This window comes from Chlorocebus sabaeus, chromosome 24, assembly GCF_047675955.1.
Source record: "Chlorocebus sabaeus isolate Y175 chromosome 24, mChlSab1.0.hap1, whole genome shotgun sequence".
NCBI lineage: Eukaryota > Metazoa > Chordata > Mammalia > Primates > Cercopithecidae > Chlorocebus > Chlorocebus sabaeus.
Genome location: NC_132927.1, coordinates 70,792,854 through 70,853,801, shown reverse-complemented (window position 1 = coordinate 70,853,801; position 60,948 = coordinate 70,792,854). Strand labels below are relative to the sequence as shown.

At 46.5% G+C, this 60,948-nt stretch overlaps 1 protein-coding gene and 1 long non-coding RNA gene across 2 annotated transcripts; both read left to right on the top strand.

The window, feature by feature from the left end:
* The first annotated feature begins 952 nt into the window (after positions 1 to 952).
* LOC140710130 (uncharacterized) lies at positions 953 to 10,966 on the top strand. Its single transcript, XR_012091042.1, has 3 exons — positions 953 to 1,043; positions 5,757 to 5,874; positions 9,190 to 10,966. It is a non-coding gene; the product is annotated as an uncharacterized lncRNA (long non-coding RNA).
* Positions 10,967 to 36,367: 25,401 nt separating this feature from the next.
* On the top strand, positions 36,368 to 59,255 carry SERPINA12 (serpin family A member 12). Its single transcript, XM_007987707.3, has 5 exons — positions 36,368 to 36,600; positions 47,109 to 47,775; positions 49,469 to 49,739; positions 56,301 to 56,448; positions 58,878 to 59,255. Exons 2-5 carry the CDS (start codon positions 47,142 to 47,144, stop codon positions 59,067 to 59,069), a joined length of 1,245 nt encoding a protein of 414 aa, XP_007985898.3. The 5' UTR covers positions 36,368 to 36,600; positions 47,109 to 47,141; the 3' UTR covers positions 59,070 to 59,255.
* Positions 59,256 to 60,948: the final 1,693 nt, after the last annotated feature.

Below are 60,948 nucleotides of genomic sequence, written 5' to 3'. Positions count from 1 at the left end.
GCGGATCTCCTGATTACACCAAAGAAGTTGGAAATTTGGGCATTTTAAATTATAAACTATCCCAATTTTTAACTGTGGGCCTCTAATTTCAGTAAGTTAGGGACATTTGTACATACCAAACAGTACAGGTTTGTGTACGTTCAGCTTAAAGATCTTCAAGGCCTTTTCCAACTCTGCATTCTTGGGGGGATGAAAATGTTTATGTCACACTTGATCCCATAAAGGATTTGAGGCAGCTTTGAAGACCTCCCCAATTTAAATTAAAAAAATTTAAAATTAGGCCGGGCATGGTGGCTCATACCTGTAATCCCAGCACTTTGGGAGGCCGAAGCAGGTGGATCACCTGAGGTCAGAAGTTCGAGACCAGCCTGGCCAACATGGCAAAACTCTGTCTGTACTAAAAATACAAAAATTAGCCAGATGTGGTGGCGCACACCTATAATCCCAGCTACCTGGAAAGCTGAGGCAGGAGAATTGCTTGAACCCAGGAGGTGGAGGCTGCAGTGAGCCGAGATCATGCCACTGCACTCCCTCTCAAAAAAAAAATTAAAATTAAAAGGCATACCTAAACAATTAGGAGAGAGAAATCAAAACAGAATGCTGATCAAAGCAATTATAAAAGAGAACGAAAGTAGAGGACTTACCCTACCTGACTTCAGGACTGACTACAAAGAACTGGTCAAGGAATCAGAACAGAATGCTGCAACCAGGAGGCTGTGTGGACTCAGTGTGTAGAGCGTGCATGTTTACAGCTCGAAGGCGTCATGCAGCTATTTGCCTCCAAGTTTCCAAGAGACCAAGGTCAAAAGCGTCATTCTCACTGTTATGATGAGAAAGGGATACTGGTTCTTCATGTCCCAGCCCCTAACTTGGAAGGAAAATTCTGACTTCAGAGCATCCTGTGGCTCCTGCTGGTCGCACGCCCACCTTCTCCTGCTTCAGGGCTGGACATGCCTGGGAAGGGCAGAGCCGGGGACCTGGGACTTATTCTTGGCAGCTCTGCCCTTAAATGAGAAGCAAGGGCTCCTTCTAATCCATGCCAGGTTGGCCTCACCATTCAGGATCGCCCAGACAGCACCCCCTGGCCCTGCCAGGATTACTCGTAGATTGCAGATCCCACCCCGCGGGTGCTGACTCGGCAGACCAGGACGGGGGTGGGGGGGGGGGTGGGGTCGGGGGGGTTGGTGGTGCGGGTGGGGGTGGTGAGGGTGGGGGTGGGCCGGGGATGTTTATTTGACTTGGTCTCTACAGTGACGGGATGCCCATAGGGTTTGGGGATTTCTGGGGCAGCCGAGAGCAGGCCAGCACAGTTGTGCCATTGGGGGAACTCAGTGCATGTGTCAGGGACGCCAGGACACCCCTCAGGTGTCTCACCAACCTCATGACCAGCTCCCAAAGTGGCAGACGGGGCAAAGAGAAGCTGTGGTTGCCAGGAATGCCTTGGATTTAGATCTAGATTTCGACCTAGACAGCTCTGCTTTTCCATCTCCACGCCATGTCTCTGTAGGTGTTCACACCCGCGTGTAGCTGGTTACAGACAGGCCTGCACACGCTTCTACCTGCAGTTATCTCTCTCTCTCTATGGACATGGGTGATTTATGTTACACAGAGAGCCATGCGTGCATAGAGTACTATGTGATACATGTGAACACACACACACAGAGGAGGAGAGAGGAGATAGTAACCGATGACTTCATAAAAACAGGGCCCCCACATGCTAATGTGGCTGGATTTTCTCCCCGCAGGAGGCCGGCTGGGGAATGGGCCTCAGGGAGTGGCAGTCAGGCTTCTGTAGGAGGCATTTGATTAAGGCCTGCTGGTGTCGTGGGGCATATCGTGTTTGAGGCACCTACAGATACAGAGGCACAGGCAGTGATGGCAGACAGAGGCTTGGGGTGCCCCTGGCGTTCAAGGCACACACGTTCTGCAGGTGGCATCACACCATCACACGGGAGTCTTCTTAGACTTGAGTCCTGTCCTTGCAGACGGGCGGGAGGTCCTCCGCAGGGGGACAGGGTCATGCGCAAGCCACCTTCTTCAGGAAGCACTTTCTGGAAGCTAATGCTCTTTTCCTCTTGGTAGGCCCTGACCTTCAGAGCTCTCGGCAGACACCCCTGAACCTGGGATCCACACATCCTCTGTTGGTGGAAGAGCAGGCATGGGGAAGCAGGACTTTCGCAGGCTCTGGTGTTTAATCTGATTTAGGGGTCTACCCTGTCCATGTCCCCAGAAGCCTGTGGCAAGAAGTGCTTCCCTTCATGTCGCATGACCACACAGGTGCTCTCAATGCAGAGGCCACTGTGGGAGGGTGACGTGTCAGCGCCTGATTCCTGGGCTGCAGTCAAAGCACTGCTTCTTCCTTCCAGTTGGAAACGCTTGTCTCAGTGAGTCATGGCACACGCTCTCTGCCTACTTACCAGTACATGATCAATTCTAGGCCTTGGAGGGGACACCTCTGTCTCTCCACCCATGCACGCTCTGGCTCCAGGCAGCTGTGCTGTGCAAAATTTGCAGTTGGACAGAATCCCCATCAAGTCAGGCCCTGCCACTGCTGTGTGAATGCCCAGGGGCAAGTGATTTCTCCAGCTGGGACTCAGTTTTCACATCTGGAAAATGGGAACCACCCTTCCTACCACAGAAGGTTGCTCTGAGGATTAGCTGGAAGAAGTAACCTAAAAGGGCTTTATGAATTTTCAAGTTTTGCCCAAATGTACGGCCCGTGGGTGCTCTATCTCCAACAGTTGTCACCCGAAGCACTGTGGTTGAAAGATGGTGAAAGTTGGTGCCCATGGTCCCAGGGTACCTTCCTTCTTTTCTGGGAGCTGCTACTCTGCCATTCACCAGGTCTCCGTTCACTGACTGCAACATTGGGTCCTTGAGGGAGGGAGGAAAAGGCTTTGGGTTGCCAGAAGATGGCACAGAAATGCTTCTAAGGCTTCTGCAGATGCTGGCTTCCCTGTGTTTCCTGATTTACTCTCACAGCTGGATGACACTGGGGCTAAGAGGGACCTTAGAGCCATGGTTCTCAGCAGGGGGTAACTTTTGCTCCCTCTGGGGACATTTCTGGTTTTCACAACTGGAGGGGGGTGCTAGTGGCATCCAGGAGATACCAGGAACGCTGCTGGACATCCTAGCATGTACAGGACAGCCCTCCATGACAACGGATTATCCAGCCCAAAATGTCAATCATGCTGAGCCTGGAAGAAAACTCCAGTTTACCGATAGATGAACTGAGGCCACAGAGGGGTAGCGTAGCAGTGTGTTGGCTTCCCACCATGGTTTCAGGATGTGGTTATAGGATGGGAAGAAACCTCTTCGTGGCTGAGGTTTGAAGCACTGTGCACCATATTCTAAACAGTGTGCTTGTTAAGGAGTTGCATCCCATCACACACTGTCTTGCACTCACCTTTGTGATGGTCAGAGCTGGGGGAGGCAAGGCCTTTTGGACATCATGAAATTAACTGGTCAATCAACAGACTTCCTTGTCCCTCTCTGAATGTTCAGGACGCCCTGCACCTCTGTGCTTTGCACAATCTGTTCACCCTGCAGCACAATCCCAGCTCTGCTTGCTTCACTCGACCCATGCATCTCCTTGAAGACCCCACTCAGACATCGTCCTTCCGGAAAAACTTTCCTGATGATTGGCCCTGCCCTGGCCTGGGCTCCTCTCCCACGATACACTGTCCTTTATTGCCCTACTGTGTGGAAGCCACAGGCTCTGAAAAGAGGAGGGCAGGAGAATGGAGCTGGGTTTCGAAGAGAAGCAAAGGTACAGATGGAGAGGTGGGGCAAAGCAGGGCAGATTCCCGGGAGCTCGTTTCCCAGGATCTCAGCTTCTCTCTCCATCCCATGCACATACTTCTCATTCCGCAAAACTGAGAGTTCTGTAAAAGCCTCAGAAGTTCCATCAACACACAAAGCCTGTGAGTTTGGCTTTATGTCCTTGGAGTTTCTCATACGCATAAAATATCTAGATGTATTTAACCAGGCTATCTTAGAACTGATCACATTATACTGACCTAAGCACATTATATTTTTTAAAACAACATTTTGGGCATCTCTAATTTCAACAAATGGGGAGTCTCAAACACAGTGCCTGGTATTCTACTGGGCATTGTCCATACCTTTTCCTGTCAAACTGCATAATTGCCTTTGAAGGTTAAAGCAGATGATTCGTTTTGTAGGTGAAAAAACTGAGACTTGGGTGAGGTAAGGTGGCCCAGGACACACAGCTGATAGGTGACATGGGAGTGGAATCTGAGCTGGTTTCCACTCTTTCCAAGTCCTCTGGGTCCTATCATCCACTTCCCAAGGGAAGGGAAGGGAAGTGACTATAGCAACGATTGAATGAAATAAAGCCCAGTGCATGACAATATTGCTCTCTTCTCCACAACTCTTCCCCACTGCCACCAGCTCCACCATTGCTGACTCATGCTCCCTTTTATTTCCCAGGGGTGGTGTCTCCTTTACTGCTTTGGGAAAAAGAAATAAACAAATTAACTGAAAGAAATGCATCTGCCCAGGCCTGCCACCTTCCACTGGGATATTTCTGGTTCCTTTCGTCTTTACTTTGCCTCTGCCCTCATGGTCCTACTCCGGGCTGACCCTCCTCTGCGGGTTCACTTTCATAGCTTCCTGACACATTTCTTGCCTTCCATACTCTCATTGGCTCTAGGCTGCAGGCTGCTTGATGGCAGAGGGCCTGGTTTCAGTGTCTCTCCCCAGTGCATTCCCCAGTAGTGCTCAGGAAGTCAGCTCAATTGACTCCTCCACACTGCAGGTGGAGGATGGCCGTAGGTGCATCTCAGCACCATCTCCTGAAAAGCTCTTCTAATGGCTGCCTGGAGCACTGAGCTCAGTAGCACAGAATTCTAGGATTGACTACTAATGTCTGCTACTGGAGCAGAATAAGAGGATGGGAAATTCAGCCTGTTTGCTGGTCCTAGAATAGAGGATCAGAATACTGGGAGGAAAAGATTGGGTTAGAGAGGATTTTCCTTATAAATCATAAGTTGTCTGAACTGATTCACTGTAAAACAAATAAACATCAAGATGCATTTAGAGGGTCATAATAAACAGTGGAAAATGGGTCATAAAGATTGGTTACAGAGATGTTTCAGGGTTTAATATTTTGGAGCCGTGATATGGTCTGGTTATGTGACCCCACCCAAATCTCGTCTTGAATTGTAATCCAAATTGTAATCTCCGTGTGTTGGGGAAGGGAACTCATGGGAGGTGATTAGATCATGGTGGCGGTCCCCCCCATGCTGTCCTCATGATAGTGAGTTCTCATGAGATCTGATGGTTTTCTAAGGGGTTTTTCCCCACTTCACTCAGCACTTGTCTCTCCTGCTGCTCTGTGAAGAGGTGCCCTTCGCCATGATTGTAAGTTTCCTGAGGCCTCCCCAGCCATGTGGATCTGTAAGTCAATTAAGCCTCCTTCCTTTATAAATTACCCAGTCTTGGGTATTTATTCATAGAAGCATGAAACGGATGCTTACATTGTAACAAGATGGAGGCCCCTTTGCTGGCCAGAATTACTTTTCCAATGAACTCTGCCTTTGAGGAGGCGCTGATAGTTGCTCAGTTTGGTGCATCCAGTTACACTGTTGCTCACCACTCAGTCTGTGGCATTGAAAGCCTCACACCCCATTATATCCTGACTTCAATCTCTGCTACTGCTCAGCTTGACCAAGTCCCAGGCTAGCCTCAGGTTGCTTATCTGTGAAATAGGAGTAATAATTCTCTACTTGCAGCACTGTTGGCCAGATTTTCTGAAGTAAGGAAGGAGACATGTTTCATGAGCTTCAAAGAGCCACATACCTGTCGGGACCCATTATAAACTGGGCAGCAACTGAATGATGTCTTCATGAGGTAGGAGCCCCACAGGACTTATTGTTAAAACTGCAACTTCTTTTACACCAACCTGATAATATTTCCCAGTCTCTGATGAAGTGAAAAAATCAGCAGGAACCAGCAGGTGGTGCTGAAGGCAACCTCTAGTTGCCCTCACTGCTCATCAGCATAAGATACTCCCACCAGCGCCATGATAGGTTACAAGTGACATGTCAGTAACCCAGAAGTCACCACCCCTTTCCATGGTGACAACCTGGAAATTACTGCCCCTTTCCTAGAAAGTTCTAAATAACCCACCTCTCAATTTGCATTAACCTGCCCCTTAATTTGCATGTAATTGAAGTTGATACACCTGACTACAAAGAGAGTTGCCAACAACCCATGGGTTGCTGACTCTGGGTACACAGCAATGAGTTAGCCCTGATCACAAGGAGGAGTCCCACTCAATAAAATATTGCTAACACCACTGGCTCACCCTTGAATTCTCTGCTGGGTGCAGTGAACAACCCTCCTGGGCTAAGCCCCAATTTGGGGGCTGCCTATCCTGCATCAATCATATCTCCCTGTGAGAAGCATAATTGTGAGTGTTTTGTTGCTGGTTTGTTTTTGTCTTTGTTTCTTCAACCCTTAGAGACTGTGAGGTTGAGAAACCTTTGGAACTTTTAGCCATAGCCCCACGTTTCTCTCATTTTATTGTCTCATATTTTTACTAGGTAATGACAGCCTTGGTTGGGTTGACTTTTCTAGAAATGATATTGCAACAAGAGTTGTGGGTTTTTGGAGTTTTCCTCTGTGCTCCCCTGTCTGGTCTGTGCCCCTGCCTCCTGCTCCCGAGCCAGAGGAAACTCCATCAGCAGCTGCCCTACCTGGGATTCCTTTCATTGTGTCTTGATCTGAAGAGAGGACCCTTAGCTCTCACTACATTCCTCAAGGGGTTGCTCACCCCAAAATGGAGAAGAATAACTAGCTAATTCCAAATATTCGGGGGAACTGAGGGTCAGCAAGGTCTGTGGTGGTGCAACGCTAAGTAAGGCAGGATGGGATCACAGTTGCGTGAGGCTGAGATGGCTTACTCCCCCCTGCTCTCTCCACCTACATGTCATGGGGCCAGATTGCTGCCATTTGCTGGGATAATGGCAGGTGGGAAAACAGAAGCAGAAGGTGAAAAAGGGAGTGACAGGACATAGCCAAAGTGAGCCAGAGAGTGGCTGCCCAGAGAGGGGAGCAGAGCATGGCAGGTCCCCTCTGGGAAGGAGGCATTTGAACAGAGACCTCTGAAGCCAACCAGTATCTCTAGAAAGGGTGTGATCTTCAGAGTCTACAGAACAAGGTCAGAATCTCAGCTGTTTCTAAACAGCCAATGACAGTTCAAGTCACTCAGATCTCTGAGCCTCAGATTTCTCACTTATATGTGGGGACACCTACCCCACAGGGCTGTGGTAAATGCAATAATCTACAAAATCTGCAATAATCTATGTAATCCACAATAATCTGCCTGGCCCATAGTAGATGCTCAATTGATGCTCCTTTGCTTGTGTCATACCTATAAGTTGCATTGAAAGCAAACAGAATCTAGAATAAGGGTGATGGAAGTCCTCTATCCTCTACCTGCTTCTGACCCTGCCTGGAGCAGAGTCCCAAAATAAGTAATTCCTCTGGCAGGCAGAGACAATGGGAATGTGGCTGGAGAATATAGACAGGGATGATAAGGGCTCTCTGGGATTCTGTCCTGAAACCCATCTAAGGAACAGATGGCATATACATAGACAAAAGATAGTACAGGGACAAGCTGAGGTGCTTTGTGAGATACCGGAAGTCCGGTCAACCATGCACCCATTCGGCCCTCGTTAAGTGCTTCTGTGTGCCAGCCGCATGCAGTGCTCTGGGAACACCATGCCAGACATAGTGCTCACTCTGAAGGAACTCACAGACTTTGTGGCCAACATTTGGGAAGGAGTAGGCTGTGCCACTCTATGCACTCCAATGTCTAATGGCTTCCTGTTCCGATTAAGATGATGTCCAGAGTTCTTAATATTGTCCAGGATCCATTGAATGGTCAGCCTTTAAATACTTTCCTGTTTCACTTTCTACCACCGTCCCCTTCACTTACTCCACTCCAGCCCCCACTCCAGAAACCCCACTTTCTTTCTGTTCCCACGTGCTAAACTCAGTCTACCCCATGGCCTTTGCACATCCTATTTCTCCTTCAAGAGGAACTCTTCCAGGCTGGTCCTCCTTGTCACACAAGTCTCTGCTCCAGTGTGACCTCCTCAGGGACTCTCCATGACACCCTATGGAAGGAGCTTTGCCCATTCTCTGCCCAGAGTCACCCCATATCACATTGTCCCATTTAGTTCCCTCAAAGCAATGATCTTCACACAAAATCACGTGTCCATTTACCTGTTTGCTCATTTGCTGTCTTCCCCACTAGCATGTAACCTTCATGAAGGCAGGGACCTGCCTATGTGGGAGCCTCAGGGTCTCTAGAGCAAAGCATGCAAGATGATCCATTGTGGGATAGGAAGAAAATATTAGAACTTTGTTTAACTTTTACTATTCTAATAAAAAAGAGAGACATTAATCTCTACTAATACGTAATAAATGGGTTGAGTCTGGGTCCCTCACTTGGTTCACAGGTCACTCAGGCACCTGCCATGTGCAGGATCTGAGGTATGCTGATAGGAGAGGAGAGCCCTGTGGTTGGCAGTGAGGGTGGGAAGCAGGGTTGTCCTCAGTCCTTAGTTCAACTTCCAACTATTGGCTCTCATTGCAGTTTCTATGTGCCTGAGTAAGTGTATTTACCAAATACATAGAATCTATTACTAGGGGTTAACTAAACTAACCCTCACAATGGACAACCCACGTAAAGAGATTCCTCCATCACCTGGGTGGATGTCTTCTGCCGTCTGCACAAAGGCTCGCATGCGCTTCCTGTGTGGGCTCCCCCTCCTGGTTCTGGGCCCTCATCAGCCACATCAGTTCTGATGGCCAAGCCATATCTGACAAGGAGTCAGCTAAAGCTCACTAGAGGCCGCAAAGACAACTGCGAAATCACATTTATAGCTATGATCAGTAACTCAGCCAGGTTTTGACTGGGAGACACTGCTTGTTGCCTCTCCAATGGCCAGTCCCGCCTTTTTTTGTTTTTGTTTTTGTTTTTAACAGAACTCTGGTTTTATATGGGGTAGCCATGTGCCCAGCAAAAAAGCAACATTTCCCAACTTCCCTTGCTACTAAGGGTGATCATGTAACAAATATGGCTAAAGAGAAATAATAGGACATCTCTTAAGAATTTTTGAAAAAGCTTTTTCTTTTTTTTTTTTTCTCACATAGGCAATGCCCTTCCTCCTCATAGCTTCCTCCTTCTCCCCTTCTGGAATGTAGATGTGATGACTGGCGGTGTGGCAGTTGTCTTGTGCTCCTGAGAGAAAGGACAAAACAGTGATAAAGACTCATCTGTGACATCTTCAAGCTGCTGAAACAATACTGGAATATTGGAACTGTTGTCTTTCTGTTAGGTGAGAAAGCACAACCTTCTAATTTGTTTAAGCGATTGTTTGGTCAGGTTTTGTGTCCCTTGTGGCTGAACACAATTCTAAAAGATTCACTCCTCTTTAGCAAATGTTGTTGTATGAAATATTAGTTATAGTAGTGTGGAACCATCACAATTAGCCAGCTATTTAAGAACTAAGCTTGACTGGGCATGGTGGCTCAAGCCTGTAAACACAGCACTTTGGGAGGCCCAGGCAGGCAGATCACTGGAGGTCAGGTGTTCAAGACCAGCCTGGCCAATATGGTGAAACCCTGTCTCTACTAAAAACACAAAAATTAGCCGGGCATGCTGGTGCATGCCTGTAATCCCAGCTACTTGGGAGGCTGGGGCAGAAGAATTGCTTGAACCTGGGAGGTGAAGTTTGCAGTGAGCTGAGATCATATCACTGCACTCCAGCCTGGGCAACAGAGCTAGACTCCATCTCCAAAAAAAACAAAAAACAAAAAAAATTAGAACGAAGCTCAACATCTGTAAGTTTTTTTCAGTAATATCTAAAATCATGTGTTATTCAATTTGGTATGTTAGAAAATTGTATCAATTTTAATAACACATTAAATATCTCTTTAAGCATTTTTATTAAAATGTAATACACATATGGAAACAAGCACATAAGTATAGAGCGCCTTAATTACTCACAAACCAAATGCATCCAAGCAGACAAGACCCAGATCAGGAAAGAGAATGTGACCAGCTTCCTGAGAGAAACCTCTTTTGAGATTTGATGCTTCATTGTGAAAACAAAAAAGCCACACCCTGTTGGTCATAGAAAAATGACTGAAATAGTCTGTGAAAAATAATAGCATGCTAAAATAAACTTATTTGTCAGCAAATACAGTTTAATGATGCAGAGAAAACATTGTTAAAGAATCAAAGCAAATATTGCTGGAACGAATTTCTCACGTGGGCTGTTTGCTGTATGGTTGGGTAACAGCACTGATGAATCTAATATGTCTCAATTAGGATGCTTGCTACAGGTTTTGATTCTGTTTCAGCTTTGAATTATACTTAACTGTTATTTTTCCATGAAACCCTAAAAGAAAGTTGTACTGGAGAGTATGTATTTTTCAACACTGTATTATTTCTAAAGTCAAAACAATATTTTTATGGAAAACTGTGCAGGTACAGACACAGTATTTGTTTAGACTAGAATAAGAATTCTGGGGTGTGGTTCTAGAAATAAAACTGTATATGAAACTCTTTCTTTATATTTGCTGTAAGCAAGCTACAAGATATTATCAATGTGTTAAATTTTATAAAGAGAGGTCTTTAAAATTAAATCTTTAGAAATCTTTGTAAAAAGATGAAGAGTGATTTTAAATGTCCTGATTTTATGAAAAGAATATCACAAAATGGAATCCTTACAAGAGGAGGAATCATGTGGAAAGCCCTGATACCACACAGAAATTGTCTGCTTATCTTGTGCAAGATAATTGCCAAGTGTGATCCTTAAAAATGAGTTGCATATTTTTTCTTTCACATAACAAATATTTTAAATTTGTTAACTTTTTTTTTCAATTTGAAATGGATTCCATTTCAAAGTGTATTTATTCCCCTCCCCCTCAAATTTCCTATCTCTCTGATATAAAAGATAGGTTTTTATTATGAAATTAGAAAGTAAAATTTTTCAAAAGACATAAAAAAAAAAAAACCAGCCTCGGGCTTGGCAGAATTTTTTAAAAGCAAAAATGTTTTGAAATCTTTTAGTCTACTAAAAAATTTTTGCAAAGTGTTTTAGTGAATTTGAACCTGGGGTAGACTGTTGTGTTTGCTGCTCCTCCTTGGGAAAAGATTATACGTTGACCTTGCACAGTGAAATAAGTGCAGAAGTGATGTGATTACTTCTGGAAGTAGGCTTCACAAGCCATGCATGGCTCACCATGCTTTTCTCACCACTGCTACTAGCCACTACAGTTGGTGATATTTGGGAAGGATTTTGGGTTCCAGAAGGAAGATTATGTGGACCAGCAGCCAATCTGTGACTGACCTGTGGCATGAGCAAGAATGAACTGTTGTTGCTTTAAGACCCTGAATTTCGGGGCTATTTGTTATTGCAGCATAGTCTTATCTTTCCTGACTGATACATGGCTTGTTGGTTAAAAATATAAAAATATGCCAGTTGCCAATTTGTTGATAAATGCAAGCTGATTAAACTCCAAAAAGTTTAAAAAATAGAATCTCCAAATTAACAACAAAATCCTTTGCCTAGTCAGTGGGTCTCTTATCTTACTATTGGCAGTTGTTTCCTAGTCTGCCTGTCTTGCTAGCCTGGGAGATCCTTGAGGGCATAGATACATCTCTTTAATCTTTGCAGTTCCAGAGTTTACCCCAGATATGGCACAAGTAGTTACTAAATTAAATGTTTACTGAGTAAATGTGTATGTGTAGAGCCTACTTCATCTTAGATCAGCTGTCTTCATTCTTCATAATTCAGTTTATTATGTCTGGTATTTGCAAAGCCTTCATTCCAGGAAGTGGTGGGAAAATGGGTGTGGGTAGGTAGAGTCAGGGAATCTGGATTGATGGCTGGCTACAACATTTATTCACTGTGGCTGTGTGATTTTAAATGCATGGTCTAACCTATCTTACTCTCCTCAACTGTGAAATGGGTGAATGTTCATCTCACAGGGTTATTGAGGGAGATTGAATTAGATAACATTATCAGAGGACTTTGTGACTTCCTATGTGATGTTATAATTTTATCATCTCTTAAGTACTGTTGGGAGCACACTGGTTGCTTCGAATCTGTTTCTGTTACTGAAACTGGTCTATTTGAAGGCTCTGGAAAAAAGGTCAGGAACTGGGATAGAAGGTTGTATCACGAACAAAATAAAAGAAACAAATACTTCCCTTGTGTTCCTATTTAGCTGAGTGGTGTCATTAAACTTAGTACATGCACCTCTCCATTTCTCCCACAAAGCTCCTGATCCCTGATCTTTCCAGAGGTGGAATTGTCAAATGCTGCTGGGAGTGCATGCTGGTCCCTTTGGAAATCAATAGTACTGCCCTTCCCCAGAGTGCCACTGAGCATGTTTTCCCAGGCCTTGCCCTTCAAAGCCTTTCCCACTCCACATCCCCTCTACAGGCCCACCCTACTTTGCAAAGCAGTTCTTTCCCAGGGCTGAGTCACAGGGTGAGGAGGAGAGGCCTGTGGCTCAAAATTTGGTACCTGAAGCTATTTTTTTACTCTGGCTTAGGAAAAAATTTAATTCTTTAATCTTTGCCAGTGTCGCAAAGAATGCAAATCCTTTAAAAATCATACGTGCAAATGCAGCAGGAGAATAGGGTCTGGAGGCAGGGAACCTAAGGCCAATTTGTATGCACTAACTTCCTAGAACTGAATCAAAATGAAAACCCCAACTTTCCACGCATAAGTAACAAAAGAATCAGAGGCTACTCCCTTTGCAATTCCCCCTCTGCTCTTTTTCTGAAAAATGTAAAGTATCTCTGATTGATCCTCTCTCACAACCAATCAGACTGGCCACAGGCCTAGTCTTCATTTGCATAGCACTATAGCTTTGTAACTCCACTTCAGCCTTTGATTGGTTCCCTCCTGCAATCAGATTTTTGCATAAAGTGTAACTTTGTAACCTCACTTCAGCTTCTGATTGGTCACCTTCTGTAATTAATCAGACTGGTTGTGGGTCATTACTTCATTTACATGGGGTATTAACCAAGTAACCAACCAGAAACCTTTAGAGGGTATTCAAACCCCAGAAAATTCTGTAACCAGCACCGTTGCGCTGCTTGCTTGAGCCTGTTCCCATTCTGTGGAGTGTACTTTTGTTTCAGTAAATCTGTGCTTTTGGTGCTTCATTCTTTTGTTCCTTTGTTTGTGCATTTTGTCCAATTCTTTGTTTAAAACACCAAGAACGTGGACAACTCATACGCAAGACCCTCCACCAGTAACACAAACAGCTGCTCCATGAACAGCCTCAAAGAAGACAGTGGAGAATACAGACAGTGCAGAGTAGGAGAAGCCTGAGTTTGAATTTCGGTTTTGTGTTTTATAAGTGGCATGACCTTAAGCAAGTTGCTTAACCTCTGAGCCTCAATGTCCTTCTCCATAAAAGGGGTAAAAATCACCCACTTGGGGATGAGAATTAAATAAGGTAACTCCAGTATTATCACATTTTGCTGCTTTGCGGCATTTCTGTCTTTGCTGGCCAATTCCTTCCTTCAGTTATTCATTTTTGTGAAATTCCACAGGGGTTTATAATTGGGGTACAAGGAAGCAACATACCTACACACTTTGCTGTCTGTGTCTGACCCAAACCACAGATGCAAATGAACCAATCGCCAACAGACATTGAAAGAGGTAGTATGATTGGCCACTGATCATGATGCACTTCTATTATTTACTGAATAGCTAGTGAAGAAGTTTGCTCTTTGGAAAGTTATTCACAGCTCCCAATTCACAGCATTCGGAGTTGGCCTGTGGGAAAAGCTTTCTTTCTATATATATACCTTCCTCGCAACTAGGGAAAGATAATGGTTGCCTTATATTTGAATCCTAATAAATTCTCATAGTTTGGACTCTTTCTCAAATAGTTTATTTTGAACAGCAAAGTTCTAAATAGGGAAGATACATAAGCCTTAAACCAACTCCATCGGTGCTAGTCAGGGATGCTTACAGAGATCATATAAGAGAACTTCAGAAAAGGAGACCAGAAGGCTACATAGATTAGGTGTTAATTTCTTACAGTTCTAGCCCTGTAACTCAAAGTCCTGGATTTTGCTATATGCAAACCTTTTAAATAACATTATTTGATAAAATATGTAATTTTAATTATATGGATAATTAACTAAATGAAATGTGTGACTTTTGTGTTCATTTCTAAAAGGTTATGTTTTTGTGTTGTCATCCCTAAAATTTATATTTTTTAATTGGTCAAATTGAGCATAAACTGTATTTTTCAACTTAAAAGGTATTGGAGGATATTAAAGCCATTTCTAAGGGGCTCAACAAAATGGGATAATCTGAAGAGAAACCCCTTATCTGGGGACTTAATGATGGTCATTCATATATGATGTCTCCTTGGATCCTTGTTTTACACCCCAGGAAGATAATCCCATGTTTTTCAATCTACCATTGTGAAGATAAGAATGAGAGCAGCTAGTAGCCTCAGCAGGATTATTCTGAGGCAAGCAATGGACTAAGGGTTATAATATGGTTATCTCATCTTGCAGGTGGCTAATAGCCAGCAGTAAACATGACCATGCAAGGTGACATCCTGCACCATGATCTTAACAATTGATGGGAAAAATCACAATTGTTCTTTAATTTTGTCAAACGCCAACATTCTCTTACTGTTGGCTATAAATGGATAGAAAATGAAAAAAAAAGTAAAACTAATATTGTTTAGTACACTGTAAGTTAAAACATGGAAACATAGAGAATTAAAGTGTTTTATTTATTTGTTAAAAAATACCTTATCAACAACAGAGCAATGCTTGTCTTCTTATTGTATTCTTCATGATCCAGAGCAAGGATCTTTAACTTACTCCTTTCTAAGTTTAGATGGGCTGCTAAGATTTTGTCTTTTGTTCTTTTGATGTCATGAAATATCTCTGAGAGTCTGGTCTTCACCAAGTTCCTCTGGCTGCATTATCTGTAAAGCCTTTCTAATGGTGAATGTCAACATTTTCATCACCAGTTATCTTTTTCATAACTCTATTTTTGTTCTATTCAGATTTCAGTTCTAGTATTATCACATTTTTCTGCTTTCCTGCATTTCTATCTTTGCTGGCCAGTTCCCTCCTTCAACTGTCCATTTTTGTGAAATCTCACATGGGTTTGTAATTGGGAGACAGGGAGGCAATATACCTACATACTTTGCTGTCTGTGCCTGACATGAACAACAGATGCAAATGAACCAGTGGTTGACAGACACTGAAAGAAGTGACATGACTGACCACTGATTGTGATACACTTCCATTATTTACTGAATAGCTAGTGGATAAATTTGTACTTTGGGAAGTTATTCACAGGTAGAACATTGTAGCAACTGAAATCTGAATTGTGTTGTTGGAAGACTGATGTTACTTAGTAAAATCATGTAAGTGAAATTCATTCACATCGAAACTGTGCAAAGGGGGAACGGTCTGTATTTGCTGAATTTCCAGTGAGAAGTCTGAGCTCTGATTGGTCGAGGATGTTACATCTAGGATCTCTTTTGATATGGTTTGAATCTGTGTCCCTGCCAAATTTATGTCGAAGTGTAATCCCTAGTGCTGGAGGTAAGGCCTGGTGGGAGGTGTTTGGATCATGGGGGCAGATCCCTCATGAATGGCTTAGCACCAACCCCTTTGTGATGAGCTAGTTCTCATGAGATCTGGTTGTTTAAAAGTGTGAGAACTTCCCACTCTCTCTCTCTCACTCCCACTCTCACCATATGGTATGCCAGCTCCCCATCTCTAAGTCCCCTGAGGCCTCCCCAGAAGTCCAGAAGATACTGGTGCCATGCTTGTACAGCCTGCAGAACTGTGAGCCAATTAAATCTCTTCTGTTTATAAATTACCCAGTCTCAGGTATTTCTTTATAGTAATGCAAGAACAGCCTGACACACCTTTCATGGCAGTGTGGGTCCCTGAGACCCTGGGATAGGAGAATAGGAGAGGAAAGACAAAGACAGCTCTCAACAACTCGGCCAATGCTATTATCTTCATGAAGTCAAGAAGATTTACGGCAGAGGTTCACATCATACCCTAGTCTTGATGCTTTCAGTCTTACCTTGGTTTAGGTGGATCTTGGAAAGACCATTTCCCTGAGGTGCCTCAGTGGGGGTGGAAAAGTTTTTTCTTTTTAAAAATAGCTTTATTGAGGTGTAATTGCTTTACAAAACACCTCTGCACATGCTTAATTTATATAATTTGATGAGTTTGGACATATGCATCTTGTGACACTGTCACCACAGTCAAGGTAATAAATATGTCCATCATGTCCCAAAGTTTCTTTGGGTCCCTTTAAGATTTTTTTAAAAAGAACATTTCATATGACATCTATACTCTTTACAAATGTTTAAGTGCACAATATCATATTGTTAACTATAGGCAGGGAGGGTAGATTTGGATGCAAAGATAGTCACTGGTTGATGCTGAATTAGAGTCTCCTCATCACTAAATTTTCTAAGTTTTTTTTTAAGGTTAAGAATCACTAGCATTTTTATTTTTAAAATATTTTTAATTTTTATTTTAGGTTCAGGGGTACATGTGAAGGTTTGTTATATAGGTAAGTTGTGTGTCACAGAGGTTTGTTGTACAGATGATTTCATCACCCAGGTAATAAGCATAGTACCTGATAGGTATTCTTTCTGATCTTCTCCCTCCTTCCACCCTTCATCCTCAAATCAGCCCCAGTGTCTGTTGTTCCTTTCCTAGTATCCATGTGTTCTCATTATTTAGCTCCCACTTGTAAGTGAGAACACGCAGAATTTGGTTTTCTGTTCCTGCCTTAGTTTGCTTAGGATAATGGCCTCCAGCTTCAGGTTGCTGCAAAAGACATGATGTTGTTCTTTTTTATAGTTGCATAGTATTCCAGTATGCCATGGTGTATATGTACCACGTTTTCTTTATTTAGTCTACCACTGTTGTGCATTTAGGTTGATTCCATGTCTTTGCCATTGTATGCCATGGTGTATATGTACCACGTTTTCTTTATTCAGTCTACCACTGTTGGGCATTTAGGTTGATTCCGTGTCTTTGCCATTGTATGCCATGGTGTATAGGTACCACATTTTCTTTATTTAGTCTACCACTGTTGGGCATTTAGGTTGATTCCGTGTCTTTGCTATTGTGAACAGTGTTGCAATGAACATTCACATGTATGTGTCTTTATGGCAGAATGATTTATATTCCTTTGGGTATATATTCAATAATGGGATTGCTGGGTCAAATGGTAATTTCATTTTATGTTCTTTGAGGAATCACCACACTGTTTTCCACAATGACTGAACTAATTTACACTCCCACCAGCAGTGTACAAGCATTCCCTTTTCTCCACAATTTCACCAGCATCTATTATTTTTTGACTTTTCATGAATGGCCATTCTGACTTACGTGAGATGGTATCTCATTATGATTTTGAGTTGCATTTTTCTAATGATCAGTGATATTCAGTATTTTTTCATATGCTTGTTGGCCACATGTATGTGTATGTCTTCTTTTGAAAAGTGTCTGTTCACATCATTTGCCCACTTTTTAATGGGGTTGTTTGTTTTTTGCTTATAAGTTTAAGTTCCTTATAGATGTTGAGTATTAGACCATTGTAGGATGCATAGTTTGCAAATAGTTTCTCCCATCCTGTAGGTTGTCTGTTTACTTTGTTGATAATTTCTTTAGCTGTGTAGAAGCTCTTTAGTTTACTTTGATCCTATTGGTCCATGTTTGTTTCTGTTGCAATTGCTTTTGGAGTCTTTCTTATTAAATCTTTGCCAAGTCCTGTGTCCAGAGTTGTATTTCCTAGATTGTCTTCTTCTAGTCTTTTTATGGTTTTACATTTTACATTTAAGTCTTTAATCCATCTTACATTGATTTTTATATGTGGTATAAGGTAGGGGTCCAGTTTCAATCTTCTGCTTATAGCTAGTCAATTATCCCAGCACCATTTATTGAGTGGCAAGTCCTCGCTTATTTTTTTCAACTTTGTCAAAGATCAGATAGTTGTAGGTGTGTGGCATTATTTCTGGGCTCTATATTTTGTTCCATTGGTCTATGTGTCTGTTTTCATACCAGCATCATGCTGTTTTGGTGCCACTACTGTATTAGTCCATTTTCATGCTGCTGATAAAGACATACCTGAGACTTGGTAATTTATAAAGGAAAAGAGGTTTAATGGACTCACAGTTCCATGTGCCTGGGGAGGCCTCACAATCATGGTGGAAGGCAAAAGCTATGTCTTACATGGCCATGGGGAGAATGAGAGAATGAGAGCCAAGTGAAAGGGGAAACCACTTATAAAACCATCAGATCTCGTAAGACTTATTGACTACCACGAGAACAATATGATTCAATTATCTCCCACGAGGTCCCTCCAAAAACATGCGGGAATTATGGGAGCTATAATTCAAGATGAGATTTGGGTGAGGACACAGTCAAATCATATCAAATGCCATGCTGTTTTGGTTACTGTAGCACTGTAGTGTCATTTAGAGTTAGGTAACTTGACGCCTCCAGCTTTTTTTTTTTTTGCTTAGGATGCTTTGGCTATTGGAGATCTTTTTGGTTCCATACAAATTTTAAAATAGTTTTTTTTCTAATTCTGTGAAGAATTTCATTTGTAGCTTGATAGGAATAACACTGAATCTGTACATTGCTTTGGGCAGTATGACCATTTTAATCATATTGATTCCTCCTATCCATGAGCATGAAATGTTTTTTCATTTGCTTGAGACATCTCTGATTGCTTTGAGCAGTTTTTGTAATTCTTGTTGTAGAGATCTTTTACCTACCTAGTTAGCTGTATTCCTAGGTATTTTATTTCTTTTGTGGCCATTGTGAATAGGACTGCATTCCTGATTTGGCTCTCAGATTGGATGTTGTTGGTTTATAGGAATGCTACTGATTTTTGTATGTTGACTTTATATCCTGAAACTTTGCTGAAGTAATTTATTTAGATCAAGGAGCTTTTGGGCAGAGACTATGAGGTTCTTTAGTTATAGAATCATGTGGTCTGCAAACAGGGATAGTTTGACTTCCTCTCTTCCTGTTTGAATGCCTATTCCCATTTCTTTCTCTTGGCTGATTGCTCTGGCAAGGACCTCTAATACTATGTTGAATAGGAGTGGTGAGAGAGGGCATCCTTGTCTTGTGCTGGTTTTCAAAGGGAATGCTTCCAGCTTTTGTCAATTCAGTATGATGTTCTTTTCTAAGTTTTCACAAAGTCCCCATATTTCCCAGGGGAGCTCCCATAAGGAAAAGAGAGGACCCACCTCAAGGCAGCAGAGACTATTCTGAAAAGAGAGATTCTAGTAAGGTGAAGGCAGGGAGAGTATCATGGCCTAAGTTTGGTCATGTCCAGGTCAGGGCTCAGAGGCCCTGGGGCTCTGCTACCACCAGGCAGCCTGAAACAATATTTCCCTGGAGGATTTATGTTTCAGTTGGAGGTAGAAACTCAGGATGGAGAGATGCAGCAGAAACAGAGTGGCTTTGGCTAAGCTAAGTCTTGCCTTGCGGGCCATAAGGGCTTGGAGTGGGAGTGCCTGGGTGAAGAGGACCTTTCCCAAAGGCCCTTTCCTTTGCAACCTGAGATGGAGACTTGGAGAGATCACAGAAAACAGGGAATAATTTAGAGAGGAGAAAAAAACTTTCAGGAAACTTCACGATGCAAATGATCCTCTTCACTATTGTCAAATTTAATCACATATATTTCATTTGTTTGATGCTTTCCTTAAGTAAGTTTCTTTGGATGGTAAGAAGCCAACTGTGGCCCAAGGGGGGGTCTCCTAGAACAAATGGATAGTGATGCAATTCAGCCCTCTTCCTTCATCTTCTCCTTCTCACAACCTTTTGTACTTTTTTCATTGTTTTGTTTTTCTCTATTGCTACCAACTGATTTTTATCCCCTCCTTAGTCCACATGGCAGGATGAAGCCACCAAGAGCTCCAAATTTGTATCTCTTTCATTTCAGAGAGCAGTCACACTAAGCATCCCTTAATTTGGAGTCCAAATTCCTCAAGAAGGAGGCTAATTGACCCATCTTGGGTCAATCACTTAGATCAATCGCATACAGAGGTTGGGGACACATTGTACCATGGTAGCGGCTGCCATAGTAAAGATCCAGTGGATGGAAAATTGAAAGTTTTCTGTTAAGGGGGTCATCAGCCAACAAAAACAATAGGTATCAACTATCACTGCTTAATTTTTAAAATTCAGTGAACTTACGGTATTTTATGAAATAACAACTTTTAATATCTGTTTGTAAGGGGTCAGTATATGCACATTCCTCAGCTTCTTAGTGTAATATCTATATTTTCTCATAAAATAAAAGCAGAAAAATAATATCTACGGAAACTCCATGTCCATGTGTGTCTCCTCATTCAAACCCCTGATTTTCTCTTTTCCATGAATGAGTATGTGTGATACACTGTTCTGCTGGCAACAACAATATTATTTTGCCTGGTATCATCTAGAGAAAGAGACCATACCAATGATCTGTTGTGTTTCACAGACCTTTGTGAATATGCTAAATTGTGTATCTACGCATACACAGAATCGTGCCCTTTCATGGTTTAGAATATGAATTATTCCTCAATAAAGCTGTTGAAGAAAAAGTTTGTGAGGCTGGGCGTGGTGGCTCATGCCTGTAATCCCAGCACTTTGGGAGGCCGAGATGGGCGGATCACAAGGTCAGGAGATCCAGACCATCCTGGCTAATATGGTGAAACCTCGTCTGTACTAAAAATACAAAAATTAGCCCGGCGTGGTGGCGGGCGCCTGTAGTCCCAGCTACAGGGGAGGCTGAGGCAGGAGAATGGCGTAAACCAGGGAGGCAGAGCTTGCAGTGAGTGGAGATTGCGCCACTGCACTCCAGCCTGGGCGACAGAGAAAGACTCCATCTCAAAAAAATAAAAGTTTGTGTAGGCCGGGCGCAGTGGCTCAGGCCTGTAATCCCAGCACTTTGGGAGGCCGAGGCGGGTGGACCACGAGGTCAGGAGATCGAGACCATCCTGGCTAACACGGTGAAACCCTGTCTCTACTAAAAATACAAAAAATTAACCCGGCGTAGTGGTGGGCGCCTGTAGTCCCAGCTACTCAGGAGGCTGAAGCAGGAGAGTGGCCTGAACCCGGGAGGCAGAGCTTGCAGTGAGCCGAGATCACGGCCACTGCACTCTAGCCTGGGCGACAAAGCAAGATTCCATCTCAAAAAAAAAAAAAAAAAAAAGTTTGTGTAATCATCCTCCCAACAACTATTTCTTGATCATCCACCTCAAGTCAAGCACTGTTCTAAGCTCTGGAAGAACAGCAAGAAAGCATCTTTCCCTGCGGAGATTACATTCTAGTCCGCGGAGGAGACAATAAGCAAATAAACAAATATGGTGATAAGTGCTAGGGGGAAAAATAAGGCAGGAACAGGGGGTAGAGGTAGGGGATTATGTGCTATTTGTTACATACCATAGGTCATCACGGGAGACATCTCTGAAGCTAGCATTCGGGCAGAGGCCTGAGAAAGTGAGTGGGTGGCCTGGACTCCCCAGGTTCCAGACCTAGGAGCAGCTCCAGGGCGCTCACGCTCCAGCCAGGGCTTCTACACGGTGACCTACAGCTTCCTCAGAGGCCAGCCAGTCAGGTGCCATGGCAGGATGGGTGGGGTGTTCCCTCCAACCTTCCACAGCCTGCCCTGTAATCAGAGAGCACCTCTGCTTTGTTTGTGCTTGTTTTACTGGGGCTCCATGTAAAATTATCTTTGAAAAAATGGTTGCGCTGCAAAATCAAGCATTGAAAAGAACAGAACTGGGTTTTGGGATGGGGGTAGGAGAGGGGAGGTGGCCTTTTTAGAAAATATTATGCTAACATGTGAGTGAGACTAGGATGAAGGCATAACAGGTGTTAGGAACTGAGATGTGTCTCCTCCAAATAAAAGAGGGGTTGAGTTCCTAATCCCCAGCATCTCCGAATGTGATCGTATTTGGAAATAGATTCTTTACAGAGGTAAAGTTAAAATGAAGTCATTGTGACTGCTATCTTTCCAAAGAGGGGAAATTTGAACACAGAGACAGAAGTGCACAGAGGGAGATGACATGAATACGGCCACGTGATGGCAGAGGCAGATATTGGACAGATGCAGCCACCATTTGAGGAGCACCAAGCATTGTCGTCACCACCATAGGCTGAAAAGAGGCAAGGAAGGGTTCTACTCAGAGTCTCGGAGGGAGCGCGGCCCTGCCCACACCTTGCTCTCGGACTTCCACCCTCCAGAACTGAGAGACAAGTGTCTGTCGTGTTAGCCTACCAGCCTGTGCTCCTCGCAACACACTGATGCTGCAGGGGATACGCGATCCCAGAGCTCGGAGTGCTTAGTTCTGTGAGCAGGTGAGGGTGGAGTATGGCACAGGACACTGGACCTGAAGAAGGGCCACCTGTCGGGTGAGTATTGCAACAGCTAGTGACAGTGCTGAGGGCCTGCCCAAACCAGGCCCTCACAATCAGCTTGGGAGGTGTGGTCACCTAAAGGACAGGTGGCTTCAAGACCTGGTGTTGAGGGAGAGGGAGGGGTTAGGGTGATGACCAAGGATCTGGGTGGCATCCACTAAGATCATAAACCCAGGCACAGGAGTGGTGGTAAGGATTGGGGACAGGGGAGTCTACCTGGGGCTACTCGGGCTGAGGGCATTTGGGGAGGCATCCAGGTGGCAGTTGGGCCTACAGGGCCGGAGAAGAGTTCTTCCCATGTCTGGCTCCTCAACCTTCAGGACTCAGAACGAACATCTCCTCAGAGAAACTTTTCTGCAACGCGGGAAGTTGCCTCCAAGTTACTCTCTGTCCAATCACCCTGTCTGTTCCCGTAACATTTGCCATCATCATTCATTACTCGCTTCTAGCCTGTGAGTATTGCTTCTTCTAGTCTGTCTCACCATTCTAGTCTGTGCATCCCACATTGTTTGCTGCTGGGTCTCCACTGCCCAGTGCAATGCAGCACACAGTCAATGCTTAATTGGTATTCGTGGAATGGAAGAATAAACGGAGAAAGCCCATATAGCCAGCTGGGCTCTCTGGAAGCAGAGGCTGGGATGGCGTTTGGGGTACGAGATGTTTGTCAGGGATCCCCACCTAAGGGTGGAGCAGGCGGAGAAGCTGAGCTGCAAGGCCAGGCAGGAAAGCTTTGGCCTACTCACTCCTCAGCGTGAGAGTGCTGCTCAGTTGAGTTCCCTGTTTGGCTCAAATGGCTGGACTTTGAATCTCATCTTGCTCAGCCCCTGGGTGATGCCTGCCCCAGGAAGGGCAGACCCTGAAGGAGCAGGCAGCCCAACCACACTCCCCGTGGCTGAAAGTGGTTCATCTCCACTCCTTCCAAACCCAAGCTGGACACACAGGTTCACAGCGTCATGGACTGAAACCAGGACAGAGAACAAATGATGAGTCCACAAACAGCCTCTGGTCCTTATCACAGGAAGCACACAGGTCAAGCACTGTGGGAAAGAGAGAAGGGTGTGGCCTCTTCCAACTGTGAAAAAAATCCAGGGAGGCTTTTGTGAGGTGGTGGAGTTTGAGTAGAAGAGTCTGTTTTGTGTGGATATAGGAAGCTGGAATGGAGGCAGCCCTGGGGTGGAGAGCCACCTCTTGATATTTATGAGAAGAGATGTGCAAAGCTTAGCTGCAGTGTGGACATTCCTGGAAGGGTAGGTGGAGGCCCACAGATCCACATAGAGTGGGTCCTGGATGATGGGCCATAGACAGCCTATCTGAGGACAGACTTTGTGAGAAAAGAAGCTCTTTCCCAGCAAGGCCATTGCATTCTCTTTTAAGACACAGCAGGGAAGCAGAGTAAAACAGGGTCTGCTTAGGAAACTGGAACAGGGCAGCCCAAGGCAGGGCATGCAGATGGGAGGCTGGGCTTCTGCAGAGCATCATGTTATGCAACTGTTCTAGAATCAAAGTCCCATTTAAAGAAAAGAGAGGCAGAGTTCAAGAGAATTTTGGCATAGGGCATCTCTTTAGAAACCACTGGGAAGGATATTAAGGAAACAGGATCACAAGTCACCCACGAGGTGACAGAAAAATCTGTCTTCTACCACAGTCACCCAGAGACAAAGCAGAGCTTTCATCTTCTAAGAAAACCCCTGATGGTCATTGCTGTCCCTCCAGGGTGGGAGATAGAGCTGCTGGCACATTTTATCCTTCTGATTAGAGACGGAACAACGGGGAAGGCCATCGGAGGTGGCACCACCAACCTGGAGATGATGTGGCCAGGCTCAATGCCACCTGTCCCCAGTGGGTCTCCCTGGGCGGGAGCAATGGGGTTGGATCTCATGTCAGGTGGCATTTCAGGTCCCAGAGGGGCTTGTGCCTGCTGGTACTCCCCCGAGCTACACCTGCCTACTTCTCCCTACCCTCTCACCTCCTTGCAACTAGGGAAAGATAATGGTTGCCTCCCAGGCCTAAGCCTCACACACCAGAGATTCTGGAGACTGTGGGCCCTCTGGACTGTCACTTAATCTTTTACTAGATTAACAGTTCCATTGAGGAATTATGTGCATGTTGTTTTTTTCTTTTATTAAATTTCTGGGTTTGGAGACTGTCTTAGTCCATTTTCTGCTGCTATTCAGGATACCTGAGAAGGTAATTTAAAAATAAAAAAGATTTATTTCTTACAGCCGAGGGCTGGGAAGTCCAAGATCAGGTAGCTGCATCCGATCAGCTTCTTGTAAGGGCCTCATCCTGTGTCACAACTTGGCAGAAGACATCACAGGGCGAGAGGGGTACACTGAAAACCAAACTGACTTCTATTAAAAAGCCCACTCCTGTAATAACCCATTACTTCATTAATCCATGAATGGCCAAATCCATTCATGAGGGCAGAGCCCTCATAACCCAATCACCTCTTAAAGGCCCCAATTCTTAACACTGTTACATTAGGGATTGTTTCAACATGAGTTTCAGAGGGAATGAACATTTAAACCACAGCAGGGGCCTAATTATCTAGATCAGCCAACTGGCACAGTGAAGCCATAGATGAATCAGACATTTCTCCCACTGGATTCCAGGTGAAGGAGGTGAGGCCATTGCACTTCCCCCAGGAGAGGCCTGCACGTGTGGCAGCTTGGGGGAACTTGGGTTAGGCTTGTGTCCTCAGCACCTGCCACAGTGCCAGGTGCAGAGAGGGCAGTCAGTAAGAACCTATACATGGAGGAATGAATTAATGAATTGGAGAGGCAGGCCAAGAGAAGAGATTCCATCTAGAGCAGCCGTCTAGAGCAATTTTCTATTCCCTGTCTCACTGTCAGAATGACCTGTTATCTCCTCCTGCTATATCTTTGTCTATCAAAGGTGACCTTCAAAGCCTTTTTTCTCACTCAGGAATAGAATAGACAACCAAGAAGAGTTCAAAGCTGGAAGTCCTGAAGGTTAAAATGTGTTTGAATTTTAAGAGGATGAAAGAGAATACAATAAATAACGTTCTCTTTGGGGTCACGTGAAAACTATGGTTCAAAAAAGAAATAATTTAATAATTATTTAATTATTAATTATTATTTAATATTCTTAGGGTAAGGATTTGTTCAGTGTCTGCACCATCATCACAACCACCATCACCATCAACTCCATCACCACCACAACTATTATCACCACCGTCACCACCACCACCTCCATCATCACCATCAGCAGCACCACCATCACCAGCCTCTCCATCGCCACCACTGTCATCACCATAACTATAATCACCACCATCACTACCACCGCCCCAGTTATTATCAATGCCATCAGCACCACCACCATCACCACCACCTCCATCACTACCACCTCAATCACCACCATCATCTCCATCATTACCATAACCATCACCACCTCCATCATCACCATCACTGGCACCTCCATCACCACCATTACCACCACCTCGATCACCACCATCATCTCCATTATCACCACCTCCATCACCACCATCACTTCCATCACCACCATCATCTCCATGATCACCACCTCCATCACCACCATCACTTCCATCACCACCATCATCTCCATGATCACCACCTCCATCACCACCATCACTTCCATCACCACCATCATCTCCATTATCACCACCTCCATCACCACCATCACTTCCATCACCACCATCATCTCCATGATCACCACCTCCAGCTCCATCATCACCATCACCAGCACCACCACCTCCATCACCACCACAACTATTATCACCACCGTCACCACCACTACCTCCATCACCACCATCATCATCCTTTCCATCACCACCACTGTAACCACCATAACTATAATCACCACCATCACCACCACCACCACCACCACCACCCCCCCAATTATCACCATCATCACCACCACTACCATCACCACTACCTCCATGAACACAACCATCACTATGACAACTATCACCATCATCATCACCACCACCCTCACCACAACCTGCATCACCACCTCCAGCTCCATCATCACCATAACCACCACCACCTCCATCATCACCATCACCATCACCACTACCATCACCACCACCATCACCACCAACTCCATCAACATCACCATCACCACAACAACTATTACTTCAATCACCACCACCACCTTCATCATCACCACCAAAGAGCCATCATCACCATCATCACCACCTCCACCACCATTCTCATCACCACCATCACCATCACAACTATTATCTCACCATCACTACTACGAGCAGCACCATCACCACCACCTTCATTACCACCACAATCAGCACCACCATCACCACCAAAACTATTATCACCATTGCAACTACCACCACTCTCACCACTACCACCACCACCATCACCACCAGAATTAATATCACCATTACAACCACCACCACTCTCACCACCACCAACACCACCAGAACTATTATCACCTTTACAACCACCACCACTCTCACCACCACCACACCATCACCACCAGAACTAATATTACCACCACTGCCAGCACCATCACCCTGTCCTCACGGAAAAAGTGGCATATAAACTAGACTTTGAAGCTGAGTCAGAATTTCCCAGGTGGACAAGAAGCAGGTATTACAGACCCAAGGCCCACAATGTGTAAAGACAAGAAGGGCTTGTTTGGGGTGGAAAAGGCTAAGAATGTTGGCCCTTCCCTAATGCAAAGGTAGGAGAGGCTGAACAGGTGGGTGGACTGAGGGCTTGGGGAGTGGTAGACGTTCCATTACAATCACAACGTTTTTTCACTGCTGCTGTTTAGCAAACTTGGATTTTCTGTCACAGGCAAAGGAGTTTAGAGAGGGAAATAACACCTCTTCATTCATATGTTTGTTTGCTAATTTGTTCAACAAATTATTGAGTGCCTTTTATGTGTAAGGTTCAAGGTTCAAGGGATATAGCTAAGAACAAAACCACAAAAATCTGTTTAAATAATCTCATTAACCCTCACGATAAACCTAGAATGTCTATTTTGGTATTATTAGCAAATAAAGCTTCTAAGCCCTAACTTGATGTTCACATTCTTCATGGTGGTCTCCTGTGGGGTGTACGAAGTCCATTTTACAGAAAAAAACTGAGGTGTGAACAGGTTAAACATACTATCCAGACACATCCAGCTAATCAGGAATATAGCCAGGATTCAAAGCCAAGCTGCTCTGACATCAAAACTCGTGACCTTTCCCTTTCAAAGCGCTGTCTGTGATAAATGCACGAAGCTGTAACTTCAGACATCGGCCACTGGTGAGTTACGAGCATTGGGATATTTTTGACATTTAATTTTATATGCTTGCCAGAGACATGCTTTCATGCTGCTTTCTTTTCCCTCCTGCGTAAATGCAGGGAACAATGACAAAGTTCTCTCTTGCCCGTATTTTCCCATTTCCCTGTGAGGGTTTGCCAGGCTCACCAGGAAGTTTGCTGAGCACAACTGCCCTTGACTTTCCCCAGCCAGAGGCCGCAGAGGCTTTGAACACATTCAAAGGGCCATTTCTTCCCCACACATTCCAATGCAGCCTTTCAGCCTGAACTATCTCTGGGACACTGGAGGTGTCACAAGCTGGGAGGACCACTGGATAATTAGGGAGACTCCCAGGTGCCTGGCAGAGTCCTCACCAGCCCCCTGCCGGATGTCTGGCTGGCATTTGAGGGGACTGAACATGGCAAGATGCAAAACAGCAGCACCAGAAACCAGTTTCTTCATCTGAAACTGAGCAGGCTCCACTCCAGAACAGAACCCACAGACCCAGGCACTGGGCCTTCTTCTTAAGTCTGGGAAATCATTCATCCCCAGGAGAAAAAACAGCAAAAGCTTCCAGTACTGGAAAAAGGGATGTGGGGAAAAAGGGATGTGGGCAGAACATCAGCCCAATATGTGTGAAAGTATGGGGTGCAGGCATCCCCAGGTGTCAAGTGTCCAGATCCACAGACACACTGGAACGATGGTGATCAGTATCACTCCCTCCGACTCCAGTGTCAGTCCTAAGGGAAGAGACCACGCTGGTGCACAGTCGGTGCCAAACTCATGTTTGCAAATGAATAAGGTGAGTGAAGTTACAGAGAGAGCTAACCAGAAATCTAGGAGGTACCTCTTGTAGAGAAGAACCCAGGAAAGCTGCCATGCTTGCTTTGGGAGACAGAGGTGAGTAGCGAGAATATGCTGCTCTCAAAAAGCCTCCAAAACACACATTTGAAACTCTCCACTGTGCTTCCTGCTGTGACAGGCACTGCCTGGGTGCAAGGCTGTGCTACACATGGTCCCACCCTCTGATGCCTGTGATGGAGTGAGGAAGTGACACTCACACACATTTATGCTGAGAGCTGTGGAGTTATGTGTGGTCCTTGGCTTCTGGGATGCAGAGAGCCATGTGCTGTACCCCCAAAGGGCAATTTCATTGACATTATGGTCAGCAAGTTCATTGCTCCTGCCCCGAGGCTTTTTCCTCCCCCGTGTTATCCCTATTTTACTAGTTTAACGCCTGTGTGTGCAATAGCTACGGTGACACATACAGTATTTCCTCCCTGCCCTTCCTATAGAAACTGCCCCTCCCTAGCTGCCTGCCTGTGGGAGCTGTCATTTTCTCACCTGTTCTGCCCTGATCCCTGTGTCCTGAAGTGTTTGACCTAAACAGGGGCACCTGAACCAGATCGGGATGGTCTGAGCCTTGGAATTAGGACCTGCGGTCAGAGAGTGCAAAGGCAACAGGTCTTGGGGACAGAAACTGTAAGGTATAAGCTTTGGAAGATGTCGGGGGTGATAGTTCCAGCCAGGCGTGTCAGCGTAGCTAAGAATTCTCACCCTCTGTGGTTCCAGATAACAGCTGGCTCCAAGAGAAAGGTACTTCTGATTTGGAAGGCAGAAGTCAAGCAGGAACGCTCTGAGGTTGGTGTGGGGTGCTAGGCGCTGCTTCCCTTCACCTGCTGGTGCACCTGGTAGTTGTGAACAGCATCCATACCAAAGGCTCCTCCAGCCCTCACCAGGCCTCCTCCTCCAGTTCTCCAGGTCTCAGGTCAGGTGAGGAGCACCAGCCCCTTCCTTGGGTCCCTGTGTCAGCCAGGCTGGAGGGAGAGCCTTCAGGCTTTGACCATGGGGCCTCACTCTGCCCCATCTCATACCCAGGTTTTCTTCTCCCTGCCCACCTGGCTGACCTGCAGAGATTCTGGGCTGACCACCAGACCCAGGATGACAGCCTTCCACAGACCTCTCCCCAGCTCCTACCATTGGGGGACCTAATCCCTGCAGTAACCTCCATCTCCTATAACTCTTTGCAGTGTTGCTGCCCTGGTGGAAGCCCAGCTCATGGTGGAGGAAGCCAACTTGCAGAGCCAGCACACACATTGGAGCAAAGGCAAGGGCAAAGGGAAAGTTCTGGTGGCATCACGTCAAGGCTCCCATCCGAGGCCTCCCTGAACCCCACTCTCTCCAGGTGTAACCTGCTTGCTGAGCACCACCTTGGATGCTGCGGGCTGGTACATTCCCCACTTGCAAAACTCTGCGGGGCTGGGTTCCTCTCTTTTCTTTCCAAATATCTCAGGAAGTGGATGGTTTTTTCCAAATTCTGCAGATGAGCAAAAAGAGTCTTCGGGAGGTGCAATAGCTTTCCAGGGATGAGGTAACTGGGAGCAGAGCTGGTGTTCAAACCCGGTCTGCTCAACTCAAAATCCACAGCATTTCCCTGCCCTGAAATGACCCACATCTGCACTGCTTGCCCACATCTGCACTGCTGTCCTTTGGCTGTCTGAGTATCAGCTCCCTGAGCACGGAACCTGGCTGTCCCTGCCGTCCCCAGCTCCTGGAGCAGGGCCCAAGTGGAGCAGCATTTGCTGTCTGTGCAGACGCAGACCCTGGGATATGGGGATGTGAGCGAGGCTCTGTAAGGCAGGTGTCCCCATCCACGGCGATGCTGAGTGGATGGTTCCCTGCTCCTTCACTGCCTCTAGACATGGGGGTGGGGGGATGGGAGAACACAGGTGGATTTGAGTGCCTCTTGCAGAGGAAGGTGATGTAGAAACTCTGGGTTCCTCCCGTTCTATGGCCACCTTCTCCAGGAAGCCTTCCTGACTACCCAGACAGCACTGAGTCTTCCTGACACTCTGACTCTTCTAAATTCTCACCATGCAGCATCCCCTTGTGATTCTGCTTTTCTTTCAGTCTGTGGCTTGTCACTCCCAATCATCTGCTTCTCCCACAGAAACATGTCGCATAGTTTCAGGATCCCCCAGGCATGTCACCTTCAGCCCAACATTGGTAACCTTGGCTGTGCTGGCCCTTGGGGACCATCACTCCAGCCTTAGCAGACCCTGACCCAGGTGTCCAACTCAGCGGCTGAGTCAGGCTCAGCAGCAGGTGTGTGGCTGGTGGCTTTGGCCTTCTTTTCTGGCCAGAGTGCACCATGTCTCCAGCCACAGTGGGTTTCCTCGGTCCATGGAAGCTGGCCTCTGCCTCGGGGCCCTGATTCATTCCCTGTTCTCCCACTGGGCTGCCATCCTGTCTTGACATCCAGCCTAATCTTTGCCCACCTCCACACTCTCCCCAGCTCAGCTGCACTCCGACCAGTGGCTGCAGAAGCCCTGAGTCAAATAACTACGGACTCAAAGCCCCACTACCTGCCACTCTGGCCACCAACTGCCACCACCTCAGAATTCCCTTGCCCTGCACTTCCTCTGAGCCCTTAGATCTGGAACATGGCCCAGACCAAGTCCCTGGAATAGACCCACTGGCTCAGAGAGCATCTAGCCCCAGCTGCCGGACACCTACATGGACCCAATTGCACCCCACACCCAATGCCCAAAACAAGCCCTTTCGAGCCACCTCCAAGGGCCCACCCAGGTCCCCACCCGACCCCAGCCCTGCTCAGTTTGCCCGCTTCTTGCATTGAGTTCTGAGGTTGTTCTCCCACCTCTGCCAGCCATAATTAGGAGGTGAGTCACAGCCACCAGGGGCTGGCAGAGAATACCTGCCCAGTAGCTGTGGCGTCCAGCTCTGTCACGTGCCTGCAGCGCATGAGTCCCATCTGGCCTAGCATGCCCAAGGCTGTCAGCGTGTGCCAGGTGGGAGACAGCTGTGGCTGGGAGAGGGGGCGGGTGTGGATACACTTGTGGAAATGCCTTGCCTGCCATGCCTGCAGCCCTTTGGGGTTGCCTCCGAAAACAACCTTCTCTGTCATCAGAGCCATCACAAAATAACAATTAAAGTTATATGAGGATAAGAATAATAGTGATTGATAATAATAAAACACGGAGTGCCTAAGCTGCACAGTCCAGGCACAGTCCCAGAGCTTTGCACGAATTATCTCAGCCTCTCAACAGTGGGGAGGTGAGTATTATTGCCCTCATTGCACAGGTGAATAGGCTGAGGCACAGATGTGCTGAGATGTGGGGTGGCCTTGGGAGTCTAGGCCTGCACCATGCTGCCCTGCTCAAACCCATACCCCTTATCGGACTGTGAGTCCCCCAGGGAGCCACTGGAGAAACCTCCAGGCTGTTCATTCAAGGAGGGAAAGCATTTTTGGTCTTGGGAAGTGATGCAGAGGGCCTGACCAGGGTTGAAGTCCCACTGGTCATGTTATTCGGGCATTTGGAAACACCCCTGGAAGACAACAGCAGTTGTATGGTGTTTAGGTTTTCATCCCAGCAGCACAGATTTCAAGCTGAGCACCCAGTAGTTTTTTAAAAATTCATCCCAGAGTGAAGGCAAATGAAAGCCATTGGTCTAGCCCTTGGGGACCTCGGCAAAATTCCAAAGTCACAGAGCAGCCTGTGCATGGGCGGTTACAGTTTACACCGCGCCTTTTACAGTCACTACTTTGGTTTACCTTCCCAATGGATTTCTCAAACATTTCCTCAGTTTTATGGGTGAGGAAATCAAGATCCTGAAAGATGAAGTAACTTGAGGAGGGTTGCACGGCTGGGAAACAGTAGCCACGGAGCCCTGAATCCAGATTTTCTGTCTCTACACAGAATTCTCTATAGTCTTTTCCCGCTCTCAGGTCCTCCCTCCCTGCTTCAGATTCCCGAGTCTCTACTGTTTCTTGGTTTGCACTGCTTAAAGGTATCTGATATCAGCCACTTGCATCTTTGTATTCTCTCTCCGAAAGTAATTGTCCTTCATTTTGTCTTGGATTGTAAAGGCAGTTCTCTGTAAGAGGACTGTCTGGCATCGGCAAACAAGCCGTGGCAGCTCAGAGCATGCCCTTGCAAATAAGGGTGACCTGCTTACGAGCCCACACTTGGTTTCTATCAGCCTGCTTTCGCTTATCCTGGAAGGAGAGCTGAAAACCTGGATGACTGGAGGGAAACGTCCCTTCTTCCACCTGCATGGGGAGCCGTGGGATGGCTGCTTCCAGAGCTACACTCGGTATCACTCCTCATTCTCATGCTTGTGGCTTGAGCTGGTAATGGAACCCATTTGGGAATGCATGGAACATTCTTGGAGAATAGGTGTGTGGGCTTGTGTATTTCTTCACTACATCTTCTCTGTGACTTGGCCCTTTCCTCGGTCTTAAGTAGACAACCACTCTGTTTTCCCAAATTTCTGAAAGCTCAGAAATGAGCTTTTCCCATCCTTAACTGTATAAAAGCACACAAAATAGCCAGTAGTTAAATGTGAACAGATAACTCTATTTGGGTAACTGCTGACTATCCATCCAAATTCCTTCTGAATTTCAAGGATCTCAGCCATCCTTAACATTTGAGTTTTGCTGTCTGATCCATTATTGATGGCACATGTTTCATTTGAGGGGAAAGAATTGTCCTCCTGGGCTCCATCAGTGTTAGGCACCCAACACCTTCACTCCTGGTGCTGGAGGATGAGAATGGTGAGCAGAGTGTGACTTGGATGAGCAGAATCAGCTCCCTGTCATCATGTTTATCATTAGTAATGATAAATTAATAGTAATTAATTACTATTTTATTAACTACTATTATAACTATTGCTATGATTACCACTAATTGGTTTTAGTTGATCCTCTCCACACGGGCCATTGCATTTGATAGCACTGCTAACAATCTGATGAAATGAACGAAGCAGGTACTTCAGTAGTCCCATTGGACAGATGGAAATAGTGAGGCACAGAAAAGTGAGGTGACCCGGGTGAGGTGGCCCAGCCTGCTATGGCAGTAGGACCTGTTCTCCACCTCAATGTCACAATGCCCCCTGAGATGGGACCCAGTGGGGGATGGAGCTGCTGCTTTTTTTGTTTGGAGGCCTTGATTTGATTCAATATCTGCCTCTCGTGGGTGCAAGTGATGTTGAACTCACCCCTCCACAGAATTCTTGTTTTGTTTTGTTTTTTGAGATGGAGTATCACTGTCACCCAGGCTGGAGTGCAGTGGCACAATCTCAGCTCACCGAAACCTCTGCTCAAGCAATTCTCATGGGCTCAAGCAATTCTCATGCCTCAGCCTCCCGAGTAGCTGGGACCACAGGTGCGAGCCACCACCCCCAGCTAATTTTTGTAGTTTTAATACAGATGGGGATTTACCATATTGCCCAGGCTGATCTCAAATTCCTGACCTCAAGTGATCCACCTGTCTTGGCCTCCCAAAGTGCTAGGAGTACAGGCGTGACCCCCCAGTGTCTGTCCCTTCCCTGGTCTGTGAGTTTATGAGGACTTGGGTTATTTCTCTCTCCCCTGCACCTGGCTTGCTGCCTGGTACATTATAGACACTCAATCCACTTTTCAACTCAAGTTCTGCCTCTTTGGAAGGAAGTAGGAATGGAGGATGAGGGAAAGGCAGGTGAGAGAGGTGGGTGGGACACCTTCCAAAGGAGAAGTCAAATGACTGAGAGATGGAAAACTGAAGGTGGTGTCGGCCCCTGCTCTGGGCTGCACGAACCATCCCGACAAATACTAGAATGAGCCATTCCAGGAGCCAGCATTTAACAGCCACAGCCTTATATGGGGGCATGCAGACACCCCCGGAATCTCCTTGGTTTCTCCCAAATTTTCTCCACTAGTGGTATCCACAGTTTTTTTCTGCTTTTATATTAAGAAATTCTTGTGAAGCTGTATATCCATTTAATAACCATGTGACATTTGACAGATGACTCACTATCCCAAACCTCAGCTTTCTAATCTGTATAGTGAGGCAATGATCCCTCACAGACTTGTAAGAATTAAACGTGTGTGTGTGTGTATATATATATAAATATATATATGTATATATATGTGCATGTGTGTGTGTACATGAGGTATGCACAGAAGTACACGTACTGCTGAAATCAAATTGGTGGGCTACCTGAAAGTGCAGAAAAACATTAAATTATGCACTTTTTTGCAGTTTGCGACTTTCCTTCCATAAATATTTTTCTGAAATGCTCTTTTTAAATTTCAATAGTTTTGGGGGTCCAGGTGGTTTTTGGTTACACGGGTTAAGTTCTTTAGTGGTGATTTCTGAGTTCTAGTGCACCCATCACCTGAGCAGTGTACACTGTGCTCAATATGTAGTCTTTTATCCCTCACCACCCCCTCCCAACCTTCTCCCCTGAGTCCCCAAAGTCCATTATATCATTCTTATACCTGTGCTCACAGCTTAGCTCCCACTGACGAGCAAGAACATACAATATTTGGTTTTCCATTCCTGAGTTACTTTAGTTAGAATAATGGCCTCTACCTCCATCCAAATTGCTGCAAAGGACATTATTTCATTCCTTTTTATGGCTGAGCAGTATTCCATGGTGTATATATACCACATTTTCTTTATTGACTCATTGTTTGATGGGCACTTAGGTTGGTTCCATATCTTCGGAATTACGAAATGTGCTGCTATAAACATGGGCGTGTATGTGTCTTTTTCGTATAATGACTTCTTTTCCTCTGGGTGGATACCCCGTAGTGGGATTGCTGGATCAAATGGTAGCTCTACTTTTAGTTCTTTAAGGAATGTCCATACTGTTTTCCATAGTGGTTGTAGTAATTTGCATTCCCATCAGCAGTGTAAAAGTGTTCCCTTTTCACCACATCCACGCCAACATCTATTTTTTTTTTTTTTTTTGACTTTTTAATTATGGCCATCTTGCAGGAGTAAGGTGGAATCTTATTGTGGTTTTCATTTACATTTCCCTGATGATTAGTGATGTTGAGCAAATGCTCTTTTTTTTTAACATCCTCTGTTGTTCTGCTCTTCTACCAGCATCTAGATCTGGCTAGAATGACATTTAGCACAGACTTGGGTCTATATTATTTTAAGTGAAATTGATTGACAGCATGACTTCCAACAGTTTGGCTTTCTCAGGCAACTACAGATCCAGTGCAGTCTCCTGTTGCCCATTGTACAGGTGGGTACACTGAGAACCAGAGGAAGGGATGGCTTCTCCAGCCACCAGGTGCATTATGGGTCACCTATGTCTGGTACCCAGACCACAGGCCCAGGCCCTCAGACTTCCCAGAGCTTGGGAGTGGGGTGGGGTTGGATGGATAGGCTGCCTGCTCCCAGGCTGCACCTGGGAGGTGAGGCAGGGCCATGTGAACATCTATGCCAGGTGGCTGGTATTCTACAGCAGTGCCAGCGTGCCCACAGCCATTCCTGTCCTGCCCCAGGGAAGGAATCTGGGGTGGAAGATTCTGCTCAAAGAAGATCACAGGGATCAGGGCTGTGGAGCTGGGAGGGGATGGCGTGTGTCACTCTGGTTTCTGGTGCACTCACCTTTATGAAGTTTACTGGATGCCAAACACTCAGGTCCTAGCAGGCCAGGCCCTCATCAGTGAATCTACAGAGCACCCTGGGTGTACCTAGCACAATGCCCCTTGCTATTTGGGATGAGAGAGAAAAAGTAGGCCTGAGCTTTCCCAAGGGGTGAGGAAGGGAACTCCCAGACGCTTTGCTCTCTGAGTGAGACACTTGGCAGGGCCAATTAGCCAGGCTGATCCTGGGAAAGGGGTGGAGGTGGCAGAGGCAGGCTCAGCAGGTCATTGGGCAGAAGTCCACCCAGTTTGTAGACAAGGCTTGAGGGGCTGGGGAGCCTAGAGGAACGCACTTGGAACCTGGAGGCTGCAGGACCAGGACGGAAAGAGGACTAGGAGGCTGGGATCATCAACACCTGGGGAAGGCCAAGGAAGACCGACCTGAGGGGAAAGGAGGAACTGGGGAGGTGAGGTTAGTCCAAGGGGGAGTGTGTGTGTGTGTGTGTGTGTGTGTGTGTTGTCTGCCTGTTTCTCTGTCTTAGAGAAGAGAACCAAGGGCCAAGGTGATCACTCAGATAGACATTCTTCGTCCTTCTCATGCTTAGCTCTAGGGATGAATTACCAGTCTTGCCAAGAGTTCCATGGGTCCGTGCTGGCTGCCAAGATACTGTGGCCATGCTTTCATTTATCATCTACCAGAAAGCTATCCATGGAACAAGGGATTCAGAACCAGAAGATCTAATTTTTGAGTCCTGAATCTGCTAACTGTCCAGCTATAGGAAACTCAGTTTTCTCATGTGTAAAAATGGGTCTAGCGACACCTAAACTTACAAAGTTGGTGTGAGAAATACATAATGTCTATGAATAACCGTATCTACTAATATGTGTCTGGAAGTACCCTGTTCTGCAGAGACAAAAACAAAGAAGAAAATAAGATGACGAAAATCAAAGCTGCCCCACCCACAGTGTGTCAATGCATATTTACCCCAATTTTTTACCTTTTTGCTAACTGAGAAACACATGTGGTTACTTATTGATATATAAGAACTCTTCATTGTTAAGAACATTAGCTCTCTATCTTGTACATGTGCTCCGATTTGTGATTCCAAATTTTACATATTCTGTAGAGTTTTAACACATTGCATAAAGATGGTATATCCATATTTGCCATCTTTTCTTTTCTTTTTTTTCTTTCTTTTTTTTTTTTTCTTTTTTTGAGATGGAGTCTCGCTCTGTCACCCAGGCTGGAGTGCAATGGCACGATCTTGGCTCTCTGCACGTTCCTTTTCCTGGGTTCACGCCATTCTCCTGCCTCAGACCTCCGAGTAGCTGGGACTACAGGCGCCCGCCACCTCGCCCAGCTAGTTTTTTGTATTTTTTAGTAGAGATGGGGTTTCACCGTGTTAGCCAGGATGGTCTCGATCTCCTGACTTCATGATCTGCCGGCCTCGGCCTCCAAAAGTGGTTGTTTCCACTTTAGGTCTATTACATAAAGCTGCTATGGACATTGCAGTACACATCTTTGTAAACCCAGAAGCACTCACTTCTGTTGGGCATATACCCTGAGGTACAATGAATGGGTCAAAGGGTAAACGTATGTTTACCTTTTATAGATCCTGCCAAGCAATTTTCCAACCAACACATTGGTGTCGGTTTGCACACCCACCCGCAGTGTAAGAGAGTTCCACTTGCTCCACGTCTTGGTGTTGCCAGTCTTTTTAATCTGAGCTATTCTAGTGGGTGTGTAGTGAGTTCTTCCTGTAGTTTTGTTTTGCATATTTCTGATGATTAATGATGTTGAGCACCTTTTCAGATGCTTATTGGGCATTTGGATATCTTCTTTTGTGATCTATTTGTTCATGTCTTTGCTTAGTTTTTAAGTTGTTGTCTTTTTTCAGTCGATTTGTAGAAGTGCTTAAAAACAGGCGTGAGCCTTTTATCAGACACAGACATTACACATACCACTCCAAGCCTGTGGACTTGCCTTTGTGCTCTCTTAGGTACTTTTAGAGGAACAAGGCTCTTAATGTTAATGAACTTCCATTTATCATTTTTTAAAAATGGTTAATACTTTCTGCCTATCTCATGGTCACGAAGATGTTCTACTATCATTTGATACAAATTCTAGAAGAAAATATATTAATATTTGTGGGTTTTGAGGTTGAAAAATGTTAAAGACCAATAGTTTCATATAGTTCAATCTAATACCTTTCATATTTAAGTCTGTGACTTCTCAAATTAATTTTTGTATGTTGAGTAAAATGGTCACTGTTTATTTTTTTCCTGTATGGACATCCACCGGTTTTTTGTTTGTTTGTTTTGTTTTGTTTTCACCACTCATTGAAAGGATCATCCTTTCCTTTGAATTGCAGCGATGCCCTTGTCACATATCAGGTGACTTCCTGTGTGGCTCTTTTGGATTCTCTAGTCCATTCCATTGGTCAACTTGTCTGTCTCCGTGCCAATAACTTAATGCTGTAGCTTTATAGCCATCTTGATACCTGGTGGCTAAATGCTTTAAAAGACCTGGGAATCAGCAGGTGGGAATCACTTGCTTTGGAGTGGGATTCTCAACCTCTAGTACTTATTAAATTCCCTGGAGAGAAGTTCTTAAAAGTACCCTCACCCAGGATTTATCCCGCCTCAACTAACTCAAAATATCTAGAGGAATGTTCTGAAAATAGGTATTTTTAAAGCTCCTAGATGATTCTAATGCACTCCCAGGATGGAAACAACTGCTTTAGAAATAGGTTATTCTCATTTTACCATTAAAGAACCAGAAGCCCAAAGTCACATTTACAATTTCTGGAGGCATTAGATTGTTCACTCACTTTCTCCAGGATGCAAAATCCTTGATATACTTCTCTTGCCCTCAGTTTTCTCCTAGAGAACACCTACTTACCCTTCAAAGCCCAGTTTAAGAGTGCCCCATCTACGACGCAGTCCAGAGCACCCCAGCTAGGATCAGGGGCCTCCTGCATGTTCTCACCTCCCAAAGTTACCTCTACCTTGGCCCTTACCTAGTGTGACTTGTATCTCTGTGTTCTCCTGTGTTCCCATCAGACCAGAGCTCTTGGAGTTAGAGTGTGGCATGGTCATTAACATGTTTCTGGCATCTGGGAGATTCAAAGAGTGAGGGTGAGGACCAGAAATTCCTAGCTCCCCTCTCACCCCTACACAAGGCAATAATGTAAAAAATATTAGGCCACCCCTCAGCCTCCAGCCAGTGTCTTGGGCCCATTAACTAATAACAATAATCTCCCCAGGCTGGACAATCCCCTTCATCCTCCTAGCCCCCGATGAACACCAGGCATAAATCCATGGGACCTGAATCTTAACTACAGGCAGTCAGGGCAGCCTCAAGTCTAGGCTGAGGTCCCTTAATGGGCGTGTGGAGGGGGCTACTCCTTCCCATGCCTATCTCCTTCACTGCTCTCCACAGACATGCACCTCCTCCAGGGCTCTTTTTCCCAGGCAGGATGGGCCCACCAAGGTATAGCGCCTGGCTGGCCTGCAGCCCACCTGTGGCTACCCTCTTCCCGTGGCCTACTGGCCTTTGGCACTGTCTGAACTCAGGCATCCCCAGTGCTGCTCACGTCACTCAGTGGACATCCCCACCCTGGCCTCTCCCTGCAGGTCTCCCGTGGGAATTTGCCCTGGAGCAGAGTGTGTCTGGGGCAGGCAGGGAGGCATGGCCCTCAGACTCACACAGGCCTCACCCTGTCATTAGAGGGCAAGGTTTTCCCTCCCAAACCAGGGGTACAGACCTGGATTCTGGGTCAGTGTCCACCTCGCTGGCTCTGATCTTCCACCACTATAGACTCTACAGTAACAATAGGACCACCTTCACTCTTTGGTCTCAACCTGTCCTTCTATCTCCTCTGCAGCCCCTTGGTGACCAGAGCCGGCCAGTGTGAAGTCTCTTGTCTTGCTGTTCGCATGGTGTCTCTGACCCAAGCATCCCAGCAGGCAGGCCTTGCTCTCTGGACGAGGGAAGGTGGTGGCTCAGGGGCTTCTTTGGGGGTACTCTCTGATCTGGGCAGCTCCGGAACCCACATCCCCATAGCCTTGTTTGTCTAGGCCCTGAGTGCATAGAGTTTGTGGCTGAACCAGGCCTAGGAATGAACTAGTGTTGCCTCTTTCCAAGAAAGTTTCTCTGGGTTGCCTGCTCTGAATAGCGCTGGGAATGAGAGTCATGTCTTTGCCAAAAGCAGCAACCCAAAGGAAGGAAAAACACCACCCACGGCTCTTCTAAGGCCTCTGAGGTGCTTCGGTCAGATATGACCTACTGTGAAGCATCACTAAATGGGGAAGGAATACATGAATGTTTTTTCTGCTCACTGGAGTTCACTAGATAAAGCAGAATTGAAATAGGCATGTTGAACTTATTGCTCTTCCATCCCAGGATCAGTGGGTTTGGAAGGTTCCCAGACATCATCAATGCTTTTCTCTCCAAGAGATAAAACTGAAGATAAGAATTTTATTTTATTTTAAACCTTTGAAAAATTAATCCTAAAGTAGTATCTGTTTTTTAAAGACAATTTGGAAAATATAGAAAAGTAAGGGGGAGGCAGAGACAACAGAGCCCAGCCATAGTCTCATCACTCCAGCACAATAAATATACAATAGGAAAACAATTTGTAATTTCCATGATCATGAGCTTTGAGGTGAATTTTTAATTCCTGTTCTTCCTAATGGAACTTATGCATTTAGTTGTCTATTTGTCTCTCCTCGAACTTTTTCCCCAAAGGACCCCATGTGAGCTAAGGTAACAGAGGTGACAATTTGGAACACATGAAAAAATAGCAAAAGAAAATGGTGAGGGATATATGGGAATGACCCCAAGAAATTCAGTTATCAACCTGTTCCTATGGTCAGCAATGATGATATTTGGGTTGAATATTCAGTATTAGGACTCCAGGCTCATCTACTTGTAGACTATTCTGACTTCCATACCCAGAGAGAAATTGGGAAATAGAGTCGTTGCAAAAGGTGTCTACTGGAGTTCATTAGGGAAGCCACAGCCCAGTGGGCGTGGCCGGTACAATATCATGCTGCTGCCTCCACGGGTGAGGAGAACTCCTGGGGAGGTGGTGTGGCCATCCCAAAGCCTTCATCACCTGCCCACTCATGCCAGCTCATTTTATTGACCTTAGTCTTCCAAGAGACCATGGAAGTATAAATAATAAAGCAAGAAAGGCAGACGCATTTGGCTGGCTCAGTGGACTTCTGAATGTACTGTGAGTATGAGACCTTCCCTTTCAAAAGACCGAGTGCTTCTTGTCTATTCCACGTGAAGCTTTCTTCAGATTGAGGGAGGATATAGCACTACCCACAGGAGGGGGTATGAAAGGAAAATTCTAGAGGATCTCCAAAATCCAGGTAAACCCCTCTTGAGGAATTTGTTGAACGTCTTTGGCAGAGTGTTATGGATGTCTACTGCCAAGTGCTTTTCTAGAGAAAAAAGCTTCATGAATGTGGGGATGGGAGAGGTCTTGGGACATAAGTGGTGCCTCCAACTTGGGTCCACCCTTGCTGCATGATGCTGGCCACAGTCAGCCTTGTATGTGAGCTGTTTGGGAATCTTTCTCTCTCTCTGAGGACAGAGGCTACATCTATCAACTCACTGATTCGTGGAGAAAGTGAGGCCAAGGAGCCTGTTCAATGCATTTCTGCAGAATTGCCTTCACCAGCTGGATTCTCACCACTGATGCACATTGCAACCACAATGTCTTCCTTTGTCCACTCTGAGCCTCATTTTCCTCTTTATGGCACAGATAGTCCTGAAGTAGATGATCTCTCAGCCTTTCCAACCCACATACCCCTCCTCTTAGAATGCAGTCACAGAAGGGGAGGAGGACCAGGTCAGGCAAACAGCTGGAAAGTTCTTTAGGGTTTGGAGAAGGCTGTGGGGCTTGCTGGGCTGAGAGTCAGTCTGCAACACCAATATGGACCATTTCCTAGGCATTGCTGTAGTGTCCCAGTGCCTGACACAGAGTGAGGACTCAAACATATTTCTTCAAGAATGAAGGCAGAAATCTACAGGGCAAATTAAGAAGTGGAATAGGGACATGTGCTCCACTCTTTGTTTTCCAGGAAGGAGGAAAAAGTATATTGCTGTGGTCATCAGAGTTTGTTTACAGGGCTTCTCTTACTTCTAACAGGGGAGAGAAGATGTATCTTACTACCACTTAGTTCTAAATGTGCTTTTAAAAATAGTAATTTAATTTCTACTGTATATTGAGTGATTTCTTCTAAAAGCAATATCAGTCTTTTAAAACAGGTGAGCCACAGAGCAGGCCTGGAGTGGCTCTTCAAGATGGGGCTCTGGTGAGGGTCTTCTGTTGGGAGGCTAAGGCACATCTTTAGCAAGGATTCCTCAGATTTCTCAGCCCAAGGGAGGGCACCGAGTTTACCCAAGTGCTGCACACTCCAAGGGGCACTTTGAAAAGGTTCTGAGGAAAGGTGGCATCTCAGAGGGCCTGGGGTTCCTGGGGCAGGAAGGGGTTTCTGGGGCAGGAAGGAGTGTAGGAAGCATCTCCCCAATGAGCAGGGAACACACTGGCTGCCTGAAGCTCACTCTGTTGGTTCTCAAGACTTGGGAACTTGTCCAAAGTATTCTAAACATTTTGGTCTCATTGGCTTGAAGAAGGATATTACACCAACTCTTCCTAGCCAGTCAGTTTCATCCCAAGGAAGAGAGGGAGGGTGGTCAACTATCAGGAGAGGAGTGACCTGCCCAAGGACAGGGGGAGGTCTCTGTAAAGGAAACTGGTTCCAAACCACTGTGCGCTGAGTAGCTCTTCTGTAGCCTGTGTGTGCTCTTCCTGTTTAGGTATTGTTTCTTCAAACTGTGGAGATAATGGGGGAAGCACTCTGTAAATTTGGAAATATTATTATTGTTGAGTCTGCTGTCATCATTCACTGTTGCTTCAGTTGGCTCATTGGGACGGTGTGGGAGGTGGAAGCAGCACCCTCCCACTGCTACACGCCCTCTCGTGTAGACTTAAGCCACCTGTGCTACCTGCGCAGACGCTTCCCACCTGGTTTGGATCTGTCTTTAGGATGAATGACTTCCGGGTCAGTAAGGCACTATTTTATCTAGTCATAAGAGGAGGAAATTATTTTTCCAAATTAATAGGGAGCATGGGAGTAGGATGGTCAGAGACTTGAAATACTGACTATAGCTTTATGTGTCCTATGTGTACCCCATGGGGTTCGGTTTCTATCTTGTTCTCTTTTTTTCTTGGTTTTGTTTTAGCTTTATCTCTTTATTTATTTTGAGTGACAGCCAAACACACACAGATACACACATACACACGCACACGTGCGCGCGCACACACACACACTCCAAACTAAAAGCCAACAAACAATTTCTCAACTCAGGAGAGCAACATATCAATTGATTGGGAAATAACAAGTTGCTCAGCTATTTTAATTGATGGAATTAAAAATTAGCCTACTCAGGTATCTAACCCAACTGACAAATTTGGGTCAGTTTAAAGCCTGTGATGATAGATGGAAAGGCCCAGAATTGGGCTGGTGTGGGCTGTTTGGGGGAGAAAGGCCAGATGTTGGCACTCAGGGAGCCAGGGCAGGAGGCCTGGTGGGGACCGTTGTTGCACAGGCATGCAAAGGTGGGAGGGTGCTGAGACCTGGCCAGGCCAGGGTGTGGGCTGTGTCCCTTGGTGGGGGGCGGGGGGGGGCGGTGGCAGTGCCACCTAATCACCAGCATCTCATGGGGGAAGAAACCAAATTATCACCACCTTCCCCTCATTTAATAGATAAAGATACCGTAAGCCTGAAGGGTGAGGAGACTTGCCTTGAAACACCTAACAAACACACAAGTTGGGGAGAACCGCCATCCAGACCTGGAATTCCATAATCTGTTCTCGTTTCTGAAGCTTGGCAATGTAGAGAAAACTTGAGGGCACAGCGACTGAACATCACAGTAAAGCTGTGCGTGCCACAAAGTGTTCCCGGGATGGCGCTTTCTGCAGGTTCCTTCCCTGCTCCAGCCCTGCCCTGCCCGGCCTCGTCCCAAGGCTCTTGCCAGGCTGCTGAACGGCTTCCGTGTCAAATGGCTGTGAAACCTGCTGCTGAGAATGTTTTCTCAGCTCCTTGAGGGACATGACTTAACTTCTCCACTCCTAGGCACTGGGCACTTGCGTACACTCTGAATAGCAGAAGCTTCTGTTTTTAATCCAGGCAGCCTTTGTAAACAATGCAGCCCCCTAAACCCTGAGATGGAATCCTTCCCATTTTCTATTTTCTTTTGTTTATCTGAAGCATCCTTGGGAATTTTACTAATTTCTCTTCTACAGTCTGTTTTCAGACAGCCCATAGAGCCCTTGTTTATCACCAGCTGTTATTAAGTTTTACCAAAAAGTAGTTTTTGGGGGTGGAAGGTGCGTAGAGAGCACCTAGGTTCAGAGAGGGAAAGTGCTTCCTGGAATGTCACACAGCTATGAAGGCATGAGAGCAGAGCACAGAACTCCTGCCTACTTCATAGTCCTGGCATTTAAAAAAAAATGTATCTGCCCGTATTTGTGAGGATGTTTTTGGCTTCAAGGAAATGACCATGTAACTCAATGTCACTGGGGGTCCAGAGGCAGGGTGTGCTCTGGGGCCAGCTTTTTCCGTGACCCCAGCTCCGATTTCTCCTAAGAACCCTTGGATGCATCCTCTTCATGCTCTGGCTTTGCTTTCGAGTCACTTCCCCCATGCGGCAAAGTTGCTGTTAGTCCCTGCCTGCCATACCTTCCTGCCCAGGATATCCCAGGAAAGAGACAGGGCAGCACCCCAACATTCCAACAAACAGTCTTGAAATCCTCCCTCATTGTACCTTTTAAGCCACATGCCCCTCCCTAAACAAGTATCAGGGCAGAAATTCCCACCTGCAATGATTAGATGAGGTCTGGCTCCTGAAGCAACCAGTAGCAGGAGAGTTGAGATGCCCCTGCACCAATCAGGCCCTCCACTGGAGTAGGGAGGAGCTTCTGTCCCTGAGGCACATGGGCTGCCTGAGAGAGGAGTATATTACTGAAAATAAGAAAAAGAAAGAGAAGATGAGGAGGAGAGGATAAGAGGAGAAGAAGGGAAGGAGGGAGAAGAGGAGAAGGAGGTGGATGATCTATTGGGAAGTTGGGAGAATGGATGCTGAGGAAGCAATGAGCATTATTCACTGGAATTTTCCAATACTATACTACAAACTCCTTGAAGACCTTTGTTGTGATCAAAGCTCTATCCACAGTGCTTGGCATAGAAGGATTTGGACATGAAGAACCTGGGAACTGGGGACACTCCCAGGTACAAGCCCTGCCTAGTGTTCATTCATCTGCTTATTCAGTCAACCAGAAAGAGCCAGGCATGGGAATTGAGCTGTGCAGACCCTGTTGGTGGCTGACCCAGTTCCCCTTTGCTGGTACTGCTGTGAGGGTTGGCTGCTGACAGCTCACAGTGGCCTTCCCCTCTCCAGACAATTGTCCTTGGCTGATAAGACCTAATTGACCCTGTTATGTACCATGACCTGCATCCACAGGACAGATCACAGCCAGCAACTGACTGATTCTGTCCAAAAGGCCAGCCTGGAGAGCCCTTCCACTGTGGACCAGGCCAAGGCTAGATGTCACCTTGGCTCCTTCCCTTTTCCATCCCACTTCCCTCACTTTCCTACAGGCTCCTGCTGAGACAACTGCCTCAATACATAACATGCACCTAAATCCCCATCTCAGGTTCCGCTTCTAGGGAACCCAATCTAAGACAACCATGAATAGCCTTTACTGTGGACAGGCTGACTCTTACCCATGAATTACAGACACACGAGATATAAATCACAGGAAGAAAGCAGACTAAATGATATAACAGATGATCAAGTAAAGAAATCTGCCTTCATTTTACATGTGAATTGGTGTAACCATCACTGACAGTAGTATGTCCAACCAGAGAAATCAATAATTAGGCCAACATACTTTTGGCATCTCTCTGCAGCATTAGGACTGGAGATTAAGGGCATACAGTAACTAAAAGTCTTGTCTCCCAGAAGCTCACAGTACCGTTGGAAGATATCAAAGCTGAGAGGTGGGTGAAAGGAGCAGCAGTCCAGCGCCAGGCAGACCTGGCTGTTCCTCTCCCATGGTGCCATCGCCTTCCCTCCCTGGGAAGGGTATAGGAAAGAAGGTTTCCTGGAGACCTAAGTCCTCCTTGAATGAGCATCCACCACCTAGAGAACATATGCGCTTAAACAAAGGGCTTGATCTCTGCAAATTAGTCATGATTCTTTTGGCTGAAGGGGAAAAAATTCACCTCAAACCAGCCAACTCTAAAAGGGAAATTTATTGGCTTTTATAACTTGGAAACATGGAAGTGGGTAGTAAATTGAGGTAAAGCTTAGCCCAGGGTCTCCGAAGATGTCTTCGGATGTGTCAGTCCATTTCTGTCTTTCCACCTCCCTCTATTGCTCTCCTCTCCTACATGTGGAAACCATGGCCACATTCAGCTTCAGGGCTACTTCACAAAGTTAGCTGCCTCAAAGTTTAGGGGCTTTTACATTCCCTTAGAAAGACACTGACTGGTCTGATTTTGGTCCACACTCTCGTCTTTAACCAGCCAGTGTGGCAAAGGAATGAAGTATTATGACGGTAGGTCTGGGTCACATGCCTACACTACGGGGTATCCTCACTGTGGTCCAATGGAGGGGAGGAGAGCTGTTCCTCAAAGGAATTGAGACACTGTTTCCATAAAGAGGGTACAAAAACAAGAGATGTCTTCTACATTCAGTCCTCCTATTTACAAAATGTAGAAAGTCATTTCTAGTCCCCAGGGTGACTACAAAGGTTAAACGCTATGAACGGGTCAAAGCACTCACAAACTGCGATGTACAACACATACTAGTCACTGTATTTCTTCTTTCATCTGGTCTTCCTCTGGGTTACTTGTGGGCGATGGGGTTATCATGTTCTTTTTTTCTGCTAACCTCAGGTCTACTACTCAACAAGATAGTCTTCAAGGAAAATGAACCCCACGCTGGGCCTGGCTATTTTTCTGGCTGTTCTCCTCACTGTGAAAGGTCTTCTGAAGCCGAGCTTCTCACCAAGGAATTCTAAAGCTTTGAGCCAGGCCCAAGGGTGGAAGGAAAGGAAGGCAGCCAAGGAGCTTACAAGGCAGAACATAGATTTTGGCTTTAAGCTTCTCAAGAAGTTGGACTCCAACAACCCTGGCAGGAATATCATGCTATCCCCTTTGAGTATCTCTACAGCTTTCTCCTTGCTGTGCCTGGGTGCCCAGGACAGCACCCTGGATGAGATCAAGCAGGGGTTCAACTTCAGAAAGATCCCAGAAAAAGATCTTCATGAGGGCTTCCATTACATCATCCACGAGCTGAACCAGAAGACCCAGGACCTCAAAGTGAGCATCGGGAACACGCTGTTCATTGACCGGGGGCTGCAGCCCCAGCGTAAGTTTTTGGAAGATGCCGAGAACTTTTACGGTGCAGAAACCATCCTTACCAACTTTCAGAATTTGAAAATTACTCAGAAGCAGATCAATGACTTTATCAGTAATAAAACCTATGGGAAAATTAACAACCTGATCGAGAATATAGACCCTGGCACTGTGATGCTTCTTACAAATTATATTTTCTTCCGAGGTAAGGTTTTTGGCATGTTGGTGTGGAAAGAATAGGATGACCATTAGACTTGGGTTAAAAACCTGGGTTGGCCACTGTTTGCTCTTTGACCTTGAATTCATATGTCATTTATCTCTCAGAACCTCACTTTTCCTATCTATAAAATGGGTACCATGATACATAACTCATCATACAATTATCAAGATTTAAAGTGAAAATGTATGTGAAATGAGCTTTATGAAGTCTGTCATTTTCATGATTAGTGATTATCCTAACACAACATTGATTATAGAGGTCAGAATTACATTTCGTTCCCATCTCTTAGATGAGAAAAAACATTCAGAGAGAGATTAACTGACTTACTCCAAGTTACAAAGCCCATCATTGAGAGTCAGGACTGGAACCCATTTCTCCTGGCCCTAGCACCGTGTGCTTTCCAGCACTTTAAGCAGACACCTGAGATGGTGATTGTGTTCATTATGGTGATGGTGATCACTTGGTGGGTCTTCTTACATATAATATATATGAATTCTCCTTATCAGACTTTATGTATTTCCCAGATCTGATGGAGAGAGACAGAAAAAAAAGACGGAAGAATATTTCCAAATTTCAGCTTTATCCCCCAACACCACACAGAACACATATACACAGACAGGTTGGCCAAAATAGGTGAGAATCAGAGGCCAACACCCATCAGTCCAGATAAAATCACTGCTGGAGTGTTGGGAACATGGTACTAAATATAAAAAATTGAGGGTTCTCAAAATCCACAGGCAGATTGATGGCTAAAGAAGAAAAAAGGTGACCACTGGCAGTCTAAAACCTCGACGTGCCTAAACCAGAGAAGGAAAAGGGAGAATATGGAATTTCCTGAAATCCCTATGTCCCCTAGATAACAATAGGAATAATAGTGAAAATAACGATGCTGATGATGACTAGCACCTACTCAACCTCACTATACACAGACACTGAGCTGTGCTGCCTTATCCCGCTACATGTCAAGGCATCCCTATGAGGTAGCTGTCAATATCCTCATTCTACAAATAAGAACACTGAAGTCCAGGGAGATTGAGACACTTACCCAAGGTTAACCCTTGGTAACCTTTTGGACAGGTAGATAGAACAGTGAGGCCAGGATTTGAACTCAGGGAGTTGGCCCTACAATGAGGACTCTCGGGTGGCAAGTTTGAAAGACCCAGGTCTGAATTTATGCCCAATAGGTCGAGGTATCTTCAGAGTCCAGGCACCCAGGCTTCAGTGTTCACTGCTCTTTGGCAAGCTCCCAATGGCAGCCTGTTTTACCAGTTTTCTTAGTTCCACATGACAGCAGCTCCTTCAGGACTGACTCAGATTAGAATCAAGCATTTCTACTCACATCAGACTCAATTAGCCGTCATTAATTGTAATGCAGTCCCCTCTGTTAGGACATACTCAGTGGGCTTTCTCAGGCTTAGGGGAACCTGGGCTTATGGTAGTCTGCTTTTCCCCTCTTAATTTAGCAGTCTAGTCCTGACTTCTTTGGGAACTAATAATTGCACCTGAGCCCATCTCATCAGAAATCTCCAGGACGTGGAATGAGGGCAAGGACTTCCCTGATACCCCAGAACATCCCTTTCACCCTGAATCTGTGTGGACAGAGACTAGTGGTTAGTTGGATTTAGTCACCTTTTTTCCCATGGGATAATCATGTCATTTTGTCTTTCTTCAAACTAAGCCAGGTGGCAACATGAGTTTGATCCAAATGTAACTAAAGAGGAAGATTTCTTCCTGGAGAAAAACAGTTCAGTCAAGGTGCCCATGATGTTCCGTAGTGGCATGTACCAAGTTGGCTATGATGATAAGCTCTCTTGCACCATCCTGGAAATACCCTACCATAAAAATATCACAGCCATCTTCCTCCTTCCTGATGAGGGCAAGCTGAAGCACTTGGAGAAAGGCTTGCAGGTGGACACTTTCTCCAGATGGAAAACGTTACTGTCACGCAGGTAAAGTGGGTGCCTAGCCCTCGCAGCTTTTTCCTTCTCCTGTCTTCCCTCTTATTTCTTCTCTCTGAGCTCTTACCTCATGGCCAATTCCTCTTCTGGGCTCTATAATAAACTTATATCATGGTGAGAAGTAGACTGGGGAACAAATCACAGGAATAGAGTGAAGTGCTTGACTCTTTGAGGGAGATTCATCAAGACTGTGAGAGCACAGTAGATGGAGTCTCAGTGGAGGGTGGTGGTCAGGGAGGACTTCACAGAGGATATAGTATTTGAGCCAAGTCTTCAAGGTTGGGTGGCAGTCTGTGTGAAAGGGGGAGGAGCAAAGGAAACTGCAAGGACAAACACGGGCTGTAAAAGAGAGCTGTGAGTTGTGAGGAGAATGATGTTGTCAACTGTGGTGTCACAACAAAACCCATGAAGTGTCCAAAGTAAGTTATACAAACAATAGCTGAAGAACCAAAGAGAGTAAATATTTTTCTTTTAAAACATAAACTGATATTAGATTAATGCTAAGCCTACAGAATTCCTCCCAGGCACTTGCTTACTGATAGATTTTGGGGGAAGAGGTAAGAGTTGGTGTTCGGTTTAAGTCTTAGGGACTTAGTGTCAGCATGGACATACCTAGTGCCTTGAAAGTGGCTGGGCTAGTGGCCTCTAGTGGCCAGAGCAGTGAAGGGGATGTAGCAGAGTGGGCAGCTTCCCCTTGGACAGGTGTCAGATGTCCCCTTCTCTGTTCTTCTCTTTCCCTCTTCCACCTTGTCCCTGTCATCATTCCCCATGCCTCTCCATAAAGGTATTTACTGAGAACCTCTGCCACACCTAATGTCCTGTCAGGCACCAAGGACGGTTCCAGGAGAGGTGCAGATGATCCTAGGACTGAGCTTAGTAACCCATGGGTGGTAACTGAACTGATGCAACTCTTTTCCTGCGGAACACGGCCTTGGAGGCACTGCAGAATGCATCTCTTATATTTAGAGTGAGCCGCAGGCTCAAGAAAGGGAAATTCTGATTCCGAATGCTTCCAATAAAGTCACGGTTCTGGGATGGGGGAGCGCAGTGGCAGAGCATCCCGAGAGAGTTGCCATCCCTTGAGATCTGCATAGCCTCACCTGCCCTTCTCACTGGGAACCAGGGAGCTGCAAGGGTTGGCAGGGTTCTGGCCACTGAAACAAAAGGAAGGGTCCAGGTTACAACCTTTAGCTGAGACCTGATTTTCTCATCTATTGGTGTTTGGACATAATATTGCCAACATCACAGTACTCTTGAGAGAATCAAATGTGCCTTAGGAAGCATTGCCCCACAGAAAACACACCCAAATGCAAGTTCCTCTCTCCTTCTCCTTCCCATTGGCTAAAGAGGCAGAGCTCCAAGGTTCTCAGCAGAACTTTTGAACTTCTGGTTTATTGAATGACAGGTGTCCTGCAAATCTGACCCTCTTACCCTCAGGTTGAAGCTCTAGGGTGGCTGCTCCTCCACTGAAGAAGATGTTTCCAGTGGGAAGGGCAGGTGAGGCTGTGCAGATCTCGAGGGATGGCAGCGCTCTTGGAATGCCCTGCCACTTAGCTCCCCCCTTCCATAAATGTGACTTTATTGAAAGCATTCAGAACCAGAATTTTCCTTTCTCGAGCCTGCAGCTCACTCTAGATATCACAGATGCATTCTGCAATGGCCATGTTCCGTGTGAAAGGAGTCACATCAGTTCAGTTCAGTTACCACCCATGGGTTCCCCCATGTTGTCTCAACATGGGGACATCCCAAAGGGACTGACATGTTTCAGCCTGCACTCTACAGAGTTTTAGAGTTCATAGGGATGTCTTGGGAGATCTCCCTAAGGAATTCGGGGCTGTAGAAGGTGAAGAGAAGGTGAGAAATGGGAGGAATGCCAGGTCTTCCACTCCTGGCTTTGTGAGACATGGACTCCAGAATATGACGTTTCCTGTAGGACTCAAATTACAGTGGCTTGAGACCCTGCAGTTGATTTGCTGGACCTGCCGTCCTGACTGCACTCCAATCCCATCTCCAAGCCATGTCTGACGATTTCCCCATGGGGCTACAGTTCAGGTGGTGCACTGGGGGCTTCATGTTCCCCTCACCGAGGCCCTCTGCAGCCTCCAGTGCTGTGATCACCATCAGGCCGCCACCAACCACACAGAGATGTTCCCTGGGCACTGCCACCACCTCTCTGGCTTCAGGCTTCATCTCCTTTTGCACCTTTACTCAAGAGTGAAATAGAACCTTCGAGATTTTCTGTAGGCCAGTGCCAGACTTCTTGGAGGTTTGGGAATAACAGAACCAAAACTCCTCACAGGAACCCAGGATAACTTAGAGTGCATAGAAGTGGTGTCTTGTAGAGTCCAAGTGTAGGCTGCTCTCAGCGTCTCTTCCAGGGCACCTCCTTCCATTTATCTAGTGCCTGCTCTGCCTCCCCTATCCCTCTGGGACTGCTTCGCGCATCTCCATGACTTAAGGCCAGACCTCCTCACCGGGAGGGCCATGGAGAGGAAGGTTCCTCTCACCCAGGAATGTCTTGCCTACCCAGTCACTTCTGGCCTTGGAATGACAGACAGGGTAATGTCTACCTTCCCAAGAAGAAACTCCAAATCCTCTTGCAGGACACGGGGCTTTGCTCACGGTCCCCAAGGAATTACATTTGGTTAGAACATGATAGGCAAATATTCCTACTGTCTGAGCTCATTATTTCTGGGAGATAAGTGGTCAAGTTGCTTTGATCTACAGGTGAGAAGCGTAGTCCGGACATCTCAGTGGTCCGCTATGGGGTGGACGGGCTATCCCTATGTGTTCTTCCTGCAGTCCCCTCCAGATGGGAGAAGACCCTGAGCAGAAAAATCACCTTTTCCCTAAAAGAAGTAACCAAGTCAACAGACACACACCAGTTTACATGTGGGTAGAACATGTCAGAATTTAGGCTTCGGATGACTTCCACCTGGCCTCTGTGCAGGAGGCAGACACCTGCTTTGGATTTGCATAATTTGAGGCCAGGTGCTCCTCTGATTTCGCCAGAGGAAAAGCTCTATTTCCCAGGGTCCACCTTTAGGAGCAGACAACTGCTGGTGGTTTTGAAATAGCCATTGTCATGTTCAGAAGTGTTGAGGGTCCACTCCCAGCCTGGGCACCCCACACATTTCTGTACATATTGGTATATGCACTCACTGCCAGCAGCAGCTGCATTTAATGCCTTCCCATGTTGGCACAAACGAAAGCAAATCTCCCCATTAACGCACTGGACCTAGGGCCCTTCGCTACTCAGGAACATCACCCTAGAAATCCTCTCCTCACTTTCCTACATCAACATATGTTTTTCTCTCTTCTGAATCATTTCCGTCAGGTACAAAGATGCTGTTATCTTCCATCGCATCATGAAACCTCGTAGCGGGCCAGGGATAACTTACAGCTCATAGGAGTGGCTTCTATGCAAGAAGACCAAGCAGGTGTCTGCCTTCTGTGCAAGCAGACCTGTACGGCTTGTGCTGGCCTGCAGGAAATCTCAATGCTCTTATTTTTCCCAACATAAAAGTTTCTCTTGACCTCTGCTTTCCCCTAGTTATTCCCCCATTTCATCACTCCCCCTTTGCAGGTGAATACCGTGAAGCAGTTGCCTCTGTTCACAGCCCCTAGTTCCTCTCATCCTTTCCTAAATCCACTCCGGTCTAGTTTCTGCACCTACTTCTCACAGACAGCTCCATTCCCAGGGTCTCAAGGGTGTCTGTGTTGCAGAGTGCAGTCAGTCTCAGGCCTCGCTGTTAGGCTGGTTGGTGTCCCCACTTCCTTAAGGCGCTCTTCATTTGGCTTCAAGCTCTCCACTCTCACGGCACCTCCCACCTCTCCCCTCCTCAATCTCCTTTGCTGGAGACCCCTCTCCTCCTCCAGGTCTCAGAGGTGAGTGTCTCAGGGCTCAATTCCCAGCCTTCTTTTCTGTGTATGCTTACTCCTGAGTGCACAGGCTCAGAGCTTTATTTTTTTTTTTTTAATTTATTTATTATTATTAAACTTCAAGTTGTAGGGTACATGTGCACAACGTGCAGGTTTGCTACATATGTATACTTGTGCCATGTTGGTGTGCTGCACCCATCAACTCGTCATTTACATCAGGTATAACTCCCAATGCAATCCCTCCCCCCTCCCCCCTCCCCATGATAGGCCCCGGTGTGTGATGTTCCCCTTCCCGAGTCCAAGTGATCTCATTGTTCAGTTCCCACCTACGAGTGAGAACATGCGGTGTTTGGTTTTCTGTTCTTGTGATAGTTTGCTAAGAATGATGGTTTCCAGCTGCATCCATGTCCCTACAAAGGACACAAACTCATCCTTTTTTATGGCTGCATAGTATTCCATGGTGTATATGTGCCACATTTTCTTAATCCAATCAGAGCTTTAAACACCATCTCTATTACCATGACTGCCATGCTTCTAGCCCCAGCCCCTGTTCTCCCCCAAACTCCAGAGTCATGGATCTTTCTGTTTACCCAGAATCTCCCCTGTATGTGTAATTGGAGCTTCGTGTCAACATATCTAGAATAGTGTCCTGATCTGTCCCCAGGGAGCCTCCCCAAGCCTGCCCATCTCAGTCAATGGTGACTCCATCTTTTTAGTTGTTCAAGCCAAAAACCTTGGAGTCACCCTGACCACTCTCAAATGCCTCATTCCGTCTGCCAGGAAACCCCTTTAGCCTACAACAAACTACATCTGGAATTTGGTATCTTTCCACTGTCTCTATGGCTCCCAACATCGGACGACCACTCTAGCTTCCAAATGGTCTCCCAGCATCAGTTTTGCCCATCCCTACTTGACACACACCACCACCACCAAGAGTATACTCTTAACAGAGGCAACAGAATGATCGTTTTAAATCCTAAGCAAGACTCTGTCACTCCTCTCTTCAAAACCCTACAGTGACTGCCCATTTTATTCAGGAAGAAAAAAAAAAAAAAAGCTTAATTTATCTAATTCCCTTGCATGCCTCAAGGTTTGCTCAAACTTTGGACCGATCCCTGATTTCTGCAAGTTGACCTATTTATTTTTCTCCATAGCACTTACTGCCTTCTGCATATTACCAGTACATGTATGTAGGTTTAGGTGGTACTTTTTGCTACGTTGATTCTATCCCCTGTCTTCCCTGCTAGAACACACAGTCAGGGGCAGGGATCTTTGCCTGTTCTGTTCATAGATGCATCTCCAGCACCTAGAACAGCACCTGGTATACAGTGTGCATTTAATAAATGTTTGTTGAGTGAATGAATTAGTGGAAAGGTAAATCAGGGAGTCGTCGGGTCTGTGGATGATATTCAAAGCTGTGAGACTGAATGCCATTCATGGGGAGGGAGTGAAGGTGGAAAAGAGAAGGGGACCAAGGTCTGAGTCTTGGAACAGCAGCGTAGCTGGTAGAGACAGGTGGGGTGGAGCCAGACAGGGTCAGGAGTGGTGGGGAAGGAGGAGAAGCCTCAAGGGTGGACTTGGAACGCTTCACCCTGGGGAAAGAGATTACTGGCAGGTGCGGCTCACTGAGAGTTGACTCTGGGATGTGGGGCTGGATGTCAACGGTGACTCTGGAAAGAGTAACTTCCATAGAAAGTTGAGGTCAAAGAGCGGACTGCAGTGGACTGAGGCGATCGTGGGAGGGAGTGGAGATAGCTAGCAGAGACAACCTCTGCTACAAAGGGAAGTAAAGAAATGAACTGGAAGCTGGAAAGGCAATTCAGGGCCAAGACAGATGTCTTGGCGTTAGTTTTTGAGGATAGGGTGCAGCCTTCCCCAGAGGAGGATCAAAGGGGCACTGTTGAAGGATGATGCAGGAGAGAGAGGACACATAGGCAGGAATGAGGTCCTTGGGTAGGTGGGAAAATAGGGTGCAAGGCCAGGTGAACAGGAGTCCAGGGTCTGCAGGTACCTCAGGAGACCCTGGCCCCAGGCTCCAGGCAGGAGGCTGATCGCGGTTCAGCCACAGAGGATGTGAAGTTGCTAGTTGGATGTGAAGTGCTAAGCGCCAACTGTCTGCTGAGCACCTTGTCTGCATTTGCCTTAGCACCCCTAGTGTCTCGGGAGAGGGATGATGATCAGCTTCCTTCTCGCGTAAGTGACTTAGAGAGGGAAGGTCATTTGCCCCAAGTCACAGAGCTCATGAGAGGCAGAGTGGATTTGAACTCAGTTCTGTCTAGCTCCAGATTCTGGGTGCCCTGTTCCCTCCAGCGTCAGATATTCCAGGATCAGGATGGGCTCAGGGCTCAGGCATGGCAGTGACTACAGTGGGGACATCGTCAGTGACTGTGACTGAAGGGGCTCTGAGACAGGGGGACTTGAGACTTGAGAACACTCCCTGTAGAGGGCTCTGGGGCAGGTGTGCTGGGAGGCAGGGACACTGTTCCGATTTGCTTACAGTGTTTTGAAACCAGGGTCCCAGGGTTAAGGAATCCCTTCTCATTCTGTGGATAGAGAGAGATTGGAGACCTTTGGGGCTGGGAGGACACATTTCATTTGTCATGTATCCTGAGGCCTGCCCTGCAACATGACGGGACTTAACCACTCACCCTTGTCGTGTCAATTCCCCAGGGTTGTAGATGTGTCTGTGCCCAGACTCCACATGACGGGCTCCTTTGACCTGAAGAAGACCCTCTCCTACATGGGTATCTCCAAAATCTTCGAGGAGCATGGTGATCTCACCAAGATCGCCCCTTGTCGCAACCTGAAAGTCAGCGAGGTAAGCCTGCCTAGCCTGGACTCCACTCCCTGCAGCACAGGGGCCTTCGCCCAGCCCCGGGCCAGAGCCAGGGTCACAGTGGCTGTCAGAGCCAGGACTCCACCCACCAGTTGGGGCGGCCATGAATCCAATCCCGTGATACTGAGCAAACCACATAACCTCCCCCAGCCTCATGCTTCCAGTCTTTAAAACTGCTGCTATTTTGGAAATCTATTCAATGTAGCAAACGTTGATCAAGGCCTGGAACAGTTATCAGGCCTGGAACTGGTCTAGATCTAACCCAGACCCTCTCTCAAAGGCAACATGCTTCTCTCTTTCTTTCTTTCTTTCTTTCTTTCTTTCTTTCTTTCTTTCTTTCTTTCTTTCTTTCTTTCTTTCTTTCTTTCTTTCTTTCTCTCTCTCTCCTTCCTTCCTTCCTTCCTTCCTTCCTTCCTTCCTTCCTTCCTTCCTTCCTTCCTTTCTTCTCTCTTTCTTCCTCTCTTTCTCTCTTTCTTTCTTCTTTCTTTTTTTTTGATGGAGTCTTGCTCTGTTGCCCAGGCTGGAGTGCAATGGTACATCTTGGCTCACTGCAACCTCCACCTCCCAGGTTTAAGCAATTCTCCTGCCTCAGCCTCCTGAGTAGCTGGGATTACAGGCACCCACCCCACTCCCAGCTAATTTTTTTTTTTTTTTTTTGTATTTTTAGTAGAGACGGGGTTTCACCATGTAGGCCAGGCTGGTCTCAAACTCTTGACCTCAGGTCATCCACCCATCTTGGCCTCCCAAAGTGCTGGGATTACAGGCGTGAGCCACCGTGCCCAAGGCCGCACATTTTGTATGAGTTGGCGTAAGCATGTGCTGCATAGGAAGAGATGACCAAGCAAAGGGGCCTGTGGCCTCTGGCAAAGGTGAGCACCTGATTGCCTGGGGCCGAAAGAGAGCAGCATATAAGTAAGGTCACCAAATTTAGCAGATTTCATACAGGATACCCAGATAAATTTGAATTTTAGGCCGGGCACAGTGGCTCAAGCCTGTAATCCAAGAACTTTGGGAGGCCGAGACGGGTGGATCACGAGGTCAGGAGATCGAGACCATCCTGCCTAACACAGTGAAACCCTGTCTCTACTAAAAAATACAAAAAACTAGCCGGGCGAGGTGGCGGGCACCTGTAGTCCCAGCTACTTGGGAGGCTGAGGCAGGAGAATGGTGTAAACCCAGGAGGCGGAGCTTGCAGTGAGCTGAGATCCGGCCACTGCACTCCAGCCTGGACAACGAAGCGAGAGTCCATCTCAAAAAAAAAAAAAAAAAAAATTTGAATTTTAGATAAATGATGAATAATTATTTTAGTGCCAGTATGTTCCGAATATTGCACGGGACATACTTACACTAAAACATATTCATTGTTTATCTTGAATTCAAATTTCACTGGATGTCCTGTATTTCACCTGGCAACCCTACTTTGGGGTTAAAAAGGCATCGAAGGAAGGGAAAGATTTCAACGAGCAGAGATGGGTGCGGGAGTGGGTGCAGCAGTGTGGCCAAGGCTGGGGGTTTTCAGATATCATGCAGTAGTGCGTGGTGGGGATTAGGTGCTTAATGGAGAGGAAGTGGGAGGTTCAAGCCAGTCTGGGAAGGATCCAGCTTGCCAAGCTGAGCCCGCTGCTCTGAATCAGATGGCACAGATTCCACTGTATTTTTCACATTGACATACGAAACACAGTTAGAATTTTCTCACTTTTGAGCTTTCCTGCCACAGACTTCCCACAAACATTCAACACCAGCTCTGAAGGTCTTGTTGAGTTTAATGGCTCGTTTTGTGCTGTAGTTACGTTTACTGATAGCTGTGATTCTAACACAGGATACTGTCCTGTTTTCTGCAAGGAAAATTGTGAGAATTTTGCAGACTAGAAAGAAATGTGCAAGGATTTCACACATACCCATCAGCTTCCCAGTACTGATCACCTGTTTACAAATGTTGATGCCTTTGGAGTGGATTTGGGATGCAAGTCATCTCAGAGCTAATCCAGAATCTTCCTCCCTCTTAACCATCCACCAGGTGGATGAAAGGAGGTGCTGGAGGCTTCAGGGTGGGGATACCACCACCTAACCTTCACCCAGCTACAGCCCAGTAGACCTTTTCTGCCACGGCTGTGGTTGATGCTTCCTTGTAACCCATGAGAAAGAGAAGCAAACCCCACTCCATCTCTCCCTGCACCGACCCCTGTAACTGATGCTCTCCCTGCACCATCTTTTCCTTCATGCGGCATCTGCTTGTCGAATATTCTCCAGCATTAATGGCAAAAGAGCCAGAAACCCTGGAGTAAACCAAGTTACTGCTGTGCTGGACAGCTTGGACCAAGTTGTCTCGCTCTCTGATCCTCTCTGGGCCTCCGGCCACCATGGTCGCTGAGCAGCTTGGCAGTCCCTGACTTTGCCTTTGGCTTCCACAGGCTGTGCACAAGGCTGTGCTGAAGATGGATGAGAGGGGTACGGAGGGGGCCGCTGGCACCGGAGCACAGACTCTGCCCATGGAGACACCACTCGTCGTCAAGATAAACAGACCCTATCTGCTGCTGATTTACAGCCAGAAAATAACTTCCGTGCTCTTCCTGGGAAAGATTGTTAACCCTATTGGAAAATAAAGGAGAATTCCTGCTTGCCGCAGACCCCGAACATGGCTTGGGGTTGAACGTGTTCCGTCTTCCTGAGATGGAAGTGACAGGGACAGTTCAGCTTAGCCCCTCCCCATCACCATCTCCGTAGACTGCCCGAAAGAGCAAAATCGCAAGTTCTAGGAAGTCCTGTGGCCCGTTCCCTCCCTACCCATTCAAATGCTGGGATTCGATGCCCCACCCACTCGGTGGCATTCTCCTCTCCCCTCCGGCAGGCAGAGGGACTCTGTAATTTAATAAACAAACGTTTCTCCCCACAGCCCTGCCCCAGGTTAACTGGCTATTGGTGGATAATTTGGGGAAGGTATGGGCCACCGCAAGTACCTGGAGACTGGAGAGAGAGACTGGGTTCAAATCCTAGAATGAGGTATCTTTGGGAAAGCCACAGACCCTCTCTGGGCCTGTCTTCTTATTTCTGAAGTGAAGGTCCTGCCACTCCCTTTGGGGCTCCGAGGAAGCTAGTTCAGCGCTTTAAAAAAAGTTGTTCCCGCCTCTGTGAGCCCTCGGCCAATTATCTGTCCCAGTGTGTCCACGTGGGAGCTCTGGGCTCAGCCAGCATCCAGGTGGATGGGGAAACAGGGACAGGGCCAGTCCAGCCCCTCGGGCAACATTAGAAGGACGAAGTCTAGAGTAGCAGCTAGAATTTGCCGCCAGCTTTATCCATTTCAGGCACAAAAAGAACGTCCTGGCACCCTCCCTCCCCTGTCCCCTCCTTATCTTGTTGTCAAAGGTAGATCCTGCGGTTTAAACCTGTTAGCAAGTTCAATTGAAGAGTGAGTGGCTCCAGAAAATGCGGCCCTGCAGGGCCGCCTGTGGCCACTAGAGGGCACCAGGTGCTCGCAGGGCCGTGCACAGGTCCCCGGCCTGGGGCAAGCTCCTTTCAGGCATCTGGTTCCTTCTTCTCCTGCAGGGAATTGCCAGGGCTTCCGGTGTTTGGAGAGGAGAGGATACTTGCTGGCTTGGCACTGAGAAGCCTCGGCTGTTACTACTTATCATTTCCCGGGCCTGTTTAGCAGTTTGCAGCTCAAAGTGTCCTTTGTGTTCTGGTCACAAGTGCTCTCAGAGCAGCCAGAGTGGGCGTCCCTATGACAGACTTGGAAATTGAGGCTCAGAGAAGTGAAGTGGCTTCCTCGTGGCCTCAGGGTTAGCCACATGCAGCAAGCGCCCCATCTTCTGGTTTGGGGCAGGAAGGGAGGAGTCCCCAGAGGCTGGTGGAGAAGGCTGCCTGGTGGGGGGCCGGGGCTGGTGGACAGTGGTGAAGGCTGAGCCCGGGAGCCCAGAGTGCACAGCCCCTTTTCCAGAGGGTGGGGGTGAGGGAGAAGGTTGAGACCCCGCACAGGGACACAGACCTGGGGAAAAGGCTGGGAATCTCAGCCGAGCCCTTTGCCGATATAATTTCCCCTGCCCCAGCCTGAAGGGTGGGTATGGAAAGACACAGAAACCCTCAGCTACGGTGTCAGGTGCACAACATATGACACTGGGGACGTGACACAGCCAGGCAAGCCACTGAGTGGCCGGGTGACCTGGGCATGTCACTAAACCTTTCTGAGCCTTAGCTGCTTCATTTATTGAGAGAGGATCATAATATCTACCTCAGCGGCTAAGCTAGAGTCTAATACCCTCTATCTACCTACCTACCTCTGAGGATCACATGAGGTTGCATGGCCATCGTGCCTGGCACGTGGGTTTGCAGTAGAGAGGCCCTGCTGTGGTCCTCCTCCAGCCCCCTCCAGTGTCTGCGATGACCAGCTGTTTCTCAAAACTCTGCCCCAGGCATTTGCTTCCGCTGCCTCCTCTAATGGGAATTCCCTCCTCCAGCCTAACAAACTCCTACTCACCCTTTAATACA

Bases quoted from the DNA above. Each gene is read 5' to 3' on its own strand.
- SERPINA12 (XM_007987707.3), top strand. From the start codon at position 47,142: ATGAACCCCACGCTGGGCCTGGCTATTTTTCTGGCTGTTCTCCTCACT. The intron at 47,776-49,468 runs GTAAGGTTTTTG...CTTCAAACTAAG, and splicing joins AAATTATATTTTCTTCCGAG to CCAGGTGGCAACATGAGTTT. The intron at 56,449-58,877 runs GTAAGCCTGCCT...TGGCTTCCACAG, and splicing joins GCAACCTGAAAGTCAGCGAG to GCTGTGCACAAGGCTGTGCT.